A 72,089-nucleotide genomic window follows, 5' to 3' on the forward strand; every position below is an offset into this window, starting at 1 on the left:
GTGTTATATTCAGTTTCACTTCCTAGGTGATCTTTCAGTTTAGTCCTATTTTCTTTGACATCTGCAATATCATATTGCAAGCACCTTGATCCCGTAATGTAGAAGCTTCCAGATCCTGTGTTGTCCCCATTGTATTGCTGCAATACTCAAATTGATTCTTTCTGGCTGCTTGAAATATTTTCTCTTTGACCTGGGATCTCTGGAATTTGCCTACAATATTCCTAGGTGGGTTTTTTTTTCAAGTCACTTTCAGGAAGTGATTGGTGGATTCGTTCAGTATTTATTTTGCCCACTGGTTCCAGAATATCAGGGCAAGTTTCCTTGATAATTTCATGAAAGATGATGTCTAGGCTCTATTTCTGATCATGGCTTTCAGGTAGTTCCTTAATTTTTAAGTTGTCTCTCTTGGACCTGTTTCCCAGGTCAGTTGATTTTCCAGTGAGATATTTCACATTATCTTCTTTACTTTTCATTGTTTTGGTGGTGTTTTGTAATTTTTTGGTTTCTCATTAAGTCAATAGCTTCCATCTGCTCCTTTCTGATTTTTCAAGGACTATTTTCTTCAGTGAGATTTGGAACCTCCTTTTCCATTTCACTAATTGTGCTCTTTAAAGCATTCTTCTCCTCATTGGCTTTTTGGGCTTCTTTAGCCATTTGAGGTAGTCTATTTTTAAAGGTGCTAAATTTTTCAGTATTTTTTTGGTTGTCTTTTCGCAAGCTGTTGACTCGTTTTTCATGATGTTCTTGCATTACGCTCATAACACTTCCCAATTTTCCTCCACCTCTCTTAGCTGATTTTGAAAATCATTTTTGACCTCTTATATGGCCTGAGACCACTGCATATATATTTTAGAGGTTTAGGATGTAGAAGACTTGACTTCCCTTGATGGTATGCATTGCTCTTCCTCATCCAAAGAATGGAAGAAATACCCATTCGCAAAGAAAATAGTCTTTTATACTCATGTTTTTTCCCTTGTTTGAACTTTTCCCCAGCCAGTTTCTTGACTTTTGAATCCTTTTTCAAGAGGAGGGTCTACTCTGGTTACATGTAAGTTCTCAGTTCCTGCGAGGTGGCAAAAATAAGGGGGAGGGATTGATTCCTCTCCTGGCCTCTGGTCTGGTCAGTGAGCAGTATTCCCTCTACAGAGACTCCACTAGCTCCACCACACCAGCTACCATTCCTTCTAACCCCAAGGTCCCCACTCAGGATTGAGATCCACGTCAGTTTCTCAGTTCACCCAGGGGTTTAGGCCAGGGCTCCAACAATGGAAGATGCAGCTGCAAGGGTCCTGCACCTAGACTGCTGCATTCCCTTCTCACCCAAATGAAAGAGCTTTCTCACTGACCTTTGAAGCTGTCTTTGGCATTTGTGAGTTGAGGAATATGGGACCTGCAGCTGCTGCTGGTGCTTTCTTGAGGCTTGCTCCAGTCTTGTCCCTGTCACTGTGCTACCTATTCTGTTGTTCACTCTGCACAGCATGACAGACCTTTTCTGTGGACTTCAAGGCTACTCAGGGCTGGAAATCTCTTTCAATCTGACATTTTGTGGCTTGTGCTGCTCTCGAGTTTGTTTAGATTTAATTTTTACACGTATCTAATGGGCTGTGGGAGGAGAGTGCTAGAGGTGCGTGCTTCTACTCCATCATCTTGACCATGCCCCTTTGACAACGCATTTGATCGGTTCATCCTTTTCCTGTTCAATTGTGTTTTCAAATTCCTTTTGCCTTCTGTTTTGCATGGTGTAATTCTCTCTGTATGCTTTCTCAAATGAATGTCTTTTTTCTGAGGGAATCATGTACATGGTACACCTCTTTTTCTAACCTAGTGATTATGTTCACCTTTAGAGAGCTCTTAACAAAGGGAACCACGGTTTTCTCTTAGGCTAGAAAAGTCATGACTTAGTTTGTGTTGTAAACGAAGCTATTCTTCACGTTGTCCCTGAAAGGAATGTTCAAGAGCTCTCTCTGATGTCCCATTTGGCTCATGAGCATGAAGAGCAAAAATCAGAAGGGAACAGTATGATGCAATTTCTTTCTCTAGACTGCTGTCCTTCCCTTTGCATTGTTTAATTTAGAGTTCAACACTGCATTCCCAGTTGTCAGAACTTTTATTTTTTCCACCCTAGTGGAATATGAATTTAATTAATGCTTCTTTATTCAGTTGTAATTCCTTTTGAAGTTCATCATTCTTTGCTTTTAAAACTTCAATGTCTTCTACATATTGATTTTATTTTTCCTGATCCTTAATTGTTTCTGCGTCTACATCCACTTTGAACATGGCAAATTCATCCTGTATGATTCCATTTTTATCCAAAAGATATTTTTCTTTTTCATTCCTAACAGGAACGCAAACATAATAAACAGAAAATATGTTAGTGAAAATAAATTCATGAATTGTGAGTTTTGCTTAGAAATTCAAAATCAACCCCAGGAGGCCAAGAAGGATAGTGTTTTCAGTAAACTGAGGAAGTTTCATCTATTTCACATTTCTGTCAGACTCAATTTTCCTAAAGAACAGGTCTTAAAAGTGCTTCATCAGTCAGAAAATATGGACTGTAATTTTAAGCCCACAAAGCTGTCTGCTTTCGGTATATTTGATTTCTTTTGCACTATCCATTCTATCCCACACGGATTAGTCACGATGTTACAATAAAAATAGCAAAACCTAATTATTTATGTGGGCCTTCTATGGTTTTTCAAAAGTACTTTCAAAACATCATGTCACCTAAAACTTTGATGAACCTTTTGAGAGACATATTTGTAGTCATCCTCCCCATTTTGCTGATGAGGATTTATGAATGAAGTATCCCACACCAGAGACAACATTTTTTAGGCTTGCTTACCATGAGGAACCAGATGATAGTCACAGTCATTATGAAGTGACATGCCTTTAGCGACCCTTTATTATTGTGATAAGTTGATGGAGATCTCACATTTTCAAACTTTTTATTAAGCAATCTTCTCTGATTTCATCAACTGTTCATTATCTCTGGGACATTACCAGTCTATGAGAGACTTATACAAGTTCACATACTTGAAGGTGGGAGGGAAAGATTGGGATGGAAAGCAAGGCAAATGGACCTGGCAGTACAAATCACACCTTCCTGTTGGATGCAACAAATACTCCATAAAGAGAACAGTTCTGGTCTTTCAAGGAACAGGTGTGCCACCTACACAGAGAGATGGAAAAGGGACACTAACCTGAACCTGAATCCCTGCTATCAGAAGAGCTCAAGTTGCTGCTGCTGCTACCCCAGCCTGAGGAGCTGCTGCCACCGCCGTCACTGCTGCTGCTCTTCTGGCTCAACCTTGTGCCCCGCACCCCCCTGCCCCCCGCATGGCCTTGGACACTTGTGTTTTCACAGTGTGAGATTTCCTGGGTCTCTTTCCCACACCATAACGTATTTTTCTATTTCCCTCAGGATTGATGCTTTTAGTGTTTCAAAATCAATTTCTTTGTCATCAGAATTAGAATTCAGTAAAGATGGCTCTCCTAACTCTGTTATATGGACGACTCACACAAGTTTATCTCTGCGGCGTTTGTTGATAGCCAAGCTTAACTGCCTTTTTTCATCATAGTTCCTAGGCTTAGCATTATCTTCCTCCCCAGATTTATTGCCAACATTTGTTCCTTGAAATGTTTGGCAGGGTATTTTTCAGCTTTTTCTGTAGTTATTTGCTTAATTTTTTTTCCTCTCACTTTCATCTTTATTGATACATTTTTTTTTGTTTCTTTCTGCTTCTCTCTTTTAGATCTTTTATTCTTTTTCTTCAGCTTTTGGTAAGGTCCTTCAGACAGAACTTGCAGGTGTTGATGAACACATTTAAGCTGCTCTTGCAGTTTTGCACTCTCTCATCAGGAGACTCTCCAAAAGAGTTGTCTTCAAAGGAAGCATCTGCTGGGGATGGAAGCTCAATTCCAGGTGGACAGTCTCGGGCGGGTAAAGGTGGGAACTTCTAAATCTTAGAGTTCTCACGAGACCCCCCAGGAAACGACTGGGAATCGAGGTGAACCGAGCTATCTCGTGTATTTCCGCCTCTTCCCGTGAGAAACGTGATGGGAGAGAGCTCTCCCCGCCCTCGACATTGTCCCGGATCTGGGCACACTATTGTTATCTAACAGCCCGGAATTCAGATGCAAACTATGCTGCTGGAGGGTTTAAGTAGGATCAGGAAAGCCTGAAAGCTCTCTTGGGCGGAGGGGCGCGGAGTGGTGAGGACAACAAGGCTCAGCTTTTCCTCTCTCTTCTCTCCCCTCCCCCTCTCTCCCCACTTATACTTCTACTTCCAATCTCTTATTGTAAGATCTTTGCCTCCTTGGGAGATTCTTCGTTCCCTCCTAAGGAAGAATTCCCCTGCACTTGTAACTAGACCCTGAAATAAAGCTCAACCCTTGTTCGACTCTGGAGCATTCTTTCTCTCATACCAGCATCCGGTTTGGCCAACCGAAGACCTCGGGATAGAGGTAAGAAGACTCGGGTAGCCCTCAGGCCTCTAGGCCTGGCAAGCATCACTGCTACTTTCTCTACAGAATGCTTTGGTGACATCCTTTTCTATATAGCACATAGACATTCTTGCAATGGGTTCATCTGTGATCTTGGAAACTGAATCTCAAAAACATCTGAAGTGTTCTTGCCATCACTACCACCTCAAGATCTGGTGGGTTATACTTGCAGCAATTCATAAACGTTAACTGAACATCTGCAGCAAATTCACGTGCATCCTTACATTTCTGGTTATACCTTTTTCTTTAGTTGTGCCAAGGTCCATTGGATTTTTGACAACATCATTGTACTTATGGAGTCCTAGAGCAGTACTGGCAACAGGCTTATGGAAAGGTCAAGTATATGCTACTTCGTCCTTTGAAAACATTTCTTCAAGAATTTCATTACGGTATTTTAATTACTCAGTTAATTTAACATGTTCCCAACTCTATATTTTTGCTGAGAATCTGGTATGATATTCTTGACAACTTTTTCTATTACAAGTGGTATTTTAGCAGATTTGTGCTCAACCAGGCTTGATGAAGATTCACTACTTGCTGTATCTATCCACGTTATACAGGTTATAGTATCTGCTTTCCTTTTCACACCCCTTTTCACTTATGTTACAGCTTGTGTGTTATAGCTTGGTGGAGCTAGTTTAGCAATGTGCAATGCAGAAAGTAACGTCTGAGGACATAGAGGAGATGGAATCACTTGCTGTTTAGCTACCTTTTCTGATGCCTTAGGGAATGGTTTTTCTTTCATAGTGGAAACTCCTGAAGATTGTTGAGTACCTTTTCATTTTTTTTCCTTTCCACCTGCCACTAGTTGTTCTGAAGGCATTTGAGACAGTTTTTGCAGAAACAGTTTCTCTAAGACTTGTGTCATTAGAACAATGTCATCACCTGGCTTGCAAAACAATTGCAAAACAATATTTTCAAGTCTTCTATACATTCTGAGGCTTCCGCATAGTATTTATGTTCCAAGAGCTTTAGGAGGCTGTAATAATCTGGGAGAGTGAGCTTGGCCGCATCCACAGTCTGCTGGAAGGGTAAAGAGAAACTTTGCTGCCATAGAGCCTTCAGGACAATCTTCTGCAATTACTGCAGTTGGTTTGTGAGGAGGCCAGTCTTTCTGGCATTTATGTACTCTGGTGGAAGGGGGTTGGCAATAGCCATCTGTTGGCTTGACAGAGACATTCTGAACAGCTTTTTCCTGATGGAGTGTTGTCTTCCATGTATTTGTATCGCCACTCACCCATCGGCGTTACTGCTCACTCGAAATGGTGACCAGCCTGACTCATTTTGGAAGTAGTAGCTTCTATTTCTTTGTTCACTCATGGAGGCTTATTCAGAATTCCATCTTACAAAGAACTGACACTCAGACCCTGCCTTTGTCTTTGAGTGTCATTTTGCTCTTCTTCAACCTGGGGAGAACAATATTGTAAAGTTTTTCATCACTTTTTTCTTCAGAATTCTGCAGAGACATTTTAACTTTAACTGGAATATAGAATGTGAAAAAGGATGGAAAAGAGATAAAAATTCTAAGAAAAGGAGGCTACTGAAAACGAAAGGGAATAAGGATATCATTTCAAAATTGTAAGGGACCCTCAAGAACTATTCAGTCCAATTCATATCCATTGCTAGGTGTGTAACAGAAGTGCAGTTTAGTCTTTTAGAACTATAGATTGTGAGAGCAGAAAGGGATACTAGAGATGAGTTAGCACATCATGGAATAAATGAGGAATCAGAGGCCTGAAACAGGAAGCCATTTGTTGAAAATCATGTGGATGGCAATGGACTGAGGTAGGACTCAAAATCTGGTAAAAGTCACAGTCAGACGCAGATTTTGGACAATTTGTGTATGTACACATGCATATGTTTCTGTGTACATATATATAGAGGAACAGATATATACATATACACATATGCATATATACATATATATGCATGTGTGTGTATAGATATATATATAGATATATAGATATATACATATATAATGTAGGTATTCGGCAATTGTTCTTCCAGCAGAGGTACTAACTTAGCAAATTTATATGGAATATTTTTGGCGTTGGAAACCCAGTAATGGATCAACATCACCTGCGCTAATCTCCAACTATAATAATCTCTCCTTTATATAAATACTTACAGGTATAGCATTTATTTAATACTTCTTTAAATTCTACCTTGTATAATAAATGAATTTCCTCTGTTTTGTATTGGTTTCCCAGTGAGATTGAAAATTCTTCAAGGTAAGAGGCCATGTCTTACACCAAGTCTTTGTAACCTGTTCAGAATCTATCATAGTACTATTTGCATAATTAACAGTCACTGGTTGATGAAATAAGTTTTGATGAAGAAAGTAACTATCATTTCACTGAAGTCTTACGTAGTGAACATTTTCATCATCAGGAAAATTAGACAAGAAATGGTGCCACTTTCCCCTGAGTGTGAATTAAATGACCAATTTCATGTTGTCAGAGATGGAATCTAAATTGTTGCTTCCTTGCTATGCCTTCGCACCTAAGACCATATATGAAGGCAGATCTTTGTAAGTCTAGGTTCAAATCTCTATACAAAATTCCCCAATGTATCTCTGAAAATTCTCACCATCCAAAGTTCTCTTTTTGACTGCTTTGACATAGATTTTGCTTAGTTTTCCACGTACGATGGATACTAGGTTGAAACTGTGTTTTGAACGTTATCAGAAATATCTATTTCTATAATTTTGGGCTGGTATCATGATAAATAGCCTACTACATAATACATGTAACTGTGGGAAAGCAACTGATTATGGAGAAAGGCATTTTATAGTAATAAAAGGAGCAGGTTGTGAGACTTTGACTGCCATGTTATTCTACGATTAACTTCACATTCATCGTAACAATTTCTAATACTAAAAATGTTGAGAATGAAATAATTTTATACTGAATTTCTATTTTGCCACTGGGTCTCTGGGAAATTGAAAATGCATAAAAAATAAGACCAGAAAAACAAAAAAATGCTTTAGGCCCATTATTGCCTTAGAACAAATTTAATGTTGGGTAAACTTTCAATTCATGGTAAAATCAACAAATAAACATTTACTTTCCTTGTTCTTCCTCTTCTACTACTCGTGCTACTACTGCTAGAACAACTACTACAACGTCTTTTACTATTACAGTAATAACACTTACTTATACTGCCAACACTCTGGGAAAAGGAAGCTCTATTGAGTAAATGAAGAATAAATAATTCTTGTCCTCAAGGAACCACAATCTAGTTGAAAAAAACAGACTTAGAATCAGGACATGATAATTTGTTAACAGATGTGAACACCATAAGGAAATCAGTATAAAGTTAACCACTAAATTATGGTTTGTCCAAATCTAAGTGGAATTCGGGAGATTAAGAATTCAATAGGTATGAAAAGTTCAAAAAGCGTTATGGCAAAAGAATCATACTTTTGTAATTCAAAGGCACCTTGAAGTGAAGAGTAGATAGGTTTTAGATAGGTATACTAAATAGGGAAGTGTAACTAAGTGAGAAGAAGAGGGTGCTGAACGTATGGAGCTGGAAATCAGCATGGTGAGGTCACTTTGATTAAGGTAGAAGATAATAATGAGATTCTCCACCTAATTACTTTCATTCTCAATGGCATTTTGCATGTGTAATTTATATATTTACAAATTTTGACGAAATGACATTTTGCTTTTATTCAAGGAGTAGTTCGAAGAGAAGGAGAGAAATAATTTCTACTTCACAGTGCTGTTTGGGGGAATAAATCAGGAAATAAATGTAAAGGTCTTTCTAAATATGAAGTATGATAGAAATGATTTACTTATTATTGGCAGTTGGAAAAACACCCGATTCTTTGTGTAAGGCTAGAAAAACAAAATTGGCAACCACATAAAGAGTGAATGCTGTGAAATGATTAAATATTGGGTGGGGCTAGGATGGAGGAGTAGGAAGATGCATATACTTTAGCACTTCCCCTACAGCCCACAAAATAACGGTAAAAAGGTCTCTCCACAAAGTGTAGAGCAACAGAAGTCTCAGAACAACAGAGCAAAAGAGGTTTCCAGTCAAAGGCAACCTGCAGGCTTACAGGAAAGGTCTATCTCACAGGACGCTGAGCAGAGCAGAGCTCAACCCTGGCCATGCGGCACTGGGAGGAAGAGGACCTGAAGAGACCTCTGGGAAGAGCTCCTAACAGGGAGGATCCCACTTACTTCAACCCACAAGCAACACAGAAATCACCCAAAGTCAATGGGGGAGGGATTTCCCAGCTGGGGAGAGGTAAAGGGATTTCTTCAGCAATAGCCCAAAGTGATGGCAGAGGCCAGGAGCAGACACGGGAAGCCACAGAGGGTGGGAAGTAACCTGGGTCCATTGTTCAAGAAGCTCAACTGAAAGCCTCTGGCAGTAGGGAGCAGCTGATCTAAACGTCATCCCTGAGTGATAGTAAATGGCTGTGAAAGTGCCCCAAAAAGGGAAAAAATGTAAGACCATCAAAGGTTACATTCTTGGTGACCAGCTGTCTCCTCCCATCCTTTCAGACAAGAAAGAACAAGACTTACTGTCACAGGAAGTTAAGACCTCTGCCTCCAGGGCCTCCAAACTGAACTTAAAGTAGACTCAGGCAATGGAAAAACTCGAAAAGCAAGGTAGCACCTGGTTCAAGGACAACCACAAAAATGCTGAGGAAAATAAAACCTTTATAAAGAGACTGACACGATTGGGAAAAGAGGTCCAAAAAGCCAGGGAGGAGAAGGAGGCAATAAAAAGTTGAATTAGGCAAAAGAAGGAAAAGGTTCAAAAGCTCAGTGAGCAAAACAGTTCTCTGAAACAGAGAACTGGGTTCAGGGAAATGAATGAGTGTAAGATAAACCGAGAAGTTGGAAAACAAACAAAAAAGAGTTTGAAAAAATACAAGATAATGTGAAACACCTCAATGGAAACACAAATGACCTGGAAAATAGATCCTGGGAGGACAATATAAAAATTATTGGACTACCTGAAAGTCATGATCAAAAAAGGAGCGTAGACATTATCTTCCATGAAATTATTGAGGAAAACAGTGCTGATATTCTAGAACGAGAGGACTAAATAAACATTGAAAGAATCCACTTACCACCTCCAGAAAAACACCCGAAAAGAGAAACTCCTAGGAAGATCATGGCAAATTTCAGAGTTCCAAGGTCATGTAGGAAATTCAGCAATCAGCTAGAAAGAAAGAATTCGAGTGTTGTGGAAATACAATCAGGATAACACAAGATGTGTTAGCTTCATCATTAAGGGATTGAAGGGCTAGGAAAAGCATATTCTAGAAGTCAAAGGAACTGCGATTAAAACCAGGAATGAGCTACCCAGCAAAACTGAGTATAATACTTCAGGAGAACAAATGGTCATTCAGTGATATAGAGGACTTTGCAGCATTCATGTTGAAAAGACCTGACTTGTACAGAAAATTTGACTTTCAAACACAAAAATCAGGAGAAGCTTCAAAAGATAAACAGGAAAGAAAAGTCATAAAAAAACTCTCTAAATCTGAAGTGTTTATCTTCCTACTTGGAAGGAAATTATTTATAACTCTTGAGACTATTCTCAGTGTTTGGGTAGGTGGAAGGATTGTATACACATGCACACATGCACACACACACACGCATTGACAAAGAGTACAGGCTGTGTTGAATCAGAAGAGAGGATATCTACAAAAATAATATATAGAAAAAACCTGAAGTGTGAGGGAGTAACATACTGGGAGGAGAAAGGGAGAAATGCAATGGGATGGGCTATAACTCATAAAGAGAGAAAGAAAAATCTAGTTCCATGGAGGAGAAAAGGGAGAAGAGGACAGGGGGTAAGTGATGCTACTCTCACTACATTCGTCTAAAGGAGGGAAATTAAATGCTCACTCAAATTGGTATAAAAATCTCTGTTATACTAGAGGAATGTAGCACAGGAGGCAACAAGAGGGGTGAGGGGAATGATAGAAGGGAGGGCAAATGGAAGAAGGGAATAACTAGAAATAAACACTTTTGGGAAGGAAGAAGGTTAAATGAAGGAATAAAACATACCGGGGAATAGAACAGGATACTGGGAAATATAGTTAGTATTAGAAAACATGATTATTATAGAAGTCTTCTTTAAAGCGGCCTGCATTTACTCTGTATTAAATTATTTGCCTTCTCTGGGGGATGAGTAGGGAGGGAGGGAGGGAGAGAAGGAGAGAGGGATGGAAAGAAGGTTGAATTCAAAGCAGTAGAAAGGAATGCTGATAATTTTTATTGCATATAACCCATAAACAGGTAACACAGGTAGTGAGGTACAGAAATTTATCTTGCCCTACAAGATAAGACAGAAGATGGGGAAAAGGGAAGGGTGTGGTGTGATGGAAGGGAGGGCTCATTGAGTGAAGGGGTAATCAGAATGCAGGGAATTAGTGGGTGGGGGGACGGGAGAGATAGGGAGAATAATTGGACATGTTACAAAGTGATGTTAAAGCACTTAACATTAAAACAATTGACAGAATTAATTACTGAGACTACACCAGAGACATCGTTAGATTGGGGAAATGCATTTTATTCTAAACCTCCTAGAGTCAGGTAACCTGGGGTAAAATGGGCATTGATGGAAAGGTTAAGGTTTGATTGGTAAATTTTTTTTTATGATCGTTATTTAAGTGGGAACTAAAACAGGTATAGAACGGCATGGAAGTCACTTAAGACTTCTCTCAAAAGATGTGCCTTAGCCAATGTGAAATTATAGTCATAACTGAAACCGTGGTCATTGCAACTTGCTATTTGAAGATGCTATGAGACTACTAAGTGACTGTTATTCTGAATCTAACTCCATATATGGATAGCAAAATAGTAATCTGAGCCTCCAATCCATGGTGCCATTAAGCCTGTATAGGAATTGAAAAAGGTGATCTCATGGGAAGGGTGGGAGAGCGGCTGTACAGCCTGGGCTGAGGTAGGATTCTCCTGACTCAATTTCCCCACTGATAGCTGGCAGACTCGAAGCCTCAGTGAATGCAAGTTGACAATCTATTCCTGCCTGAAACTGACAGGAATTTGGGGAGATTTGTTTTTCGCTGCAATGTCCTAACACTTAGTGGCAATTTCCTCTAGTCAAAAGGGTGGTAAGCCTAATACGAGATCAATTAAATTATAGCTTGTTGGTAGGGGAACATCCAAGGTCAAGTCTAAAATTAAGCTATTAGGCTTAGGAGTTTAGAACAACAACAGTAAGCTAAGGTCGTCTACTTCTTAGTAGGAATGTGGAGACAATTAGGACAAGGGCTTATGAAGTTAGCATACATAGTTATCATTAGTATCTCAGTTGGATACTGCTAAAAAAAATTACATTGCGGTCTACATTGTGAACACTTTAAAAGAGATATCACCCGACCAAAGGTGGGAATTGTTTTATGTGATATGAAATATGTTACAAATGAAAAATTAAAAAAAATATTAAATATAATTTAATTTAATATATTAAAATTCAAGTGTACAGTTGGTGGAGTTTTTATGTCTAGCTTTATGTGAGTGTAAATGACAGGCATAGTGTTCAGAAAATTTATAATATTGATGAAATAAAGGAAATAGCACACTCAACACACTTTCCCTTAACCAGTGAGAAATTATAGATTTTATGCATACATACATTACTTTTCCTTTGATCTAATTTCTCCTGTAGTTTTTTCTTATTTTCAAAATCAGTTCGATAAAATGATGCAACTTGTGAAACTACTGTCATGGAATGATATCACAAAGAATCAGCAAGTTCTTGTTGAAGCTTTCTTACTGTAACCTGAGTGAAATATTTCCAAATTATTTCTGTTCATGATTCCATGACATGATATTAGCTCATAAAAAAACGAACACACTTTTAAAATGAACAGAAATTAATATTTTCTCTTTCAACTTAACTTCATTTATATATTCATAATTACCATAGATTTACAGCTAGAGATATCTTAAGGACTATTTAATACAAGCACCTCATTTTGCCAACATGAAAACTGAAGCCCAACGAAGTTAAATGAATTACTCAAGGTCCTAAAGGCAGTCATTGAGAGAGAAGAGGATTGGAACTTGTCTCCTGAGACTACAAACCTCAATTAACTATACAACTTCACCTCCACTCAGCATGGATCAAATGCTGTCTTCTTCTTGCTCAGTGTACTCCCCATTAAGCAATGCATTCAACCTGATTTCCCCATCACCTCTTTCAGAGAAAAATTAAAAGACCTCCAAAGTTACCTAGGGACTAAACTCTTTTATCTGAAATTGACATGGAAGGTGATGTAATGGAGTGGGAATAATCAATAGTTTTTATATTTGATAGAAACATTAGGGGTTTCCCCTTCCCTTTTTCAGAAACGTGAACTACTTTCTTTCTCTGCCCCTGCCTTTACAATGAGGAAGACATGCATAAGAAAGGGATGCATTTTCGTTCCTCTCATAGTTTCCCCTGGAGAATGAACATAGGTGCTGATATCCTTATCAGGCTTAGTAAAAGCACTTGACAAGTATGTTTTAGTTTGCTCGCAGCCAAAACTGCAACATATATCCTTGTTAACTACCTTTCACATGTTCAACTCTCTTTGCCAAGGCTTCAAAGCAATTCACTTATCCATTAGAATAGGAATTACACGTCTGGCTGTAGCCAATGGACAGAGAAAATGAAAACAATAAAAATAGGGTAGTTTTCCCACTTATGTATACGCAGTATATTGCAAGGTCAGTGTTTCTACATACATAAGTATATTCATCCATATGCACATATCCAAATGTCCAAATATGCACAGAAATACACAGTCACAAATGCATAGAGAGATATGCTACAAAATATCATCTTCACTTCACCATACAGCAAAGTATGTGAATGCACCAGTGAGTAAGAGAAAATGAAACCAAAAAATAAAAGGAACTAAAGCTTTTTTTTCTCTTATTAGATAATATTAAGTGCCTTGAAACATTAAATTTAAATAACATCTAGTAAATTTTTGAAGGAAGCAGAAAGCAGAAAGATGGCAATAAAAACTTGTGAAAATAAAACTGACCTAATTAACTAAATACATACAAGTAAACTGAATTGTAGTATGGAAGGACTGGATTCAAATTCATGACGATATATACTAAAAATAAAATTTAAAAATTTTTTTGTGACGTGTTTCCCCATTGAATTGATGATGAATCAGAGAGAATGAGAACTGCTAGTAGATTGTAAGGGGCAATGCATATTCAACAAATAAAAGGCAATGATTCTAGAAACTGCAATTTTGGACACTGAGCAAGGATAATTATTAAAACAATAAAAAATACTGAGATAAAAAAAAATTAGTAGGGACACCCAAACAATTAAAAAATAAGATTAGTGAGGACACCTCAGGGGCTGAATCTGCAGTTGCAACAGTGAGGCCTCAGACCCCTTGGCCCACAGGCACCAAAGGCCAGTGATGGGGTTCAATCAGCAGACCAGGAAGGGAGACGGCTTTCCCATAGCTCTGGCAGCAGGCAGTGGCCACAGTTCTTGCACAGCAGCCCCTATGGAAGCTCCCTTGTTGGAGCGTAAAAACCCCTGGGGCCATTGAAGAGCTGAGTCTTGCCTCTGCCCTGGGTGGAGGCCCTGGGCTAGCTGCTCTTTGCTTCACACTGAATGGTGGCCCTGCCATCCAGCCTATCTGAAAATCAGCCCCAAGTGCTGACTTGGGAACTCGAGGCCAAGTGCCAGTGGAGAGGTATCTGCTAAGATTCTTGGCATAGAAATCGCTCTCTGCATCCAGACCAGGACACGCTTCATTGTGCCACTTTGGAGGAAGTGAAATCTCACAGATTCCCGGAGAATACCCTGCTCTTGACAAAGGACCCAAAAGTCAAGTAACTGGTTGGGAAAATGCCCAAAAAAGGGAAAAAATATAAGACTGTAGAAGGTCACTTTCTTGGTGAGCAGATGTCTCCTCCCATACATTTGGATGAGGAAAAGCAATGCTTACCCTCAGGGAAAGACATAAAAGTCAAGGCTTCCGTATCCCAAACAACCAAAATAAATATTCAATGGTCTCAGGCCATGGAAGAGCTCAAAAAGGAATTTGAAAATCAAGTTAAAGAGGTGGAGGAAAAACTGGGAAGAGAGATGAGAGAGATGCAAGAAAAGCATGAAAAGCAGGCCAACACCTTGTTAAAGGAGACCCAAAAAAATGCTGAACAAAATAACACCTTCAAAAATAGGCTGACTCAATTGGCAAAAGAGTTTCAAAACGTCAATGAGGTGAAGAACGCTTTAAAAAGTAGAATTAGCTAAATGGAAAAGGAGGTCCAAAAGCTCACTGAAGAAAATAGTCCTTTAAAAATTAGAATGGAACAGATGGAGGCTAATGACTTTATAAGAAAACAAGGAATCTCAAAACAAAACCAAAAGAATGAAAATATGGAAGATAATGTGAAATATCTCATGGGGAAAAACAACTGACCTGGAAAATAGATCCAGGGGAGACAATTTAAAAATTTTGGGATTACCTGAAAGCCATGATCATAAAAAGAGCCTAGACATCATCTCTCATGAAATTTTCACGGAAAACTGCCCTGAGATTCTAGAACCAGAGAGCAAAATAAATATTGAAAGAATCCACGGATCACCACCTGAAAGAGATCCAAAAAGAGAAACTCCTAGGAACATTGTGGCCAAATTTCAGAGTTCCCAGGTCAAGGAGAAAATATTTCAAGCAGCTAGAAAGAAACAATTCAAGTACTGGGGAAATAAAATCAGGATAACAAGAGATCTAGCACCTTCCACATTAAGGGATCGAAGGTCATGGAATGTGATTATCCAGAAGTCAAAGAAACTAGGACTAAAACCAAGAATCACCTACCCAGCAAAACTGAGTATATTAGTTCAGGGGAAAAAATGCTCTTTCTATGAAATAGAGGACTTTCAAGTACTCTTGATGAAAAGACCAGAGCTGAAAAGAAAATTTGACTTTCAAACAGAAGAACGAAGAGAAGCATGAAAAGGTAAATAGCAAAGAGAAGTCATATGGGACTTACTAAAATTGAAATGTTTACATTCCTACATGGAAAGATAATATTTGTAACTCTGCAAACTTTTCAGTATCTCAGTAGTTGGTAAGATTACACACCCACAGACACACACACACACAGCACAGAGTGAATTGAAGAGGATATGATCATATCTTTAAAAAAAATGGAATTAAGTGGTGAGAGAGAAATACATTGGGAGGAGAAAGGGGGAAATGGAATGGGGAAAATTATCTGTCATAAAAGAGGAAAGCAAAAGACTTTTCAGTGGAGGGAAAAAGAGGGGAGGTGAGAGAAAAACATGAAGCTTACTCTCATCAATTCGACTAAAGGAAGGAATAAAATGCACACTCATTTTGGTATGAATACTGATCTTCAATACAGGAAAGTGGGGGAGAAGGAGATAAGCAGGGTGGGGGGGATGATGGAAGGGAGAGCATTGGGAGGAGGGAGCAATTTGAAGTCATCACTCTTGGGGAGCAACAGCATCCAAAGAGAGAATAGAAGCAATGGGGGGGCAGGATAGGATGGAGGGAAATATAGTTAGTCTTACACAACACGACCATTATGGAAGTCATTTGCAAACTTACACAGACATGGCCTATATTGAATTGCTTGTTTCCCAAAGGGAATGGGTGAGGAGGGAGGGATGAAGAACAGTTGGAAGTCAAAGTTTTAGGAACAACTCTCAAGTATTGTTCTTACTATTAGGAAATAAGAAATACTGGTAATGGGGTATAACAAGTTATCTGGCCCTACAGTTCAAAAGAGAAGATCGGGACAAGGGAAGGAAGGGATGTTCGAAGAGAGGGTCGATCGGTAATAGGGGCAATTAGAGTGCTCAGTGAATTGGGGCGGGGGGAGGGGAGAAATGGGGAGAAAATTTGGAACCCAAAATTTTGTGAAAATGAATGTTAAAAGCTAAATAAATAAATTTTTAAAAAATCCAAAAAAAAAGTAAATATGTACTGGTTGACTTTGTAGCTGCAAAAAAAAATAAGTTTATTAACACAAAAAATATTAATGCTTAGTGCATAATTATATTCCTTTTAATAGAAATACTGTCCTAAATTTTAAAGAAAGGTAGAGACTAGTCATTGGAATTCCACTAAAAATATGATTCACTCTTCAATGTTTCTAAAACTAGTTCAAAGGAGTATGAATAAAAACTCGTCAGACTGATGAATATTTTAAAAATCTTATGAAAAGGGTAACGGTAATACTCACGAGTATCTCAAGGGAGATATATGATTTTAATTGCTACATTATTCCTAGCAAAATTTTGTAGGATTCTTCAGAAGTTTTAGCATTTCAAATAATTTATTGTATTTCATTAAGAAAATGTAATATTTGGAAAGGAATGAGAATAATAAATTAATCAATATCTATGCACAAGAGATAACACTATCTATGCTAATGAAAAAAAAATTTCATTGACTATACAATTTCTTTAAGCAAAGTGAGTCATCTTACCTAAAAGATGACACTGACACTTTATTTTTTTATTTTATTTTTATACTTTTATGTATTTATTTTTATTTATTTCTACATAAATACTTTCTTTATGAAAATTTATTTCTATTTCATAGAAATTTTAATTTGATATATTAAGTATTTACTTTTATGAACTTAATTACCTGTATTTTACTGTATTTCATTTCATTACTATTATTAAATTCACACTTACTTATGCGTTTTTATGGTATTATTTTATCATACTATTGCTTCTCATTCTTCTTTCTTACATTTCAAAATTTTGACAATAAAAGTTAATAATATTGCGTGCCTGCTGAAAATTCAATGCTTAAATTATCTTCATCAAATCAATTTTGACTTTCATTTCAAAAAGTTACATGTTTACCCAAGCAGAATTCTTAAAACCCTACCTCTCTTTCAGCCTACACATTTTCATATATACACATTTGCTCTCTTAAGTACATACATTCACTGGTCAACACTTTACTTCTCTATTCTACCGTAAGAACTTGTTTTTCAGTGTCAGCACAAACTATATTCAAAAGATCAATGAACAGTACCTGGGATTCACTCAAGAACTTTTCTTTAGTCATGGTTTTCTTTTGGGTGTCTTCAAGCTGTTGCTGAAACAACATATTTTCACTCTGAATTTGTGCTAATCTTTCTTGGATAGATTCCCATTTGATAATGTAACTTGTTCACTTTCCCCTTTTTCAGTTGATTTGTGTGTTGAAGTTCCTTTTCTTCTGTTGGGCAAGGTTTAATTCTCTCTGTATGCTTTTTAAATGGGTGTCTTTTCCCTGAAGCAATCGTGCACCAGACAGCTAATTCTCTAAACTATTGGTTTTTCTTTCAGCTTTAGACAGTTCATGAGGAAGGACACCATTGTTCTCTCTTAAGCTAGGGGTGTCATGATAGCTTGTGTTGTAAACAAAGCCACTCATCTCATTCTCCCTGAAAGGAATGTTCATGGGCTAGTTTGATGACTCACTTTGCTCATGATCGAGAACAGCAGAAATCGCATGGGAACTTCATGATGCAATTACTCTCTCTACTCTGTCTCTGTTTTGCATTGTTCAATTTAAAGTTCAGAACTGCATTTTCAGTCGTCAGATCATGTACTTTTCCACTGCACTGGAATGTAATTTTTCTTAAGACTTCTGCATTCAGTTGTAATTCTTTTGAAGCTCCTCAATCTTTTCTTTTCAAACTTTTATATCTTCCATACAATGACATTCTTTTTCTTCATCCTTAATTATTACTGTGTCTAGTTCGAGTTTGAGCTTGGCAACTTCGTCGTGTAGGATTAGATTTTTATTCAACAGACATTTTTCTTTCTCATTGCCGTTAGGAATCTAAATATAACAAACAGAAAAAAAATGTTACTCAAAACAAAATTATGTATTCTGATTTTCCTTAGTAATTCAAAATAAATGCCAAGGTGCCAAGAAGCAGAGTTTCCTCAGAAAAAATTAAATTAAGGGAGTTTCACCTATTTCACATTTCTGTCCAACTCAGTTTTCAAAAAGAACAGGTCTTAAAAGTGCTTCATCAATCTGAAGATAAGAAGTAAACTTCTAGTCCCACGAAGCTGCCTTTCAGCATATTTTATTTCCTTTGCTCTATCCATTCTATTCCAAACTGGATAGTCAAAGCGCTACAATAAAAATAAAAATACTTAATATTTACACATTGCCTTTTTATATTAAATTATTTTTTTGTTTTCCGTGTTCTAGAATCACTTCCATATAGCTTAGATGTTTTCCCTTTCCTTCTCCTCCATCACCTCTCTCTACACACACCCTCCCTGATTCTGTGTACAATCTTATATAGGTTCTACACGTACATTCCTATTAAACACATTTTCCTGTTTTTCACGTTGCAGAGAACAATTAAAATGAATGGGAGAAACCATAAAACAAAACATAATCCAAAGGAAAATGGTCTGCTTCATTCTGTTATCCAGTTCAGTATTTCTGTCTCAGGATGTGCAAGGCGGTTTGCCTCCAGAGGCCATTCAGAATCTTTTAGGTACTTGCATGGCAATGAATTACTAAGTGTACCAGAAAAATTCGTTGCACACTGCGGTTTTTGCTGTGTAAAGAGTTTTCCTGGTTCTGCTCCTATCACTAATCATCACTTCTAATAAATCCTTTCAGGTCTGTGTGAAGTCTTCATGCCACGTTGCCTTTTAAGGTATTTTAGAAAGTTCTTCCAATATATTATCACGGCTAAAATTTGCAACACACTTAAGAAGGAAATATTTAGATTATTCTCCCCATTTTACACATCAGGACTTACGGTAGGAGATATTACTGAATAACCTGCCCATTGTCACACTCAGTACGTAGTAGTAGCAGTGTTTCAAACCACGTCTCTTCAAACTCCAAATCAAACATGCTGTTGCAATAGCTAATTCCTCTTAGGAGCTGAAGACAAGCATTTGTCCTACGTTTAGAATCATTGTCTTGGTACAATTATATTATCTCCAGAACAATGAAGTGATAAGTCATAAATTTCTTAGTGGAAGTCCTCAGAAAATTCTCTTTGCTGATAGCTGTAGCGTTTTCACAGCAACACTGATTTAAATCTTTTAGAAGTTGTTAAGTCAAAACCTCTCATTTTCGGGATGGAAAAAGTGAGACCTGCAGTGTGTTCTCCTAGTGATGGTAACCTACCCTTCACCATCATATTTTAAAAGAATGATGAAAGCATTACTGAGGCCAAAGTGTAAAAAGTGCATATTGCACTCGTATCATAGTAAAACTGGTCCAGGAGCATTGTTCCCCATTCAGGACTGGTGGAAAGAGTTACATCAAAAAGCTTATAAGCTCCATGCTGTGACATCCTTTCTGGAAGTGTAGCAGGAGGGTATGAGGAGGTTTCAGCTGAGTTAAAAGGAGCACCCCAGGGCACCATTAACCAAGGATTACTGGGGGCCACCAACACAAATGATTTCCTTCAAACAACTTTTGAAGAAAATATGAAAATGCAAAACTGTAAATTTAGAATTTGATGAATATGTATTCCTATCATGGTGAGCAATGTTGAATTAGAATGAATGTAGGAATTCAGGTCACAGATAAAGCCAGAGGTCAGAAATCTAAGAAAAGTTTTTCTGTGGCAAATATTTTTTACTTCTCTTTCATGGGACATGAATGAGACAACAAAGTGAAATAGAGCAAATTAATAATATATACATATGTGTGTGTGTATATATATATACATATATATGTATGTATATATATTATATATTATTATATTATATATAATTATATATGTATTATTATATATTATTAATTTGCTCTATTTTTATATATTTGCTCTCTCTGTATATATATATATAGTAACCCTTAATCTCTCTCGTGAAAAGTACAAAGAGATGAATCGCTTAATCAAGGAATAAAAATGGTTTGTTTTGGAGGCGTCACTTTCTACCTCTTTGCATTCCTTTCTCCCACTAATTTAGGAGTGAATGACACTGATGAGCTCCCCCTTTTCTCTGACCAGAAAAGGCAAAGGCATTACTGAAATCCAGGGATTTTTTGAGTTGAAGTAGAGTTGGGTCTCAAGAATGGCCATTGAATGAAAAAGGAAAAAGGAACAACCAAGCATAACAAACAGCATATGCGGATTTTGATAACCAGCCATGTCCCGACTTGTGTGCTGTAGACAGATGTACCGGACTGAGGATGACAAATATGTAGCAAAATGAAGAAGCACAGTCCTGATTTTGAAAATATGGACTTAGGTTGGAAAGTGATCAAAGTGAATACCTCAGAAATCTCAGTGAATTGGGAAGAAGCTTTCTTTCTGCTTCCAAGAGGATTATTCACAATTCCACCTTGTTCAACTCTGGCTTTTAGCTCCAGAAAAAAGTCTCTTTGAGATGAGCTCTTCTTCGTCCTGGGGACAACAATTTCAGAAAATTTTAAATCATCTTTTTTCCTTCCAAAGTCAGCAACAACATTTGACCTTCAACTGGAATATAGAATGTGAAAAAGCAAGGAAAATAGCTTTATAGATTAAAAGAATACAGGCTACTGAAAATGAAAAGCCAAAATATAATAGCATTTCAAAGATGGAAAGCAACCTCAGTCACTACCCAAGGCAAGCCTTATCAATTCTTAGGGACCTAACTCTTACAAGCCTCAACTTGAAGGCTTCACAGGTGGAGGTGGCCACCACGTCTCAAGTGAGCGCATTCTGTTTCAAGATGTTTGTGTTGGTTAACAATTTTTTCCTGACATTCACCCTAAAAATGTACATTTTGGAAACTCTGATCCATTGCTCCGAGCTCTGATCCTCAGTCTGAAGCACAGAATGCTTCATCTTTCTTCAAAATGACTGTCCTTCAAAATCCTGAAGACATAAGAATCAATATCTTTAGTTCCTTTAACAGATCCTCACAAGTCATGGACCCCCAGGGTCTTCCTGTTAGGCATCGTGCTTACTACTTGTCATAATTCTGTGAGAGCCACAAATGAATTAATCAGGATAAGCCAATCTATTCACTTCAGAGTACACAGGGATTTTCACCTTGTCTGTTTTGAAAGCTATGCTTCTCTGAATAGGATGCAAAATTACACTAGCTTTTGGGTTCTCAGATAACAGTACCAACTCAGCTTCAGTTTAGAACTGACTAAGATTAACATCTTCTCAGACAAAATGCTGTCCAATTCTATTTCCTCCAACTTATACTTATGAAACTATTTTGTATTTAATTATATAATTTTGTATTCATTCTTACTGAATTTCATGTGATTAACAGGTTCCATCCAGTGCTCTGACTTATGAAGACTTTGTCTTTCCTCCATGTAGAAAGACTTGAATAATTTTACGTAAATTAATAAGAAAATAAGTAAAAGATAAAGATCCTAGAGAGCAACGAACTATTCTGAAATAGTGAGGGATGTATACTAAAGTGTAATGTAAGGAAGAGCAAAAGGGAATGAACTTGAAATTTCATTCGCCAAGAATTTTCAGGTAAGGAAATACTCTCTGCAAAAAGAGAGGATTTCTCTGGAACTTATATTCTTATGGAAGGTGAGGAGAGATCAGTGGTGTCAAATAGATGCCCCCAGGACTGAGTTTTGTGAAGAAATTCGGGGCAATTTCAGACCTCTGGCTCAGAGTCAGGTAAGATGAACTCTGTGTCAACATTTGAAACCAGATCTTTCTGGACTTGAGGCTTATTGTATTCATTACATCATGCTGATTCTGTATTGGGAGAAATACTTCACAAAGTACCAATTCCATTGTACTTTTCCATGGCCTTTTAGACTGTAATTTTACATTCAAATGATACTAGACGGGAATTTTTTTGTTTGTTTTATATTTATGTGTACTTATTTACAAATGATTGAACATAACTTATTTATTTAAGACATTATTTATGTCTTGTTTAGGATGAAGTAGCTTGGTAAACTGCATTGCCTGTTGTATTTCCCATTTCCATGTAAAAACAATTTTATAACATTTGTTTTCAAAACTTTGAGTTCCAAGTTCTCTCCCTTCCTCCCTCCCCACCCACCTTTATTGAGAATTCAAGCAATTCAATATATGTTATACATTTGAAGTCATACTAAATACTTCCAAAATAATCATATTGTGAAAGAATAACTATATTTGCCTCCATCCAATCACACTTCCCATTTATTCTCGTCTCTCATTTCACCCTGTCCCTCCTTCAAAGTGTTTGCTTTGGATTACCCCCTCCCCCAAACTTCTTCCCTTCTGTCAATCCCCCCCTCTTATGCCCTTCCCCTTACTTTCCTGTACGGTAAGATAGATGTCCATACCCAAGAGAGTGTGGATGTTATTCCTTCCTTAAGCTAATTCTGATGATGGTAAGGTTGACTCTCTCACTCTCACCTCCCTCCTCTTCCCGTCCACTGTAAAAGCGTTCTCTTACCACTTTTGTGTGACATAAATTACTCCCTTCCACCTGTCCCTTGTCCATTTCTCCTCCTCCCGGTACATTCCTCTTTCAACTTTTATATTACTTTTCAATACCATCCTTTGATATTCAACTCACCCAGTGCCCGCCAACTATCATAATGAGAAAAGTCTCATGAGTTACAAATTTTTTTTCCATATAGGAATATTAACAGTTTCATTTTAATAAGTTATTTATGATATCTCTTTCCTACTTTCCTTTCCATGCTTTTCTTAAGTCTTGTATTTGTAAGATTCTTTTTCTGTTGAGCTCTGTTTTACTCAAATATGTATTAAATTCCTCTGCATCATTGAATATAATTTTTCCCCACTCAGTTTTGATAGGTAAGTAAGTCTCAGTTTTAATCCTTGCTACTTTGACCTCTAGAATATATTCCAAGTTCTCTGACTTTTATATTGCCCAAGCGCCCAATTCTTGTGGTACTGGGATTGTTGTTCCACAATATTTGGATGATTTCTTTCTGGCTGCTTCCAATATTTTATCCTTGACCTGGGAACTCTGGAACTTGGCTATGACATTCTGGGAGTTTTCCTTTTCGTATCTCTTCCGGGAGATGATAGGTGCCTGCTTTCAATTTCTATTTTATTCTCTGTTTCTAGAATATCTAGAATATCAGTTCTCCTTTAGAACTTTTAGAAATATGATGTAGAGACTCTTCTTATATCATGTCTTTGAAGTAGTCGAAGATTTTTTCAATTATCCCTCCTGCATCTATTTTCCAGGTCAGATGTTTTTCGGTTAGATATTTCAGATTATTTTGTGTTTTATATTCTTTTGGTTTTGCTTCGTCATTTCTTCATTTCTGATACACTCTTTATCTTCTGTTTGCTCCATTCTAATTTTAAGGACTCACTTACTCAACGAACTTTCGAGTTTCCTTTAAAATTTGGATGATTCTGCTTTTTAAGGCATTCTTCTCCTCATTGATTTTTTCCACCTCTTTTGCCCTTTGGTCTAGTCCACTTTTTTAACACGTTATTTCCTTCAAGATATTTTTGGTCTCGTTTATGAACTTGTTGACTCCTATTTTGCCTATGATTTTTTTCCCCTTACTCTCTTTTCTCTTCCAAATTTCCCTCTATTTCTCTTATGTGATTTTCAAAATCCTTTCTGAGCTCTTCTATGACCTGGGACCAATTTATATTTATGTTATATAAAAATCATAGCCCTTTCTTAAGATTAAAAAGACTATAATACTCACCTCCCTATTCCAGGAAACCCATACATATTCTTAACAAAAAGAGATGGAAATAGTGTCTTTTAAATTTCATTTTCCCTGATTCAAATGATTTGCTACTGTTCTCAGTTCAAGGTCCAGAATTCTGAGAAAGCATTGAAGTTTCTGTTGAGCTCCACTTTTTTACATCATCATTCTTTTTTCCTTAACTGATGTCTAATATTTTCAAATAGCATTTCTGCAGTCACTTGCTTCACTTCCTCTTGTTTCAGAGTAAACCTAGGTGAAAATTGCCTTTTTTCAATGACAGTTCAGTGGAAGGAAGTAATAAATGCCATTTGAATATACTCATCTGGATGTCTAAAAGAAAAAGAATGTTCATTTCAGCTGAACTAAATCCATGTAGGGAACTCATTGTCAAGAAACTCCCTCTATTGATGCAGAGTGGTCCGTGCTCTATCCTTTGAAGCTTACCTTTTCGTATTACCTGTGGCACTGAGAATTTGTTGGCCTGCACAGGCCCACAAAGTCAGGACATGTTAGAAATTGATGGGGTGCTTGGGTGCATGTGATTGGACTCCTATTCTAAAATCACATTTCTCTTCAAAGATAACATTTGTTCTTAGCCTCAAAACCCTATCTCAGGCAGTTTCTCCCCAGTCCAAGCACACAGCCTGCCCCAGCAACCACTATTTTCTCATTTACTGATACAGTAGCAAGTTCCAACTAGAGAATTCATGAGTTTAAACAGCTGTATGCTGGCTGACCTGTTTGTGTACTTGATCATAATGACATTCACTACTCACTGACCAATCATATGTATCTTAGACTTCGATATAAGTACACTCCCTTTCATTTATCTCCTCCAACAAGATATTCATGAGATCAGGACGGTATTCCTTAGTCAGTCCTGTGGCCAGTGGTCAGTCCTGACCACTAGTTGACTTCGTGAGGTTTCAGGCCTAAAATTGTACCTCCATGGAGTGGCCCTTATTCGTTTCCAGACGAATGTTGGGTAAAATACTTCCCCAGTAGCAAAACTACATGTTCCTTTAAGAACTAACCATTCCATAATCCCACCTTGAATCATCTAGTTAGCCTATTTGACACATGTTTTACTATAGAAAATGCTCTAGAAACATTACCTGTACACAGATAAGGTTGCAGGTGCCCTAAGGACCCTTGTCCGCTGAAAAAGGTAAATCTTTACTTTGAGTTCAGAAATGCTTGAGTCTTTGCATTCATTCGAAGTGAACTGCCCCTTGTACTATGATCTTGGCAAGGGTCTCACTGCCCCCCTTCTAGCCTTCATCAAAATCAGTGAGGAACCCATTTTTTATCCAGGCTACTTTAGGGCATTATAGTTCTATGAAAAATGGGTCATATTCTTATTTGTGTACAACTTCTTTTTTGTATTCAATGAAAAGGAATTCCATAAATTCTATATAGCTAGAACAACAGACTTTTTTCATTATTCCTGAGTTTTGATGCATTGGGATGACTCTGGAGAAATGTGTAGAAGGGCATGTACATAAAATTCTATCCATTTTCCCATCACTATTGATTATTCAGAGTTGACTTTTTTACTTCATTTTGAAAAATAAAACACAAATAATTGTGCTACCATTTTCAAATTTCGCTCAAAATACATCTCTTCCTTACATCCCTAGAGTGCAAATGAATAAGTAAGGCTCAACAATAATACTGTTTTAATGACGTAGTCCTTTTGCCTTTCTAATCTTAAATCCCCTGTCACATTTCTTCAACAGTAAGAATAATGCTTCCAAGACTTTCTTTAAAATCGCGAGTTTCATACCTAAGGCCATGGAGTTCTCTGTTCCATTCTGCTTTTTGGTGTACGAACTCACATATCCTTTGTCCTGTTTCTGGCCATCCTTCCTGTAGTCCACGAATCTTGCTTTGTAAACTCTTAACTTTTCTGGTGAGTAGTGGGCAATGCCTTTTTTCACGTTGTAGTGATCAGTCCTATCCAGGAACAGCATCCTCAGGTTTCACAAGTTTAATAAGATGTATACAGACAAAAACACAAAATAAAAATATGAGTATTTTAAAATCTGCAAGACAGTAGCAATATTCCCAGAACTGAAATGCTCTTGCAATGGCAAAATAATATGAAAGCATAAATCCGGAGAATATAACAAAATATTACTTGGTCAAAAACTTCACATTGTGTATCAGAATAACCTATTTTTCTGTGAGCATTGAAGAAAATGATAAAAGATCACTAAGGGATAAATTACTTAATAGAAAAAATATATATGAAAGCTCAGAATTCTTCACAGTATGAGAAAAATATATGTGGAAAGTAAATATTTTGATGTGTACTCTGCGATGGGACAAATAAGATTAATATAATGGATGCTATGCCTAATATCTATATATTTCAAATATACTGAATGATTTTATAAGTATCATAAATGCGTTTTATTTTACAAAGTTGTGTGGAAACACGGCTTCTCCTTTAGAGATTTATAATAGCAAAAACCGTTCAAGATTCACATGGTAATATCAATCTTCGTTTATTCATTGGCCAGACTTCTAGTAACTTGAAACAAATATAGCTGAAACAGCAGAGGAAAGTGAAAAATTCTTTATAGTATTAAGCAAAATAGCTGCCCCTTTACTCTTCAGAGAGGTATGGAGCCAAATTGTTACCTAACCCAGAGGTAGTAACGTGTGTTATGTCAAGTTACAGATTCAACAGATTTGAGTATTGGGTTTCCCTTGGTAACTTTCAATTCTTCGTATATTTCAGTGTTTAGCAAAACTGAGGCAACAAGACAAAACTCGCTTGCTAGATGGAGCCACACTGATTGTAGCAGGAAGTGAAGCTGACGGTAAGAGAAATGATAAGCTGAAACATTCAAAGCAAAGGAAGAAGCTGTGGCACAGAGAAGTCAAAAGGCATGTTAATACTCACACAATTGGTATGTGTATAAGGCAGAATCTGAACCTAGCCATTTCTGGTACGGTGTCCAGTACACTGTACTATATGTCATGTTGACAGAAGAATTACAAAAATTAGGCAGAACACTGACAAGATTGTTGACATTTTGTGCCGTTTTATGGAAGATTTTAGTAATTTAACCATTCTTTTCATGAAAGAGATCACTGCCTGATCTCTTGATACTTGAAGTCAAGTCAATCTCTTCAATGGTTCTCCTTTCACCAACCAAGCAAATAAAATTAATGCACCTTATCCTACCATGAAGTATTAATAACACACATTATATAATATAGCACTTAGAGGCTTACAAGATACATTCCACCCCCCAAAAAATCCTGTGAACTATGGTATTTTCTTGATTAAGAAACTGAAGCTCCAAGTTTAAGTGACTTGGCAACAGAAAAAATCTCGGCCCTCGGCAAATTTGTAATCCCCTAAGTTTCCATATTTAATTCTCACTGCTAAATACTGTCCAGAAAAACTCGATTTTTCGCTGTCACTTTTCTGCCTTTTTACTCAGTTTCCATCGTTTAAAGGTTCATTTCACCTCCCTATACTCCCATGATCTATAGCTACTGAATTCATACCTATCCTTTAAAACTCAACTCACATGCTACCTTCACACACAGGTTATTTTTTCTTGAAAGTTAGTGTTCTTTCCCCCACTGAAGCTCACAGAGCATTATGACGGTGCATTTCATACATATGCGTATATATACAAATATGCATTTGTATGAATATTTATATATATAAATACATATATAGCACATGTGTACACATATATCTACTTAGGTACACATGCACTTATATTTATATGAATATACATGTCAGTATTCGAGTTACCTAGGTAGGGTATATCCCCTATTAGATTGCACACTCAATGAGATAACTTATACAAACTTTGTGTATTCAGCACAAAATAGGTACTTAGTAATTGTTTTTGAACTGACACAAGTAGAAGATGGCTGAAAAATTTATGACCCTGCAATCAACACAATCCCTTTCCCCTTGGCCAAGGCCTGTCAGTGATTGACTTTCCTCTATTTTGTTGTGAATGAATGGCATAAGGTTGCAATGGTCTCTTCTTGTATACATGCACGTCCTCGATTTCTGTTTAACAGTTATTATGTTTGGAAATTTTAAACTGTACTTACCTTTGCAATCACTACTGAGCTGTTCAACCAATAACAAAATATTCTTACAGTTTAAGGGAGATAAATCGTCATCCTCTTTATTTGTCTCAGAGGACTAAGTGACGTCCTCCCAATCATTTGCACACCACTTTGTCCTGTAAAATAAGTAACAGTAGGGGAAAATTCAAAAAAAAATCAGAAATCTTTAAAATAATAACGGTGACTAACATTTCTCTCACACATGAGGGTTTTCACAACACTTTATATACATCATCTTGTGGCATCCTCACAACCATTTTGTGAGACAAGCATTACTCAAACTCATTTCACAGATGTTAGGTGGCTTGTCCAGCACCACAGAGTTAGCTAGGATCCCAAGGACGGATTTTAATGTGAGTAGAATATAAGGTAGTTCAAAGTTTACTCTAAATTCTTCATGATTAACCTTTTAACTTTCAATATGCATTACAAATCTAAAAGGCAAATAACAGTTTATAGAGTTTATGTATTCTCATTTCAGATATTATAACATGACCTTTATACTAGGCTCAAAAAGTGCAAATTAAGGACAATGATGTATGAAAGGTGATATAAACACCACACTATCCAATATATGTTTAATTTCTGGGTTTTTAAAATTTCTCCTATCTTCATTGAATTTGGCATCCCTTCAGGTTATTTTTATGTAGTGTCTCCCCTCCTTTTCCCTGTCTAAATATTAGAGTTATTTACAGTCACTCCTCAAACCCATTTATCTGACTGTGACCCTAAAACTCTACTCAAACTGCTTCCTCCAAGGTTGCCAATGGTATCTTCACTGCTAAATCTGATCACACTTTTTGAAGTCTTTTTCTTTCATCACCTTACCTAGCATCACAGCCTTGGTAATGAGGCTGACACAGGCACTGACTGACCTAACTCAGTGTTTGGGAGGGTCCAAAGAATATTATGGAAGAGAAACTGTATTATACTGTTGTATGCCTGTGAAACCTGGACACTATAGCAGGTCCATGACGGGAAACGGAATCTCTTTCATTTGAATGGTATTAGGAAGATTCTGAAGATTATCTAGAAGGACAAGGTACCAGACTAAGTTCTTTTCTAGATATTGAATGTTCAGGCCTTCAAACTCTACAAATCTGATGGGCTGGTCACATGGTTTGAATGAAAAACTTACGCTTGCAAAAAAGACTCTTTTTTGAAGGACTCACAAAGAACAAGCGTTCACACGGTGGTTAGAAGAAGCAATGCAAGGACACTCTCATGGTCTCTCTTAAGAACTTTGGAATTCATTATGTGACATCGGAGACACTGGCACAGGACTGCTCATCATGGGGTGACCACATCACAAAAGGTGTTGTGCTCTGTGAACAAATCTGAATTGAGATAGCTCAAAGGAAACACAGGATACCCAAATTTGTTCACAAATACTCACAAGGACCATTTCTGCCTAAAGTGAGGTAGACCATTGCTAGTCGGAACTGGTATCATCAGCCACAGTCAGACACACTGAATCTGGACTCAAGCACAATGATGTTATTTTGGTCTGCTTTGAGAACAGAGGTCATACATACTGGAAGCATTTTCAGGTTGAGGAAGGATACAGTGGAATTGTTATTGGCAACTGGAAGACGGGTTTAATTTCCAGGAGAGAGGGATAGCTTATGCTACTGGATGTGATCAAAGTTGGTCCCTATATGTACATTCTTGTGGGGATCAATCAAATCCTGGCAATAAGGTGCTGATTGTTTTTGCTGAGAAGTGAATAAAAAAGTCTCTAGGTAACTCAGACCAGATGGAGAAAAGTTCTCGGGTTCAATCTGTATCAGTTTTAGGGAATCTGGGCTAGAGTCTAGACCTATGAATTCAGGGATCGTGGGATAATTGAACACTTACATATAATCATTGCCATTTCTATTTAATATTTGTCCACTATTTCCCTTTATGAATAGTTCAGAAAAAAAAATGGCTGTTAGGTCAAAGTTTGGCAAACTTTGGGATGGATTACATTATCATGCATGTAGTAGTAGGTACTCTGTTACATTAATTGATAGAGTTTTTATTTAGTATGCCTTTAAAAGAAACAAATAAATCAATTTATTGGGAAATGATTATCAGGGAGATGAGCAAAATCCAGGAAAGCTTCCTGGAGTTTACACCTGTGAAAGTTTCTGAAGGAAGAGAGAGATTTCAACAGATAGCCCGAATGCATACAGAGCAGGACAAAATACAGAGTAAGTGGTAGAGCAGTTTGGCTGAAAAATGAGAGTGAAGACGAGCAGGATGAATTAAGACTGGTCAGACTCCTACTGTCAAGGGTCCTAGAAGGCAGCGCTCCTTCATCTCCTGAACATTTGCTGGAAGGTGTGTTTTTCTGCTGGGTATTGGAAATATTTTTTTTGACTTTGTACATTACCCTATGCCCACCACATTTGAATATCCTTAGACTACATATCAAGATAGCAACACGCCAAGAAAAGGAGGCAAAAGGTGCAAAGAAGGGTGAGAGCAAAAAGCATAACCTATTCTTGAATAAATGAATTTAGGGAGGGAAAACATATGTCTGGGTAAAAGTCAGTAATAAGAACTCCCAGTATAGACTGAGGCCTTCATACCCTCCCTCAAACTTTATGAAAGTAAGAGAATTCTTTGTTTCTTTTTCTTCCTGATTCCAATGAACTCATTTCCTACTATCTATATTTCTGACTTCCTATTGCCTACATTTTTCTTCAGTCACTGTTTGCTGTCAAGAGTGTGAACATTAACAGCCTTTCGAAAGCAGATACATAAGATTGTTTTTTAAAGATGAAGGTTATTACTCATTTTCTTCAATTTGTGTTTTATCTGATAGACACAGCAAATAAATAACCAGAGGTTTCAGGATCAGGGAATGAGAGCGACCAGGGAGTAAGCATCACAGGCAAAATTTGAATTCAGGTCCTCTGCTTCTACAGCCAAGGCAACGTTTCTCCAATGGACCACACTTCATTCCTGTCTACCTAGTTAACATTGGAAAAAAAACTGGTTTACTCATTTTTATTAATGAATATAATGTCTACTCTTGATACCGAGTTCCCAATGGAGTCATGGATTTGTGAATTAAGGATTTGTTAAAAATCATCATCGAAAAGTTCAAGAGCAGTCTGATAAGTTCAAGTATTATTTCCTTAGTGTCTCTGCCTCGGCTTACCTGTATAATTTGTTTGACAATAATTGTCTCATTTTTAAATCTTCAAAAGAAAGCTGGGCATATTTCTGTCTCTCTCTCCCTCAGTACCGTCTTGATATGAGTTTGTCATTCTTGAGAGTTGGGATTCCAGATCTCTTATTGGTTGCTCCATTTGGTTCCTTAGATCAGCATTCTTATTTTCTAATTTGTAATTATAAATATTTCTAATTTATTTTCTCTTCATTGTTCTAACTTGTCTGTCTCTGCTGAGTCTAAACCAAACGGAAAACAAAGAATGAAATTAATGAGAAACTGCCCAGTTTTATCGTGGAAATTAACAGATGTCTACTTCTTAGCTTTCACTTTAATTTCAGTCAGGGATTCAGAGACCGATTCTGAATTTCTAAAAATAGATTCGAACTTTGAAAGTATTGATCATAAAGTTCATCTGAATTAAATTTTAACTAAAAGCAACAACAGCCCTATTTCTACAGGAAGTTAGTCATTCGTTTGCACTCTGGTACTTACTCTGGTGCTAGTATTAGGATCATTCCAAAAAACATGTATAATTCCAAAAGTTGTCTTCAACTCCAGAATCTCTGGGAATGCTTACTTTGGGTGTACAACCGGGAAAAATATCCTAAAATTTCATTTACATTGAAATATTTTACAATCGTAGTCGTGGTAAATGAAGTTACCTGGAGGAATGTATGGAGTTCCTTTGGTTTTTCATCAGTTTCCAGCCATGCTCGTTCATCAAGATCATGTTTCTATTCTGTGCCATTTAGCTGCATTTTAGCTTAGGAATTTCCAGATGATGTCTAATAGCAACAACTTCTTCTTCCAGGTGTTTGCTGTCTGCTTCCAACTGGTCACATTTCTTTTGCAAGATTTTCCTGAAAAAAAACCTCTTCTTGAAGATTTTGATCAATTGATCCCAAGTGTTTATAAAATGAAAATGCTGCTTCCAATTGCTGTGTAAGGTATTTAATCTGTATAAAAGAACATTATCAAGTTACACCAATTCAATTTAGGTCTTTCAAACTAAAGACTAATTTTAAACTGATAACATTAAATTATTTTGAATTCAGTTGTAATTAAATGCATCATTCTCTACATATTACAGCTACAAATTGTATTTCCTGAAATGATTACTCAGGTAAAGTGACAAATCAAAAACAAAATTAAGACTGAAATGATAAACCAAGAATTTCTTTGATTAGCTCTGATACTCAGTGTAATCCACATTTCATATTTCATTCCATATTTTCTTCTGTGATCTCTAATTTTCTCATGCATCTTTTTTCCAGCTCTTAATACAGTGCGCAGATATCAATAAAATTCATACTCGAAGGAGATCAATAAATTCTTCACTTATGCCAGGCCTAAGGCAGCAAGACATCTCAAAAGGAATTTGGAAAGACATGAAATTTCCTTTCTCATTCTAATGAGAAGACTGATTCTATGTTGATAAACTTCACTGAGAAATCAAATACATTTATAGCCATTTGAAGGCGACATGGTAGGATTTTGGGTTACAGAGCCAGAGAAAACCAGAGAGGTCTTTCTCAAAACTCAGGTGACAGTACCCAGGGACATCACATTGTTTCTCAGAGCTTCTGTTGTGAAATGGCCGTCTTCCTGCTCCCCAAGTGCTTTAAGGGAATAAACCAACACGCTAAACAGGACTCGATCGTTATTCCTTCAGACCCAGGGGTTAGAGGACAGACTGAAATAAGTGATCAATAAAACATATGCTACCACTGCCTTCCAGAGGACCAATCCTCAGTAAATGTTAAGAAGTTAATTCTTTATGATAAATATTGATGAGAACTGCAAGACAGGAGATATCATCTACGAACATTAATGAGAGTTAAGATAAAATGTTTCTAAGGAGTCACTTGACATAGAAAAAAAGAGTATTACTATTAGTTAGCATTTAAATAGCACTTTAAGCATTATCAGTGGGATCACATTTGAACACTTGTTTTTCAAAACCTTGCTAGGAGTTTCCCCCAAATCCTGCTGGGAGTTGGGGAAATGGCTCAATATTACCAAATACTAGAATCCTTACAAATTAAGAAATAGTTCAAGATGAATTACTCAACTTATTATTCCTCAAGTTCGAGAAAAATCTTTGCTTCCCTAAAACAGAAGAGCAATGTATAGGCCATACTGCAATGAAGTCGGTTTCACCCACTTCCTGGTGGAATGATATGAAAATCTCCTAAGTATTCGACTCCTTTCTCCTCTTAAAACAACTCAAGTCCTGTTTTCACTTTTAACTCTTTTAACTCAATTACCTTGTATTATGAAGGTTCTTAATCAGCGGTAATCACCTTGCAATCAAATTTCTTTCGTTGTTGTTTTTTTTTGGGGGGGGGGTGATTTTGCCATTTTAAAAGCTCTTAAAGAGCGAGTGCTTTTCAAATTGTTTCTGCTTAGTAGTCATCTTTTTGGGGGAGATATGATTTGGATCTTTAGAAATCCCGAAGAAGTGTCAGAAGAAGTTCAGAAGTTCTAAGAGATCCTGCAATCAGTGCCCCTAAAAGACTTTCTATCATGTGTTTCTTCAAATAGCTTATCTCCCTCTGGTAGCACTCTGATTGCTGGAAAGTTTTTCTTGAGGTCCAATCTAAATTTGTGTCTTTGCACACTTCCATTGATGAGTAGAACAAGTCTAATATTTCTCTCACCTGAGAAAGCTTTTTAATCCTTGAGAAGTACCATTAACACAATACATTTAAATACATTCTATTTGATATAAGTTCCAAGATGGCAGAAGAAGAAAACCTTCTAGCATATAAATCTAGAAAGAAAGTTAGTAGAGTCCAGAATTTTCAGGGAGATTATCAAGTCCCAAGCTTGTTTACTGAGTTGCTAAGAGCAGCAAGAGGTGACTAGGCCTGAAATAGTAATTGTTGTCTTCCTAGCATGGGGAAGATGTAAATCTCAAGGACATTGGTGTCCAATGACCTGGTGCATATTGTAACTATTTCAAAAGGTATATCAAGGGAAGTCATTTTACACAATTCAATATTCAGGATTACCTGATTTTTTAAAGCATTAATTTCTCTACCCATTTCAGAATCAGTTCACTTCACTCCCACCCTGGTCAACAACATCTCCATTTTCATATTCTTTTAATGCCGTCATGGCTGTTTCCAACGCGTCGAAACATCTGTGACAATGAACAGAATAATTAAGTCAATGTCTTCATAGCTTACATATTATACATTTCAAAAGGGTAATTTTTGAACCACTACCTTAAATTATCCTCAATCATAGAGAAGAAAATAAATATAAAAAGAGTTCTTGTCATTACTCAACACATCTGACGATATTTTGGGAAATAAAACCAGAGAAACAGTAGCCTCACCAATGATTTCATCTCTCTTTCAAAAGATATATATTCGTCATCAGCTCTACATTAATGTCACTTCATTTTAGAACACTGCCCACATGATTTCTCGTTATGCTGTCATATTTGTAGAACGAAGGATGCCTTCCAAATAATATAATACAACAATTAAAGGATAAGGAAATTCATTTTGAATAAAAAAAGTTTTACAGTGCTGTGTTGTTTCTTCGTTATTTTCATTGTCGATCCATGTAAATTGGCTGGGGAAGTGTTTAAAGGTCCTAGGCTACAAAACACAAATGATCTCATTTAATGCTATTGGAATACCAAGTTGCATTTAAAATGTTGCTTTAGTGGATGGAATTACAGGTAGTCTCTAACTTGAAAAATCAGATGGATCTCAAACGCTCCTTTGCAAACTGACTTTGTGGAACAGGGGAGGCATTTCTCCCTCCCACTCAGAGGTAGTACTCTTAAAAGCAGTTCAATAAAAGCCCCGCAAAAACTAATTCTATCGTAACACTACTAAATTAAAGTCCTGGAAAATGCAGGACCATTTAGAGATTGTCCTCTCCCACTAATATGGCAACCTCTCGCCTGTGGTAAGAAGCTCTGATACCTCGACAGTGATAGCCTCTTGCCACATTCAATTAAAAGTCATCCACTGGAATTCAGTTACAATGCAATTTGAAAGCATTAAATGCTTACCTTTCAAAATTGTGACAGAATACAGAATTTAGATAGACCGTGGTCGATGCTCTCATTGAAGCAGGATATGAAATAAATGTGCAGATAATGACAATATACAACCACGTGTAAGAGCTTTAGGCGAGTGTAATGGAAATTTCAATGTGAACTCAGATGGGGAAGGTCATTCATTATCAAGTACAGAGATCAGAGTAGGCCCCAGTGAGAAACTGCATTTGGGTGAGGATGAGTGTAGATACCATGGGTAAATATCACAGGCACAGGACAGATTTGGGAAAGCCCAGGGCATGTTTTGAAGCACAGAGAATAGCCCAGTTGAACAGGAGTGTAAAGTGTAGAAGACAGAATAATATAATTGAAGAGAGAAAAGGCACGCTGCTGGCACATCGTGAAGAGCCTTATATCCCAGGTCAAGAAATGCTGTGGGGTCTAGCTCAAAAGTCATATACTTAACTTAGTTTGGCTGATGCCACAAAATTAGAAGAGGCCTTTTACTCCTTCAGTCTCTGACTGCATTTCATTTCGACCATTTTTTTTTTTATTTTTCTAGTTTTTTTTTATTTTTTTTATTTTTATTTTTTTTATTATTAAATTTATTTATTTAACTTTTAACATTCATTTTCACAAAATTTTGGGTTACAAATTTTCTCCCCTTTTATCCCCTCCCCCCCCAAACACCAAGCATTCTAATTGCCCCTATGACCAATCTGCTCTCTCTTCTATCATCCCTCTCTGCCCTTGTCTCCATCTTCTCTTTTGTCCTGTAGGGGCAGATAGCTTTCTATACCCCTTTACCTGTTTTTCTTATTTCCTAGTGGCAAGAACATTACTCGACAGTTGATCCTAACACTTTGAGTTCCAACTTCTCTTCCTCCCTCCCTCCCCACCCCTTCCCTTTGGAAGGCAAGCAATTCAATATAGGCCATATCTGTGTAGTTTTGCAAATGACTTCCATAATAGGTGTGTTGTATAGGACTAACTATATTTCCCTCCATCCTATCCTGTCCCCCATTACTTCTATTCTCTTTTGATCCTATCCCTCCCCATGAGTGTCGACCTCGAATTGCACTCTCCTCCTCATGCCCTGCCTTCTATCATCCCCCCCACCCTGCTTGTCCCCTTATCCCCCACTTTCCTGTATTGTGAGATAGGTTTTCCTACCAAAATGAGTGTGCACTTTATTCTTTTCTTTAGTGGAATGTGATGAGAGTAGACTTCATGTTTTTCTCTCACCTCCCCTCTTTATCCCTCCACTAATGAGTCTTTTGATTGCCTCTTTTATGAGAGATAATTTGCCCCATTCAATTTCTCCCTTTCTCTTCCCAATATATTTCTCTCTCACTGCTTGATTTCATTTTGTTTTAAAGATATGATCCCAACCTATTCAATTCACTCTGTGCACTCTGTCTCTATGTATGTGAGCGTGTGTGCATGTGTAATCCCACCCAGTACCCAGATACTGAAATGTTTCAAGAGTTACAAATATTGTCTTTCTATGTAGGAATGTAAACAGTTCAGCTTTAGTAAGTCCCTTATGACTTCACTTTGCTGTTCACCTTTTCATGGTTCTCTTCATTCTTGTGTTTGAAAGTCAAATTTTCTTTTCAGCTCTGGTCTTTTCATCAAGAATACTTGAAAATCCTCTATTTCATTGAAAGACCATTTTTTCCCCTGAAGTATTATAGTCAGTTTTGCTGGGTAGGTGATTCTTGGTTTTAGTCCTAGTTCCTTTGACTTCTGGAATATACTGTTCCATGCCCTTCGATCCCTTAATGTAGAGGCTGCTAGATCTTGTGTTATCCTGATTGTATTTCCACAATACTTGAATTGTTTCTTTCTAGCTGCCTGCAGTATTTTCTCCTTGACCTGGGAACTCTGGAATTTGGCCACAATGTTCCTAGGAGTTTCTCTTTTTGGATCTCTTTCAGGCGGTGTTCTGTGGATTCCTTGAATATTTATTTTGCCCTCTGATTCTAGAATCTCAGGGCAGTTTTCCTTGATAATTTCATGAAGGATGATGTCTAGGCTCTTCTTTTGATCATGGCTTTCAGGTAGTCCCATAATTTTTAAATTGTCTCTCCTGGATCTATTTTCCAGGTCTGTTGTTTTTCCAACGAGATATTTCACATTATCTTCCATTTTTCCATTCTTCTCTCTTTGTTCTGTGATTTCTTGGTTTTGCATAAAGTCATTAGCCTCCATCTGTGCCATTCTAATTTTGAAAGAACTATTTTCTTCAGTGAGCTTTTGAATCTCCTTTTCCATTTGGCTAATTCTGCTTTTGAAAGCATTCTTCTCCTCATTGGCTTTTTGAACCTCTTTTGCCAATTGAGTTAGGCTAGTTTTTAAGGTGTTAATTTCTTCAACATTTTTTTGGGTCTCCCTTAGCAGGGAGCTGATCTGCTGTTCATGCTTTGACTTCATGTCTCTCATTTCTCTTCCCAGCTTTTCCTCCACCTCTCTAACTTGATTTTCAAAATTCTTTTTGAGCTCTTCCATGGCCTGAGCCCATTGGGTGGGCTGGGACACAGAAGCCTTGATTTCTGTGTCTTTGCCTGATGGTAAGCATTGTTCTTCCTCATCAGAAAGGAAGGGAGGAAATGCCTGTTCGCCAAGAAAGTAACCTTCTATAGTCTTATTTCTTTTCCCTTTTCTGGGCATTTTCCCAGCCAGTGACTTGACCTCTGAATATTTTCCTCACAGCCACCTCACCTCCTGATCCTCCCAGCCCGTGTTTGTGGTCTGAGATTCAAATGCTGCTTCCAGCCTCAGGGCTTTTGGCGGGGGCAGGGCTGCTATTCAGTATGAGATTATGATCTGGTGCTGAGATCGGGGCAGGGCCACCTCTCAGGCTCAGTTCCCTCAGGGGGTTTATGCGCAGACCTTCCGCAATGGATTCAAGCTCCCGCCCGCTTGGGGAGCCCCTGTCTGCAGCCGCCTCTCAGCTTCTACCTCCCGGGGGGGGTCCTGAATTATGGGGGCACCCCACTCCCCTCTCGACCCGCCAAAGAGACTCTCTCACCCACCCCTGTCACCTGTGGGTGGAGGGACTTGTGAGGCCGCTGGAGATCCAGTCCCTGAAGCCTTCTTGGATCTGTTTCTCTCGGTGCCGCAGCCGTGGCCGCAGCAGGTCTGGGCTGGGCTTTGTGTCTGCAGCGCGACGGACCTTTTGCGAGAGGTTTGCAGATCCCTCTGTGGGTGGAGGGACCTGCGTGGCCGCTGGAGATCCTGTCTGTGAAGCCTGCTCGCATCTTTTCCTCTCGGTGCCGCGGCCGCGGCAGGGCTGCACTCAGCTCCCAGTCCCGGCGCCCAGTCCGCAGCGCGAAGGACCCCCCGCGAGAGGTTTGCAGGTCTCTCTGGAACAGAAATCTCCCTCGCTCCAATGTTCTGTGGCCTCTGGGTGCGGAATTTGCCGTGAGTTACTTCCCTGTAGCCATTCTATGGGTTGTGGGTTCAGAGCTATGTGTATGTGCGTCTTTCTACTCCGCCATCTTGGCTCCGCCCCCTCATTTCGACCATTTTAAAGCACTTAATACATTCTCATTTGCACAGCTTATTTGGGTCCCTACATTACCTCTTTGAATAGCCTACAATCACTCACTGTCAAAGCAGGGACTGCACATTAGTAATCGACCCCTGCCAGTCCAGGACCAGCACAGTATTTTATATACAATCGATGTTTGATAATACTTTTTGACTGAATGACAATTGAACAAATTAGGTAAATAATGAAGGAAATAAATTAGGATGGAAAACATAGAGATTTACCATAGAGAAGCATTTGTGTCCAGAAATAGTATACTGAACAAGCGACTGTCAAATGCTGTATAGTATCATTCCACCAAACATACTTTCAGGTACAGGTGCTATGCAGCATTTTACTATAGCTCCAGAGATGCAGGACAGAAGGTTTATTTGTCAGCGGTAAGTTAGTGAAGAAAATGAAAGTGAAAAAAAAAAAAAACCCTTTGTTCACTTAGAATCATCCATGGTGGAATTCTATAAGTGTTAATATACAAAATGAATTTGTACTCAGTATTTAACAAAATAGTGAAGTCCTTGCTTACTTTATGTTTCCTTTGAAAGGCCTGCCAAAAGGGGTCTTACCGATTTAAATCTTCCTCTAATTCATCATTTCTCTTCATTTGTCGTTCTAGAGAATCTTCCAGACATTGCTTCCACTCATTGAGTCTCGTGAATTTTTCCCTTTCAATACGAAGCTTTAAAAAAATTTTACAATGAAAAATATCACAATTGAACTGGCATTTCTCAAAGGGATTCTCTTCATTAACTCTAGCTCCAATTGTAAATATCAATTTAAGCATAGATTGTTGAACCAAAACAAATATGGAAAGATTTGAAAATGATTGATCTTCCTTGACATGACATACATTTCCCGTGATTTCACTACAAACTATTTCTTTTCTTTTGAAATTTAAATCAATGAAAGTTCTGATTTGATTCAATATAGGTATTACTTTTACCAACAATATTCATAAATTTAGGAATGGTTGAAAGGAATAGGAATGAATAGAAAGTGGGCCAAGTTTCCCAACACACCACACCTTGGAGGAACATTGGCCTTTCCTACTTCTCTAGAACCCATGATAATTATCCGTTCAGCTCCACTTCCCCTTTGTGTTGGCACACCTGACCCATGTTCCAATCATTCCTATGTTGAAATGACAATGTATGTCTTTGTAAGTAAGGGTGTAAAACAGTTCTGCTAATCTCTTTGTACTGAAATAAGAGAGATGCAACGTGAGTAAATTGACGTTTTCTTTTTCTCCTTGAGTGGTTATCTGTTGTTCCCGATTATGAGCCAGGTGCTCTTTACTCTCTTGCAAAGGAAGACAGAAGTCTGCTCATTGTGGTGAATACCGCATTTCTCCTCTTTGCTTCCACATTTCTCCAATGAATGATTACCACAGCTGCAATTTCTTCATTTCCTATTTCCATTTCATTCATCTATTTATCTGTAACTCTTCCCTTATTTATTTTCTATTTATCTGTGACTTAATTGGTATAGGAAATTCCCAGTCATAACGTTTATAACGTATCAGTACAAATAGGCCCTGCCCTCAACCGACATCTCAGAATCTGCAACTCTCAGAGTTTTACTGAATAACTTAGGGCACCAAAATTATACAAAACTGGCCCAGGTTCATGAAGCCATTTATGTCAACATTGGGATTTCAACCTACGCTTACGTCTGAGGCAAGATCTCTATTCCTAAAATATAGTGCCTTTCTTCATTGCCATAAAATCAGTTATTCCCTCCTTACTAGTCTACTACAACTGCATTCTCAAGAGGTAGAAGTCATACTGGTATCCAAAAACTTTTCTTCTTAGTCTCTGACTTCACTGAAACATAGATCCTCTTTCTCTTCTGTGATTGGTAATTTATTTTCCCTATAAATTATCCTTTCACCCTGTTTCTCTTTCCTCTTCTATCTCATGGAGACCCCTTTGGTCCTGGATCATGACTTCAAGCCGAGGATCAAAGAGTGAGGGAGGTGAGCATTTAATCCCACCTTCTCATTTTACAAAGGAGGAAGCAATCACACTGGTGTTAAATCAGTTGCATACAGTTTAATTAAAAACAAAAGGGCTACTGGGTCTTTCTGTTCTAATTTTGCCCCCACACCAATCTTTCCTACAAAATGCTAAGCCAAGTACTATCAAACATCGTTGTGATCATGTTACTGCCTTACTCAGCAACATGTACAGGAACTTCTATGGGCTATCAGATTGAGGCTTAAATTCTCCGTCTTTTTTTCTCTTATCTCTCACTTCATCACATTTTTCCAACTTTTAATTCTAATTGCTCTACGGCTCCCCTCCTCACACTCCTATGCTTTTTGTATTTTCCTATCGCTCCCTATCCTACTGATCCATCACTTTCTTAGCCTATTGGACTCCATTGCTCTCCTATCCTGCTGATCCCTTCCCAAATCTCGAAGGCAACTCAAAGTTCTCACTTTTCTTCAATGCTTTCCTTACTATTTTGCTGCAATGATCCTTGCCTTCACTGCATTCTTTGAGATTTTTGTCTGCAGCATTCAGTGAATATGCTATTGGGGTAAGTGCCTACATTGAGAATCACCTCTCATTTTAGTTCTTTATTATTTCAGTGTCTACTGGTGATATATTGTATAGGGACCTAGCAGGAATTCACTAAATATTTTCAGGATAATCAACTGCACTATACTCATTTAGAACTATAAACAGAGCAAAAATGGACAAGTCATGAGTTAGTACAGATTTTTTATAAATGAAGAATCCAAGGTTTGAGAGAGAAAAACATTCATAAAAACAAGTTGTATGCCAAGAGACTGAGCCAGGACGTAAAATTTTGAAAGTTCACCCTCCTATATATGCTATCAATAATGTATATACATATATACAGATGTATAGATGTGTGTACGCATATATAAAATTCAGATATTTGGCAATTTTTCTTCCACTAGAGTTGCTACCTCAGCAAATTTGCACTGGGAACTTCTTGTGTTAAAAATAGGGGTGGATAATACCATCTGTTCTAACCTCCACCTCTAGTGATCTCTCCTTTTCATAAATACTTACGTTTACCATTCACTTAGTAGTTGTTTATATGCTACGTTGTATTAAACATGAAATTCCTTTATTTGGCATTGGTATGCTAGAGAGACTGAAAATTCTTCAAGGAGAAAATGCATGTCTTATACATAGCTTTTGCTACCTGCTCAGAACCTCTCATAGTGGAATTCACACAATGAATATTCACTAGTTAATGAGGTAAATTTTGAACAAGGAAGAAATTGTAATTTGACTGAATTTTTACAGAGCAAAAACTTGGATGATCTGGGAAATTAGACTAGAAATGGGTGCTACTTTGCCCTGAATACCATTTACATGAGGCAATTTGTACTGACAAAGAGGGACTCTAACTTATTTCTTCCTTACGTTACTTTCAAGGGCTCAGTCCACACCTAGTTTCTGGACTGGAGCCTAAAACCAAAAGGTTTGGAAGGGTAATATTTTAATCGATGTGTTCCACAAATAATGTGAGAGAAATGAAGAGAATGAGGGATAGGGGAGTTAATTGGGGAAAAAAAAGTTGTTTCACTCTCGTACTGGTTTCTGAAACCTAGAAAAATGTCTCAAGCGTCAAATGCCAGAGTAAAGAAGTTTTTCTAAGAATGAGATTGGACCTTGTAATAATTTCATAGCTAAGGGAAGTATACTGAAATTAACGAGGTTAAAAGAACGCTTTTGGAAAATTAGGAGGTGGATACGAAAATGGGGGAGGCAGTGGTTATTTGTATGAAAATGACAATGGTCTTTTGTTTTCAGTGTAGCGAAACTAGCATTTAGTCAGTGTCTAATGTGTGCAAGGAACAAAGGCCATAAAGTTGAGTGATTTGCAATTATGATCTCATTTGATTCGCACAACAACCCTGGGAGGTAGGTGCTATTATCAACCCCATTTCATGTTTGAGAATACTGAAAAGATCAAGTGACTTGCCTAAGATCACACAGAGAGCATCTGAGGCTATATCTGTAATAAGATCTTTCTCAGCCCAGACTCAAGATTTTATCCATAATTGCTGAAAATCCCCTTCAAGCTGAGAAACATCTCATCATACAAAATTCTCTTTTTGATCACTTTGCCTTAGATTTCCCTTGATTTACCACTTATGATGGGTACTAGTTTGAAAATATGTTTGAGGAATGTCAGAAATATCCACTTCTAAACAGGCATAATGATGAATAGCACACATAACTACATATAAATATGGGAAAGCAAATGAAACAGGAGAAAGGCATTTGACACTAATAATGGAAACCCGTTAGGGGAATTTGACTGTGTTGCTATTCTATGCGTAACCTCCCCTTCACTGTAATAATTTCTAATAATAATAACAACAATAATTTTTTTTTTTTACTGAATTTATATGTGGCCATTGCAGGCTCTGGGAAATCGAAAATATATAAAAAACCAGAATAGACAAACTCAAGGTGCTTTCGTACAAATATTACCTTGAGTCAATTTTCATTTTCACTACATTTTCAGCCTAGGCAAAGCCAAGAAATGAACATATAGTTTTGTCCTTCTTGTTCTTCCACTAGTAATACTACTATTATTACCAGTACCACTACTACTTCTACTAGAAGTACTACTACCAAATCTATTACAACTACTACTACTACTTTTGCTACTACAATAATAACAATTACTCTACTGCCAACATCCTGTGAAAAGGAATTTCTATGGAAAATAAGGAAGCATGAATACTCCCTGTCCTCAAGGAACTCCATTATAATTGGGCAAAAAACAATGAGATAAAGCAATTGATTTTTTGATAAGAAATGCGATCACCATAGGACAATCCATATGTAATTAAATACCAGATTTTGTGGTATCAGATGAAAAGTGTATTTGAGGAGATTCAGGAATCAACAGGGGTGAAAAGCCCAAAAAGCATTATGGCAAAAGAATCATACTTTTGTAATTCAAAAACATCTTGAATGTGAAGAGTAGAAAGGTTTTGAATAGGTAGCACAGATGAGGAAGTGTAACTAAACAAGAAGAGTACCTAAACAAGATGGAGGTATGGAGGTGGAAATCCACAAGGTGAGATCAGATTGATTAAGTTAGGGAATATTAATGAAAGCATTCATCTAATTACTTCAACTTCAATTTATCCTTTCCATGTACAATTTCTGTATGTACAAAATGTGAAGAAATAGCATTTTCTTGTTATTCAAGGAGTAGTTTGAACAGAAAGAAACAAAGAATTTGTACTTGACAGTGCTGTTTGGGGGATTAAATGAGAAAATGAAGGTCAAGGTGTTTCTAAAAATCAAGTATGATAGAAATGATTGAGCTATTATTGGTCGTGGGAGAAACACCTCTTCTCTTTGCATAAGGACAGATAAACCAAATAGTCAACCACAGAAAGAGTGAATATAAGTATTAAAATTTACGTGTACAGATTTTGGAAGTTGTAGATGTAATTCTAAGTCAACGGAAATTACAGGCACAGTGTTCAGAAAATTGACAAAACTGGTAAAATGAGAAAGCAGCAATTCCCCAAACCACTAGGTAGTAGCTAAGAAAGAGAAGGGTAGAGACGTGGAATGGGCTAGGTACTCAAGAGATAGCAGGCAAAGAATATAGCAGTCTCTGGGTTGATAAACTCAAGGACCCCTACCTTCTGGGATAAGAACTCACTGTTCGAGAAAATTGCTGGGAAAACTGGATAACAATGTCGTGGAAACTAAGCATAGACCAATTCCTGACACCATTCACAAGAATGAATGGGTACATGATCTAGGGATAAAGATTGATACCACAGACAAGGTGAAGGAGGAAGGAATAGTGTATTTATCAGATTTATGGAAAAGGGAAGAGTTTTTGACTAAAGGAAAGACAGTAAGCATTATGAAGGGAAAGGTGAATAATTGTGATTGCATTAAGCTGAAAAGTTTTTGCACAAGCAGACCCAATGCAATCAAGATTCGGAGGGATGTAGTACATTGTAGTTAATGTTGGGGATAAAGGCCTCATTGATAGAGTATATAGAGAACTGAGTCAAATGTACCAGAATACAAGTCATTCCCCAATTGATAAATGGTAAAAGGATATGAACAAACAATTTTCAGAGGAAGAAATTAAAGATACCTATAATCATAGAAGAAATGCTCTCGACCACTTTTGATTAGAGACATGCAAATCAAAACAACTCTGAGGTACCACAACACACCTATTAGACTGGCAAACATGACAGAACAGGAAAATGATAAATGTTGGAGAGGATGTGGGAGAGTTGGAACACTAATTCATTGTTTGTGGAGCTGTGAGCTCATCCAACCATTCTGGAGAGCGCTTTGGAACTATGCTGAAAGGGCTACAAAAATGTGCATACCCCTTCACCCAGGAATATACAGCAATATGACTGTATTCCCAAGAGATAATAAAAATGAGAAAGGGCCCCACATGTACAAAAATATTTATAGCATCACTCTTTGTAGTGGCCAAAAACTGAAAATCAAGGGGGTGCCCATCAATTGGGGAATGGCTGAAGACATTATGGTATATGAATATCATGGAATACTATTGCACTATAAGAAATGATGAGCAAGATGACTTCAGAGAAGCCTGGAAATATTTACATGGTTTGATGCTGAGCAAGAGGAGCAGCACCAGCAGAACTTTGTGCACAGCAACCACCAAAGTGTGCAAGAGCTTTTTCTGGTAGACTTCGATAGTCACAGAAAAAAAAAAAAATCCTAATGATGCCCTAAGGCAAAATGCTTTCCACATACAGGGAAAGAACTATCGAATTCAATCGCAGAATTTAACAGATCATTTCTGTATGTGTGTGAGTGTGTGTGTGTGTGTGTGTGTGTATTATATTTTGGTTTGTTATATGATTTCTCCCATTTATTTTAGTTCCTCTACACAGCATGACTATAGTGAAAATGTACTCAGTAGGAATGTATATGTAGATTCTATATAGAAGTGTATGGCTCTTGGGGTGGGAAAAAAATCTAAGTTTTGTCGTAGTGATTGGAGAATATTAAAACTAAATATATTGCTTAAAAATGTGAAATGTCACACTGAATATACTTTCCACTCATTTGTTTCCAGAACAAATTACTGATCTTTTTGCATACGTACTTGACTTTTGGTTTCATCTACTTCCTTCTTTAGTTTTTCCTTATCTTCATAATCAATTTCATTAAATGATGTGACTTGTTGTGAAACTCCTGTCAGGAACTGATAATTGCAGGAAACAGGTGATTCTCGCTGAAGATTTCTTACTCTAGCCTGACAGAAATATGTCCAAATTACTAATATTACAGATTTCATAAAGCAACATTAGCTCGTGTAAAATAAATATAAATTTAAAATTCAAATCAAAAGTCTATATAATTTTGCATGAAACTTAATTTCTTCAGTATATTCATAATTATCAACGATTGAAAGACAGAAATCTCTTAGGGATTAAGAAAACAACCTCATTTTGCAGGTGAGAAAAACTAAACTCCAAAGAGGTTTAATGAGTAACCAAGGTCCTAAAGGTAGACGTTTAGAGAGAAAAGGATTGAAACTTGGCTCCTGGGGCAGCAAAGTTGTTTGGATTATACCACTCAACTTCCATTTAGCACGGAGCAAATGAGATCTCCCTCAGAAGACTCCTCAGAAATTACTACAGTCAGCCTGCTTTCCCCATTATGTCTTAATTGACAAGAATGAGACCACCTCCAAAGCTATCTAGGGACTAAAACATTTTACGTGAAATTCCCATGCAAAGTAAAGGAAACAGGAGGGAAGAATGTACACTTTTTTATACTTGGCAGAAAACTTAAAGGTTTCCCATTCCATTTTTCGGAAAAGTTGACTACCTTATTTCTGTGTGCCAGTCCGTAGAAGAAAGACATCTACAAGAAAAGGTTGTGCTTTCTTTCCTCTCATGGTTTACGCTGGAGAGTGAACATAGGCACTGATATGCTTGTCAGGCTTGGTAAAAGCATTTCACATGCCCAAAGCCAAAATGTCAACAACAAATGTGGCCGCTAGGTACTATTCACATCTTCAACAGTCTTTGCTTAGCCTGCGAGGAAGTTGCTTTCTCTATTCAGATAGGAGTTACACTCCTGGTTTCAGTGAATGGAGAAAAAAGAGGAAACTCTGGAAAATATGCCAGTTCTCCACGCTATGTGTACATAGCATGTTAGAAGTACAGAGTTTTGGACATACAGACGTATTCATCCGTTCACATATATGTATATGTAGATATCCACACAGAAAAACACAACCGTATGTGTATAGAATGATATACTGCAACAATTCCTCTCCTTTTTCACTACAGAGCAAGGGGAATTATTGAATAAATTATGAAAACCAAATGAAGCCAAAAATCAAAAGAAGCCAAATGTTTTTTTCTAATTAGACAAGATGAAGTACTTTGTAAAAGTAAATTTTAGTAGAGTCTCATCAAATTTTTTGAAGAAAACATAAGGCTAAAAGAAGACAATGTAAAGTTCAGAGAGTAAAATTGGCACAATTCACTGAATTTCTACAAGTAAACTATATTCTATTATGGAATGACTAGATAAAATTTTAAATTTTTTAGATGAAATCATTACCCAGGACAATACATGGTAGAATTCACCCTCATTGCATATATGAAAAATCACAGATAATGAGATCTGCTATTAGACTGTATAAATTATTCATATTAAGGAACTAAAATGAGTGATTCCAGAACCGGCAACTTTGGAAACTGAGCAAGACTTGTTAGTCCAACCACAAAAAAAAAAAAAAAAAACAGAGATGAAAAAATAGTGGAGTACAATTAAAAAATAAGATTAGTAACTGAAAAATTAACGCTTAATGAAGAATCATAATGTTTCTGAATAGAAGCACTGTCCTAAATTTCAAAGAAAAGTAGTGGCTCGACTACGGAATTTCACTACAACTAGAATCCAATCGTTAATGTTTCAAAAATTAGTTCAGAAGTGTCTAAATTGAAACTAGTTAGACAGATGAGTATGTTTAAATTTTAATGAAACTCGTAAAGAGAATATTGCACAGTTATCTCATAAGAGATTTCATACTTGAAATGTAATATTGTTCCTAGCATTATGTTGGAAGACTTTTCTTAAGTTGCAGCATTTGAAAAAATTTGTTCCATTTCAATGTTGAAATGGAATAATAGAAAAATTAATGAAATAAAAATTTATCTTTATTTAGACACTAGAGATTTCCTATACAAATATTTATTAAGCCAAATGTCATGGACAACATAATTTCTTGAAGCAAAACGTGTTGTTACCTAAAAGAAGAATTTGTAAATTATTTTTATACTTATAGCTTTTATACTATTATTTTATATTTAAAATTGCTTTCAATTGTTTGCTTTATTACTTATATTGTATTACAGTACATTTTATTTTCATTTTTGTATTCATTTGATCTTAAAAGTTATTATATTACTTGTTCTGTTTATCATATCGTGGATTCTCACTCTCAATTCTTATATATCAGAATTTGTACAATGAAAGATAATAGCATCACCAGCCTGTCGAATATTCAAATTCCTAAGATATCTTGATAAAAATTAACTTGAATTTCATTTCAAAAAGACTAAAACTTATCCAAGTAAAATACTTCAAGAGCGAACCCTCTTGCGGCCTTCTCATTTTCATATTTCCACGTTTGCTCTCTTAAGTGGTTCCATTCACTCATTAACTAATACTTTATTGCTCTCTTCTACTATAAGAGCTTGTTTATCAATATCAGCATAAGCTTTATTGAAGAGATCAATAAATTGCACCTGGGCATCACGAATTTGCTTTTCATGAAATATGATTTTCTTCTGTGTGTCTTCAAGCTCTTGCTGCAGCACCGTATTTTCACTCTGGATTTGGCCTAATCTTTCCTGGAGAGATTCATTTTCCAAACTGTATCTGTTGACTTTTTCCTTTAACACTTGATTTGTTTCTTCAAGTTCCTTTGCCTTCTCTTCAGCATGGTTCAGTTCTCTTTGTGTGTTTTCTACAATGTATGTCTTTTCTGTGAGGGATTCCTGGACATGGTCTAGCTCATTTTCTAAACTCTTGGCTCTACTTTCAGTCTTAGAGAGTTTTTCAGAAAGGACAGCGTTATCCTCTCTTAGACTCAACCAATCACGGTTTAGTTTGTCCTTTAAATGAAGCCACTCATCTCTTTCCCCCTCAAAGGAATCCTCAAGGGCTAATTTTGATAACTCATATTCGCGACCAACTTCAATCAACCTGGACGCGTATGATGCCCTATCGTCCTCTAGTTTTTCAATGTTTTGTTCTGCATTCTGCAGTTTAGAGTTCAGCGTGGCATTCTCAGCTTTCAGAACGTTTACTCGTCGACGGCACTGAAATCCGATTTTTCTTAACGCTTCTCTGTTCCATTGTAATTCCTGTTGAAGCTCCTCAATCATTTCTTTCAAAGCTTCAGTTTCTTCTGTGTGGTGCTTTCTGGTGTGCTGATAGTTAATTTTTACTGTGTGTAATTCCACTTGGTGCATGGCACCATACTCTGCGATTTCCTTTGTTTTCTGCAGGTATTTTTCCTTTTCATTCCTAAGAGAAACCTAAACATAAGAAAAAGAAAAAAAATTTTATTCAAAATAAAATTATTTATTGTGATATTTCCATAAAAATTCAAAATAGACACCAAGGGTCCCAGAAGCATAGTGTATTCAGAGAAAAGCTAACTGAGGGAGTTTCACCTATTTCCTATTTCTGTCAATTTGAGCAAAGAACAGGACTTAAAACTACATCGTCAATCGGAAGATTTGGAACGCGTTTTTGAACCGACAAAGCTCTCTGTCTTTCAAGATATTTGATTTCCTTTTCTCCATGCATTTTATCTCACACTGATGATTCTATTTCAGACATTTCAAGGTCTTTGGAAAGTACTTTCAATACATGATCTCACCTAAAATTTGCACAACCTTTATGAGGGAAATATTTATATTTATTTATATTGCTAACTGTGGAACAGAAGTGGAGTTCACGCATTTGAAACTATAGATTATTAGAGCAAAAAGGGACACTACGGATGAGTTAGTACATCATTTTATAATTCAAGAACCAGAAGCCTAACGACAGAAAACCATTTGCTGAAAGTCGTGTGGATGGCAATGGACTGAAGCAGAACACAAAATCTTGGAAAAGTCCCCCTTAGATTGACAGTTTTACCAGATTTCAGACATATAATTATATGAACACACGCACACGTGTGTGTAATTACGTATGTGTACATGTATATTTTTGTGTGTACATATACACATCCACGCAGGAACAGATATATCAATATAAATAAATATATAAATGTACATACATATGTATAAATATATATACATGCATATTTACACATATATATGTATAATACGTAGGTATTCAGCAATTGTTCTTCCACTAGGGCTGCTAACTCAACCAATTTGCATCGAGTAATGTTTGCATTAATAAAAACATGAATGGATTAATACCATCTGCTCTAATTTCCACCTGTACTGATATCTTCTTTCATAAATACTTACAGGAATATCGTTCCCTTAGTAGTTGTTTAAATTCCACTTTGTGTTATAAATGAACTTTCTCTCTTTTGTATTGACTTCCCAGAGACAGTGAAAATTCTTCAAGGAGACAGTGCATGTCTCACACACAGTCTTTGTATCCTTCTCAGGGCCTATCACAGTGTTTACGTAATTATTATTCACTAATTGATGAAATAACGTTTGAACAAGGGAGAAACTGTAATTTCACTGAAATCTTCCGTAGTGAAAACTTGCACTATCAGGGAAATTACACAAGACATGGTGCCAGTTTGGCCAGAATGCCCATTAACTGACATACCTCTTCCTACCAAAGATGGATTCTAAATTACTGCTTCCTTGCTGTAACTTCCAGGAGTCAGTTCACACCTAGTTCCTTGACTGCATCCTGACGCAAAAAGCTTTTGACGGTTAATATTTTAATCCAAGTCTTCCAGAAAGAAGGTGAGGGAAAGGAAGAAAAGAAGCGATAAGGGAGCTACTTGGGAAACAAAACTTATTTCATTCCAGTGCTGATTTCTGACACCTTGAAAAATTTCTCAAGAATACAAATTCAAAAGAAAAGTAATTTTCAGAAGAATGAGACTGGAACTCATAATAGTTTCTTAACTAAGCCAAGTCTACTGAAATTAGCCAGGTTAAGAAAAGTCTTTTGCAATATTTGGAGATGCTTATCAAAATTTGGGAGGTAGTATTATTTGTATAAAATGGACAATGATCTTTATGTCCTTGGAGCAGGGAAACTAATATTTCTTAAGTATCTAATATGTGCCAAGAACAAAGGCCATAACCTTAAGAGATTTACAATAATTATCTCATTTGATTCTTCCAACAACACTGAGAAGTATGTGCTATTATAATCCCCATTTTGTGGCTAAGGAAAAGGAGAAGAATTAAGTGACTTGCCTAGGATCACACAGACAGAATCTGTGGACACATCTGAAGTCAGATCTTTCTAACCCCACACACAACTTTCTATCCCTAATTCCCCCAACATACGTCTAAGTGGAGAAATATCTCATCATCCAAAGTTCTTTTTTTTGCTAGCTTTGGAAGAGATACGTACTTACTATGCAATTTATGATGACTACTAGGGTGAAATTTGTTTTCAAGAGTATCCGAAATACCTCTTACTATAGATTGTGACTTCTACAATAATGAATCCATACCTAAATACTTGGAAATGTGGGAAAGCAACTGACAATGGAGAAAGGTATTTGCTAGCATTAAAGGGAACAGGTTAGAAGAATTTGACTGTCATGCTATTGTACGCTTAACTGTACCTTCATTTTAATAATTTCTAAGAATAATAAGAGTAACTAAAAATAATTTTGTATTCAATTTCTTCTTTGCTCTTTGGGGTCTGGAGCATTCAAAATTTATAAAAATCAGACTAGAACATCTTCAAGTATTTTAGTCCAACCACTTTCAACTGCTGGCAAAATCAACAAATAAACATTTAGTTTCCTTGTTCCTGTTTTCCTACTACTAGGACTACTACTACAAGTACTCCTATCACTAGAACTAGTAGTACTGGAACTTCAACTAGTACCACTTGTACTACAACAATCATAACAATTGCCTCTACTGACGGCGTGCTTTGAAAGCAACGTTCTACCAAGAAAGAATGAAGTATCCATTATCCTGTCCTCAAGAAACTTTATTACAGTTGGGCAAAAAACAGTTAGAAAAAGTAAGAAATAGTTTGTTAACAGATGTGAAAACCATAAAGCAATAAATACTCAATTTCATACCCAATTCGGTATTAGGTAATTAGGTGGTATCAGATGAAAAGTGGATTTCAGGAGATTTAGAAATCCATAGGGGTGAAAAGTCCCAATGGCATTATGGCAAAAATATCGTGCTTTTGGAATGCACAAGCCTGCTGGAGATGAAGAGTAGATAGGTTTTTGATGGGGAGTGCAGATGAGAACGTGTAACTGAGCAAGAAATGAAGAAGGTATGGAACTAGAAATGCACACGGTGAGATCAGATTGCTGAAGTTAGAGGATATTAGTGAAATCATCCATCTAATTACTTTAATTCTCAACTGTATTTTGCAGGTACAATTTACATATTTAGAAATTGTGAAGAAACAACCTTTTCCTGTTATTCAAGGAGAAGTTTCAATGGAAGTATACAAATAATTTTTACTTCACAGCATTGTTTGGGGATTAAATGAGAAAATGATGGTAAAGGTCTTTCTAAACATAAAGAATCATAGAAATGATTTAAGCATTACGGGTCCTTGGGAAAACATCTCATTCTTTGTGTATGGACAGATAAACCAAATGGTCAACGACAACATGAGTGAATATTAGTATTGAAATTCATGTGCACAAATTGTTTTTATGTTATGATTTTTATTTATCACATTATTTTCATTTCCTAATTTAATTACTTACTTTTAATTACAGTATATTTAATTATTACTGCATTCGTATTACCTTAAAAATCATGACATTACTTGTTCTATTTATCATATTATGGATTCTCATTCTCAATTCTTACATATCAGCATTTTCCCAAAGACAGTTAATAACCTCACCAGCCTGTTGTGAATTGAAATTCCTAAATTATGTTGATTAAATTTAGTTTGACTTTCATTTCGAAAATCTTTATGGTTATCCAAGTATGACATTTAATGATCGAACCCTCTTTCAGCCTTCTCAATTTCATATTTACACATTTTTTCTCCTAAGTGGTTACATTCACTGATTAACACTTGATTGCCCTTGTTTTTAACTATCAGCATAAACTTTATTGAGGAAATCAAAAAACTGTACCTGAGCATCACTTAGTTGCTTTTCTTGAATCGTGACTTTCTTCTGTGTGTCTTCAAGCTCTTGCTGCAGCATCGTATTTTCACTCTGGATTTGGCCTAATCTTTCTTGGAGAGAAGCATTTTCCAAACTGTATCTCTTGACTTTTTCCTTTAACATTTGATTTGTTTCTTCAAGTTCCTTTGCCTTCTCTTCAGCATGGTTCAATTCTCTCTGCGTGTTTTCTAAAATGTAAGTCTTTTCTCTGAGGGATTCATGGACATGGCCTAGCTCATTTTCTAAACTCTTGGCGCCACTTTCAGCCTGAGAGAGCTCTTCAGAAAGGAAAGCATGGTTCTCTCTTAAAATAGACAAGTCACTGTTTAACTTGTCCTGTACATGAAGCCACTCATCTCTTGCTTCCTGAAAGGAATGTTCAAGGGCTAGTTTGGACGCCTCACTTTGCTCATAATCGTCAATAACAGACATCAGACGAGACCTGTATGATTCAATTTCGCTCTCTAGTCTCTCTGTGTTTTCTTTTGCATTCTCCAATTGAGAGTTCAGCGCTGCATTTTCAGCTTTCAGAACCTTTACTTGGCCACTGTATTGAAATCGGATTTTTCTTAATGCTTCTCTATTCCACTGCAATTCCTGTTGAAGCTCCTCATTCTTCTCTTTCAAAGCTTCAGTTTCTTCTCTGTGGTGCGTTCTGGTTCGTTGATCCTTAATTTTTACTGTTTTTAATTCCACTTTGTGCATGGCAACTTCATACTGTATGATTTCCTTTTTCTCCTGCAAGTATTCTTCCTTTACATTCCTAACAGGAACCTAAAAATAAGAAAAAGAAAAGAAAGTGTTATTCAAAATAAAATGACTTATTCTGATATTTCCTTCAAAATTCAAAGGAAACGCCAAGGGGCCAAGAAGCATAGTGTATTTAGAGAAAAAGTTAACTGAGGGACTTTCACCTCTTTCCCATTTCTATCAATTTGCCGAAAGAATAAGACTGAAAACTGCTTCATCAACCAGAAGATTTGGACACCATTTTTGAACTCACAAAGCTGTCTGTCTCTCGGGAGATTTGGTTTCCTTTTCTGCATACATTCTGTCTCTCACTGATGATTCCATCTGAGACATGTCAAGGTTTATGGAAAGGACTTTCAGTACATCATCTCACCTAAAATTTCCACCACCCTTATGAGGGAAATATTTATATTCCTTCATATTGCTAATTGTGTAACAGAAGTGCAGTTCACGCACGTAAAACTCTAGATTGTTCGAGCAAAAAGGGACACTACTGATGAGTTAGTACATCATTTTACAAAGCAAGAACCAGAAGCCTAAAGACAGAAAATCATTTGTCGAAAGCCATCTGTTTGGCAATGGAATGAAGCAGAACACAAAATCTTGGAAAAGTCACCCGTAGATGCAGAGTTTCAACAAACTTCAGACACATATCTGTAAAAACACACACACACACATATATATATGCGTGTATCTACGTATGTGTACATGTATATTTTTCTGTGTACATATACACATGCACACAGGAACAAATATATCAATATAAATAAATATATAAATATAAATGTACATGTAAATATAGATAGAGAGAGAGAGAGAGAGAGAGAGAGAGAGAGAGACAGATAGACAGATAGATAGATAGATATAGATATACAATAGTTAAGTATTTAGCAATTGTTCTTCCAGTAGGGCTGCTAACTCAACCAAATTGCATCAAGTAAGGTTTGCATTAGGAAAAACATGAATGGATCAATACCATCTGCTCTAACGTGCAACTTTAGTGATACCTCCCTTTTATAAATGCTTACTGGAAAATCGTTCACTTCGTAGTTGTTTAAATTCTACCGTTTGTTATAAATGAAGTTTCTCTATTTTGTGTTGACTTCCACAGAGAGTGAAAATTCTTCAAGGAGACAGTGCACGTCTGACACACAGTCTTTTACCCTGCTCAGGATCTATCACAGTGCTGTTCACATAGATAATATTCACTGGCTGATGAAATAACGTTTGAACAAGGAAGAAACTGTAATTTCACTAAATTCTTACATAGTGAAAACTTACACGATCAGGGAAATTACACAAGAAATGGTGCCAGTATGGCCAGAATGCCCATAAAATGACCTACTTCTTGCTGCCAACGATGGACTCTAAGTTACTGCTTCCTTGGTATACCTTCCAGGAGTCAGTTCACACCTAGTTTCTTGACTGCAAACTGAAGCCAAAAGCTTGTGAAGGTTCATATTTTAATCCAAGTCTTCCAGAAAGAAGGTGAGGGAAATGAAGGCAAGAAGTGATAGGGGCGTTAATTGGGAAACAGAACTTATTTCATTCCAGTGCTCATTTCTGACACCTTGAAAAATTTCTCAAGCATGCACATTGAAAAGAAAAGTCATTTTCAGAAGAATGAGATTGGAATTCATAATAGTTTCTTAACTAAGCTAAGTACACTGAAAGTAGCCAGGTTAAGAAAACTCTTTTGCAATATTAGGAGATGTTTATCCAAACGTGGGAGGCAGTATGATTTGTATATAATGGACAATGGTCTTTATGCTTTTGCAGCAGGGAAACTATCATTTGTTCAGTATCCAATATGTGCCAAGAATAAAGGCCATAAATACAACAGATTTACAATAATGATCTCATTTGATTCTCGCAACAGCCCTGAGAAGTATGTACTAGTATTATCCCCATTTTGTGGCTGAGGAAACTGAGAAAAACTAAGTGACTTGCCTAGGATCACACAGATAGAATCTCCGGACACATTTGAAGTCAGATTTTTCTAACCCCAGACCCAAATTTCTATCGCTAATTCCCCCAACATACGTCTAAGTGGAGAACTATCTCATCATCCAAAGTTCTTTTCTTCCCTGCTTTGGCAGAGATACTTACTTACTTTGCAAGTTATGATGACTACCAGGGTGAAATTGCGTTTGGAAGAATCTCAGAAATCTCCCTTAATATACGTTGTGCCTTCCACCATGATGAGTAGCATACAGAAATACATGGAAATGTGGGAAAGCAACTGACAGTGGAGAAAGGTATTTGATAGTATTAAAGGGAAGGGGCTAGAAGAATTTAACTGTCATGCTATTGTACGCTTAACTGCATTTTCATTTTAATAATTTCGAAGAATGATAATAGAAACTGAAATACTTTTGTATTGAATTTGTACTTTTGACGTCTGGGAAATGGAAACTTTGTAAAAAATCAGACTAGAGAAACTCAAAGCACTTTAGGCCAACCATTACCTTAGAACAAATTTAATTTTAGGTAAACTTGCAACTCCTGTGAAAATCAACAGACAACATTGAGTTTCCTTGTTCCTGTTTTTCTACTGCTAGTGCTACCACTACAAGTACTACTATCACTAGAACTACTAGTACTACAACTACTACTAGTACTACTTGTACTGAAAAAATAATAACAATTACTTCTGCTGACAGCATGCTTTGAAAACAACGTTCTATGGAAAATAACGAAGTCTAAATGATCACGGTCCTCAAGGAAATCTATGATAGTTGGGCAAACAAGAGGTAGAACAAGGAAGTAATAGTTTGTTAACAGATGTGAACAGCATAAAGCAATAAATACCCAATGAGGTCATATCAAATGAAAAGTGGATTTCAGGAGATTCAGAAATCCATATGGGTGAAAAGTCCCAATGGCATTATGGCAAAAGAACCATTCTTTTGGAATGCACAAGCATGCTGGAGGTAAAGAGTCAATATGTTTTTGACGGGTAGTGCAGATGAGGACGTGTAACTGTGCGTAAGCCAGAAGAAGACTGTGAAGAAGGTATGGAACCAGAAATCTACATGGTGAGATCAGATCGATGAAGTTAGAGGATATTAATGAAATCATCCATCTCATTACTTGAATTCTCAATTGCATTTTGCAGGTACAATTTACATATTTAGGAATTGTGAAAAACAACTTTTTCCTGTTGTTCAAGGAGAAGTTTCAACGTAAGTAAACAAGTAATTTCTACTTCACAGTATTGCTTCGGAATTAAAAGAGAAAATAATGGTAAAGGTCTTTCTAAACATAAGGAATCATAGAAATGATTTAGGCATTATGGGTCCTTGGGAAAACACCTCACTCTTTCTGTAAAGACAGATAAACCAAATTGTCAAGGACATCATGAGTGAATATTTCTATTGAAATTCGTGTGCACACATTGTGGAGGTTGTAGGTCTAATTTAATTCGACTTAATTGACAGACAGAGCGTTCAGAAAATTTATACTGTTGACGAGACAAAGGGAAATGTCACACTGCACACAATTTCCATTCATCAGGAACAAATTATTGATCTTTTTGCATACATACTTTACTTTTGGTTTCATCTACTTGCTTCGGTAGTTTTTCCTTCTCTTCATAATTCCTTCGATAATATGATGTAACTTGTTGCGAAACTATTCTCATGGATTGGTAGTTGCCGGAAACAGGAACTTCTCGCTGAAGATTTCTTTCTCTGGCCTGAGAGATATATGTCCAAATTATTTCTATTGCTGATTTCAGAAAGCAGTATTAGCTCATATGAAATAAATATCATGTCAAAATTCACATCAAAAGTCATTATAGTTCTGCATGCAATTTAATTTCATCAACATATTCATAATTTTCATAGATTTGCGGTATAAATAACTTAGATGTTATTTAACAAAATTCCCGCATGTTGCACATGAGAAAAATGAAACTCCAAAGAGGTTAGTTGAGTTACCCAAGGTCCTAACGTTAGTCGTTTCTAGGGAAAAAGATTGACACTTGGCTCCTGACACGAGAAAGCTCTTTTGATTATTCTACTCAACCTTCATTTAGCATGGGTCAAATGAGATCTTTCTACTTGCTCAAACATACAGCCTGATTTCCCATTGCCTGTTTTTTGAGCATAATTGTATCACCTCAAAAGTTATCTAGGGACTAAAATATGATAGGTGAGACTCACATGGAAGGTAATGGAATGAGGGGGGAGGAATGTATACTTTTTTGTACTTGATAGACACATTCATGGTTTCCCATTGGGTTTTTCAGAAAAGTTAACTGCCTCATTTCTATGCACCAACCTTTAGAAAGAAGAGGACATCTACAAGAAACGTTTAAATTTTCCATCCTCTCATTGTTTAACTCGGGGGAAGGAACGTAGGTACTGGTACGCATGTCAGGCTTGGTAAAAGCGCTTCACATGAATGATGTGCTTTGCTCAAAGCCACAATGAGAACCACACATATGGTCACTAGCTGCTGTTCCCATCTTCAAGAGTCTTTGCTAAGCCTTCAAAGAATTCCTTTTCCTGTTCTGATAGGAATTACACGCCTGGTTTCAGTCCATCGGCAAAAAAAAAGGAAACTGCGGAAAACATGCTAGCTCTCCCGCTTATGCATATATAGCACATTACAAAATCAGAGTTTTGTACCTGCAGACGTATTCATTCATTCACATATGTGTATAAGCACATATACAGACAGAGATACAAAGTCGTGTGTTTATGGACTGTTATACTGCAGAAATTCATCTCTGCTTTCATCATAGTGCCAGGCAAGTTATTGCATAAATTATGAATACCAAATGAAGCCCCAAATCAAAAGAAATCAAAATGTTTTCTCCTATTAGAGAAGTTGAAATACTTTGTGAAACTAAATTTAACTAAAGTCTGGTAAGTTGTTTTGAAGAAAACGTAAGGCTAAAAGAAGACAATGTAAAGTTGAGAAAGTAAAATGGGCACAATTAACTGAATTCTTACATGTTAACTAAATTCCACCATTGAATGAGAAGACAAAATTTTCAAATTCTTTAAATGAAATTATTACCCAGTACAATATATGGTATAATGGACGCTCTTTGCATATATGACAAATCACAGAAAATGAGAGCTGCTCTTAGACTGTGTAAAGCTGTTCTTATTCAACAACTAAAAGGCAGTGATTCCAGAACTTGCAATTTTGCACACCAAGCAAGCATTATTAGTAAAACAATAAAAAGTACTGAGATTAAAAAAAAATTGGTAGTGAAGCACAATAAAAAATAATATTAGTAACCCCAAAATTAACCTCTTTGTGAATAGAATTACTGTCCTAAATTGAAAAGAAAAGGAGTGTCTAGACTCTGGATTTTCACTACAACTATCATCCTGTCGTTAGCGTTGCAAAGAGTAGTTCAGAGGAATCTGAATTGAAACTCGTCAGAATGTTGAGCATGTTTAAATGCTAATGAGATGTCTAATGGGAATATTTCACAGTATCTCAAAAGAAATGTTATCTTTCAACTGTTACATTATTCCTAGCATTTTTTGGTAAGACTTCTCTTAAACTTCAGCGTTGGAATTAATTTATTCCATTTCAGTATTTAAATAGAATACTAGGAAAATTAATAAAATAACAAAATTATTTGTGTTTATACACTAGCGAATTCCCCTACACATATTTATGAAACCAAAATATCATGGCCTCTAGAATTTCTTCAATCAAAATGAGTTCTCTTACCTACAAAAGCATTTTCTAATTTTAGTTTTATTTGGTTTTTAAATTATTATTTTATATGTCACATTATTTTCATTTAGGTTAATTACTTATATTTTATTACAGGATATTTACTTATTATTGCAATCATATTATCTTCAAAATCATGATGTTACTTGTTCTATTTATCATATTATGGATTCTCATTCTCAATTCTTACATATCAGCACTTCCCCAATGAAAGTTGATAACCTCACCAGCCTGTTGAGAATTCAAATTCCTAAATTATCTTGATTAAAATTACTTTGACTTTCATTTCGAAAAGCTTTATCTTTGTCCAAGACATTTAATGACCGAACCCTCTCTCACCCTTCTCAATTTCATATTTACACATGTGTTCTCCTAAGTGGTTACATTCACTGACTAACACTTTCTTGCTCTCTTCTACTAGAAGAACTTGTTGTTCACTATCAGCATAAAGTTTGTTGAAGAGATCAATAAACTGTACCTGGGCATCACTCAGTTGCTTTTCTTTCATCGTAACTTTGTTCTGTGTGTCTTCAAGCGCTTGCTGAAGCACCATATTTTCACTCTGGATTTGGCCTAATCTTTCTTGCAGAGATTCATTTTCCAAACTATATCTGTTGAGTTTTTCCTTTAACACTTGATTTGTTTCTTCAAGTTCCTTTGCCTTCTCTTCAGCATGGTTCAGTTCTCTCTGTGTGTTTTCTACAATATATGTCTTTTCTCTGAGGGATTCATGGACATGGCCTAGCTCATTTTCTAAACTCTTGGCTCCACTTTCAGCCTGAGAGAGTTCTTCAGAAAGGAAAGCATGGTTCTCTCTTAAACTAGACAAGTCACTGTTTAACTTGTTCTGTACATGAAGCCACTCATCTCTTGCTTCCTGAAAGGAATGTTCAATGGCTAGCTTGGACGCCTCACTTTGCTCATAATCGTCAATAACAGACATCAGACGAGACCTGTATGATTCAATTTCGCTCTCTAGTCTCTCTGTGTTTTCTTTTGCATTCTCCAATTGAGAGTTCAGCGCTGCATTTTCAGCTTTCAGAACCTTTACTTGGCCACTGTATTGAAATCGGATTTTTCTTAATGCTTCTCTATTCCACTGCAATTCCTGTTGAAGCTCCTCATTCTTCTCTTTCAAAGCTTCAGTTTCTTCTCTGTGGTGCGTTCTGGTTCGCTGATCCTTAATTTTTACTGTTTTTAATTCCACTTTGTGCATGGCAACTTCATACTGTATGATTTCCTTTTTTTCCTGCAAGTATTCTTCCTTTACATTCCTAACAGGAACCTAAACATAAGAAAAAGAAAAGAAAGTGTTATTCAAAATAAAATGACTTATTCGGATATTTCCTTCAAAATTCAAAGGAAACGCCAAGGGGCCAAGAAGCATAGTGTATTTAGAGAAAAACTTAACTGAGGGACTTTCACCTCTTTCCCATTTCTGTCAATTTGCCGAAAGCATACGACTGAAAACTGCTTCATCAACCAGAAGATTTGGGCACCATTTTTGAACTCACAAAGCTGTCTGTCTTTCACTAGATTTCGTTTCCTTTTCTCCATACATTTTTTCTCACACTGATGATTCTATCTGAGACATGTCAAGGTTTTTGGAAAAGAGTTTCAGTGCATCATCTCACCTAAATTTTGCACCGCCTTTATGAAGGAAATATTTATATTCCTTCATATTGCTAATTGTGTAACAGAAGTGCAGTTCACGCACTTAAATCTCCAGATTGTTCGAGCAAAAAGGGACACTACTGATGAGTTAGTACATCATTTTACAAATCAAGAACCAGAAGCCTAAAGACAGAAAATCATTTGTTGAAAGCCATCTAGATGGCAATGGACTGAAGCAGAACACAAAATCTTGGAAAAGTCACCCTTAGATGCAGAGTTTTAACAAACTTCAGACACACATTTGGAAAAACACACGCACACAAATGTGCATGTATCTATGTATGTGTACATGTATATTTCTGTGTGTGCATATACACATCCACACAGGAACAAATATATCAATACAAATAAATATATAATTATATATATTTACATGTCAATATAGATAGACAGATAGACAGACAGATAGGTAGATAGATAGATAGATAGATAGATAGATAGATAGATAGATAGATAGATAGATAGTTAGATAGATAGATAGGTAGGTAGATAGATAGATAGATAGATAGATAGATAGATAGATAGATAGATAGATAGATAGATAGATAGATAAATAGATAGATAGATAGATAGATAGGTAGATAGAGAGATAGATAGACAGATAGGCAGATAGACAGATAGATATAGATATACAATAGGTAGGTATTCAGCAATTGTTCTTCTAGTAGGGCTGCTAACTCAACCAAATTGCATCAAGTAATGTTTGCATTAGGAAAAACATGAATGGATTAATACCATCTGCTCTAACGTCCAACTTTAGTGATATCTCCCTTTTGTAAATGCTTCCTGAAAAATCATTCACTTCGTAGATGTTTAAATTATTATTTTATATGTCACATTATTTTCATTTAAGTTAATTACTTATATTTTATTACAGGATATTTACTTATTATTGCAATCATATATCTTCAAAATCATGATATTACTTGTTCTATTTATCATATTATGGATTCTCATTCTCAATTCTTACATATCAGCATTTTCCCAATGAAAGTTGATAACCTCACCTGCCTGTTGAGAATTCAAATTCCTAAATTATCTTGATTAAAATTACTTTGACTTTCATTTCGAAAAGCTTTATCTTTGTCCAAGACATTTAATGACCGAACCCTCTCTCACCCTTCTCAATTTCATATTTACACATGTGTTCTCCTAAGTGGTTACATTCACTGAATAACACTTTCTTGCTCTCTTCTAATAGAAGAAGTTGTTTTTCACTATCAGTATAAAGTTTGTTGAAGAGATCAATAAACTGTACCTGGGCATCACTCAGTTGCTTTTCTTTCATCGTGACTTTCTTCTGTGTGTCTTCAAGCGCTTGCTGAAGCACCATATTTTCACTCTGGATTTGGCCTAATCTTTCTTGCAGAGATTCATTTTCCAAACTATATCTGTTGAGTTTTTCCTTTAACACTTGATTTGTTTCTTCAAGTTCCTTTGCCTTCTCTTCAGCATGGTTCAGTTCTCTCTGTGTGTTTTCTACAATATATGTCTTTTCTCTGAGGGATTCATGGACATGGCCTAGCTCATTTTCTAAACTCTTGGCTCCACTTTCAGCCTGAGAGAGTTCTTCAGAAAGGAAAGCATGGTTCTCTCTTAAACTAGACAAGTCACTGTTTAACTTGTCCTGTACATGAAGCCACTCATCTCTTGCTTCCTGAAAGGAATGTTCAAGGGCTAGCTTGGACGCCTCACTTTGCTCATAATCGTCAATAACAGACATCAGACGAGACCTGTATGATTCAATTTCGCCCTCTAGTCTCTCTGTGTTTTGTTTTGCAGTGTCCAATTTAGAATTCAGCACTGCATTCTCAGCTGTCACAACATTTACTTCTTCACTGTACTGTACTCTGATTGCTGTTAATATTTCTGCATTCAACTGTAATTTCTGTTGAAGATAATCATTCTTTTCCTTTAAAATTTCTATATGGTTTTCTTTGTCTCGATTCTTAATTTTTAGTGTATCTACTTCGAGTTTGAGCATGGCATTTTCATCCTCTAAGATTTGATTTTTGTCGAACAGATATTTTTCTTTCTCATGGCTGTCAGGAATCTAAACATAATAAACAGAAAAAAAGTGCTACTCAAAATAAAGTTATGGATGCTGATTATTCCCTAGCAATTCCACATAAACGCCAAGGTACCAAGAAGCATACTTTAGTAAAACAAAATTAAAATGAGGGAGTTTGCCCTATTTCACATTTCTCTCAGAGTCAGTTTTCACAAAGAACACATTTTAAAAGTGCTTCATTAATCAAAAGACATGGAGTGTACTTTTAGGCCTAGAAAGCTTATATTTTATTTCCTTTGCTCTGTCCATTCTATTCCACGCTGATAAGTCATATTGTTAATAGAATTAAAATACTTAATATTTTCAAACTGCCTCTTCTATGTTGTGTTATTTTACTCATTTTCAGTGTTGTGCAATCTCTTCTGTATATCTTAGATTCTTTTCCCTTTCCCCCACCTCCTTTCCTCTTCTCTCTCCACTTACTGCCTTACACGGTGTACGATCTTATAGAGCATCAATATCTTGTCTTATATCTTATCTAGTATCTTGTATCTATACATACATTCCTATTAAGTGCATTTTTACCTTAGTTATACTCCCTAGAAGAATTAAAATGAACGGGGGAAACCATAAAACAAAATGTAACAGAAAAGACAATGCTGTGCTACATTCTGTGATCAAATTTCATAGTTGTTTCTCAGTATGGGGAAGGCATTTTGCTTCAAGAAGCCAAAGGGAATTTTTTAAGTCCTTGCAATGCAATGACATACTACATCTACAAGAATATTTCCTCACACACTCTGGTTGTTTCTGCATACAACATTTTCCTGGTGCTGCTCCTGTCACTCATCATCAGTTCACATAAGTCCTTCCAGGCCTCTCTAAAGTCTTCGTGATACATTGCCTTTGGTGGTATTCAGCAAAGTACTTCCCATACATTGTCTCACCTAAGCCTTGCCACACCCTGATGCGGGAAATATTGATATTCTCCTCCCCGTTTTACAGATTAGAACTTAGGTTAGGATACATTATTGAACAACCTGTCCATTATCACACTCAGTAAGTATCAGCAGCAATATCTCAATACAGGTCTCTTCAGACTCCAAATCTAGCACACTTTTTTCAATAGCTTATTTCCTTTCAGCAGTTGATATTAAGAATTTGTCCTAAATGGAGACTCCTTGCCCTGGTACAATGAACTTCACTCCAGAACAATGAACTCATAAGTCTTATGTTTCTTAGTAGAAGTCTTACGAATAATCGATTTTCTCATGGATGTGTCGCATTTTCGTAGCATCATTGATTTAAAACTTTTAGAAGTTATCAAGTTGAAATCTCTCATTTTAGGGAAGGGAAAAGTCAGGCCTAGAATGTGGTCCCCTACTGATGGTAACCTAGTCTTAACCATGACATGTTAAAGAAATGATGAAAGAATTATTGGGGCCAAATAATAAAATATGACTATTGCACTCCCATCACAACCAAACTCCTCCAGAAGCGTTGGATCCCGTTCAGGACCAGAGAACAGAGTTTTATCCAATAGCTTAGAAGCTGCATTCTATGATATCTTTTCTAAAAAGCCAGAAGGAGAGCATGAATTGGTCACAGGTGAGTTCAATGAAGCACTCCAGTGTGCAAGCACCAAAGGACTACTAAGGGCCAACAACCCAAATGGTTTACTTCAAACAACTGTTGAAAAACAGAAGAAAATGAAAATTTCTAATTTTGGCATTTGAGAAACTTGTGTTTCTATCATGCTGAGCAATGATGAATGTGAGCGAATGGAGGAATTCATGGCCCGGATAGAGCCTTATGTCAGAAACCTAAGTGAAATTTATTTCTGTGGCAAATACTTTTATTCCTTTTCTTTAATGAAAGATGAGGGAGACAAGAAGGTGAAATAGAGCAATCTATTAACATATATTTCAGAACCCTCACTCTCTTCCCTGAAAAGTACAAGCAGATGATATCCCTTAATCAAGGAAGAAAAATGGTTTGTGTTTGAGGTGTCACCTTCTACCTAGTTGCATTCCTTTCTCTCTCTAAGCTAGGAGTTAGTGACACTGATGTGCTGCCCCTTTCCTATGTCCAGAAAGGAAGAGGCACTGTTGTGCACCAGGAACTTTTTTCAGTAGACGTAAAGTTTGGTCTCGGGAGAGATCATTCAATTAAAAGAAAAAGAAACGGTCAAGCAAGACAAACAGTATTGTGCTGATTTTAGTCACTAGCTGTGTCCTGAACTATCTGTTGCAGACAGATGGACAGGACTGAGGATAACAAAGATGTCCCAAAATGAAGAACCGAAATCTGAACTTTCAAAATATGTAGTTAGATTTGAAAATGACCAAAGTAAATATCTCAGAAGTCTGAGTGATTTTGGAAGCAGTTGTTTTGTTTTCTTTCTGCTTCGAAAGAGGATTGTTCAGAATCCCACTTTGCAAAGCTATAACATTTAGCCCCGGAAAAAGTGGTCCTTGAGTTTCCTTTAGCTCTTCTTCGTCCTGCGGACAAGAAGTTCATAAAATTTTCATCATCATTTTCCTTCAACAGTCAGCAACAACATTTTACCTTTAACTGGAATACAGAATCCGACAAAGCACGGACACTAACTTTAAAAACTCAAAGAAAAACAGGCTACTGAAAAGGAAAAGCAACAAGAAGGAAAGCATTTCAAAGTTGGAAAGGAAACTCAATCATTCCTCAGGGCGATCCACACCCAGGGTTAAGTCCCTAACTCTTACAAGCCTCAGCTTGAAGTCTTCACAGGTGAGGATAGATACCATATCTCAAGTGAACTCATTCGATTTGTGGATGGTTCTCTTTGTTGGCAAGTTTTTTCTCATTAATCTTAAAAATGTACATTTGTGCAACTCTTATCCATGGCTCTTAGCTCTTCTCCTTAGACTGAAGCAGAGCAAGCTTCGTCCTTCTTCCACATGACTCTCCTTCAAAAACTTGAACATATAAGGATCAATAGCTCTGTTTTCTTGAACACATCCTCACAAGTCATGGTCCCCAAGGGCCTTTCTCATCCTGTTTGCCATCCTGCTTATTAGCGAGCATAATTCTGAGGAAGCCACAAATGAGTTAAACAACATAAGCCTATCTACTTATTCACTTCAGAGTAGAGAGTGCTTTTCGCCTTCTCTATTTTGGAAGCTATACTTTTCTGAATAAGATGCAAAATTACACTAGCTTTTGGGTTCTCAAATAACATCAATAAATCAACTTTAGTTTAGAACTGGCCACGATTCTTATATCTTTTCAGGCAAAATGCTATCTAAACCTATTTCCCCCAACTCATACGTATGAACCTAATTTTGTAACTAATTGTATAATTTGACAGCAATCCTCACTAAATATCATGTTATGAATAGGCTCAGTCCAGTACTCTGACTTCTTGAGAGTTTGCATTTCCTCCATGTAGAAAGTCTGCAATAATTTTAAGTAAATCAACACGTAAATAAGTAAAACATAAAGACCCTAGAGACCAATAAACTCTTCTGAAAGCCTGAAGGATGTGTGCTAAAGTGTAGTGAAAGGAAGAGAAAAAGAGAACGAACTTGCACTTGCATTGCCCAAAGTATTTTCAGATAAGGAGACTCTCTCTAAAAATGGAGAGGAATCCTCTGGAACTTATGTTCCTATCAAAGTTGAGGATAGAGCAGTGGTGTCAAACAGATCCTCCAGCACTGAGTTCTATGGACAGATTTGGGGGACTTTGAAACCTTTGGCTCAGGGTTAGGTGAGATGAACTCCGTGGCAACATTTGAACCCAGGTTTCTCTGGATATCAGGTTAGTTCTATTCACGACGCCATAGTGATCCTCTACTGTGAGATATACTTTAAAAAGTACTAATTTCACTTTACTCTTTCATGGCTCTTTAGACTGCAATTTTACATTCTAATGCTACTGCATGGGATATATATTTTTTTTATATTCATGAGTACATATCTACAAATGATTAGACCCAACTTACTTACACTAGACATAAAAATCCTAGTCCTTTCTCAAGATTAAAAAGAGTATGATGTTCACTTCCCCACTCCCAGGGAACCCACAAGTTGTCTTAACAAGAACAGATGGAAATAGTGACTTTAAAATTCCAATTTACCTGTTTCGAATGATTTGTTTCTGTTCTCAATTCCAGGTCCAGAGTTCTGAGAGGGTATTGAAATTCCTGTCTTAGCTCCACTTTTTCACCACGTCGTTCTTTTTTTCTGAACTGGTGACTCATTTTTAGAACTAGCTTTTCTTCAGCGTCTTGCTCAATTTCTTCTTGCTTCCCGGGAACCCTAGATGAAAATTGTCCTTTTTCAATGACAATGCAGTAGAAATAAGGATGAAATACCATTGAATATACTCATCTGGATTTCTAAAGGAAAAGAAGATTAATTTATTGGGAACTCGATCTATGTAGGGAACTCCCTGTCAAGGAACTCCCTCTGTTCATGCAGAGTGGTCCGTGCTCTACACTTTTGAGTTGACCTGTTTCTGTTCCCTATAACACTGAGAATAAACGTAACTTGCACAGGCTCACAAAGTCAGGATGTGTCAGAAACTGATGGAGTTCTTGGGTGCCTGTGCTTGGACACAATTCTAAAATCACGTTTCTCTTTCAAAATCGCATTTCTCCCTAGCCTCAAAACATTATCTCAGGCAGTTTCTCCCCAGTGCAAGAAAACAGCCTGTCACAGCAACAACTATTATCTCCTTACCTGATACAATAGCCAGTTACAACCATAGAATTCAGAAGTTTGAACAGCTGTGTGCTGGCTGAACAGTCTGTGAACATGGCCAGAACGACATTGACTACTCATTGACCCATCATATGTTTCCTCGATTTAGATATAGGAACACTCCCTTACATTTTTCTTGTCCAACAAGATATTCGTGAGACCAATCTGGCATCCGTTAGTCTGTCCTGACCACGAGTGAACTTAGGGATGTTTCAGTCCGAAAACCGCATCTCTATGCAGTTGCCACTCCTCCTTATGCTATTTCCCTGTGAACTCTGCGTATAATACCTGCCAGGTAGATACCAAAAGTGCATGTTCCTTTAAGAAATAACCTCTGCTTAACCTTTGCCTAGTCTCACCTTGAATCATCTGCTTAGCGTATTTGGCACATGTTTTCCTATAGACTATCGTATATAAACTTTACCTGTACCCAGCTAGGGTTGCAGTTTCCCTAAGAACCCTTGCTGCTGAAAAGTGTCAGAAAGCTTTACCTTGATGTCAAAAATGTTTGAGTTTGTGAATTCATTCCAGGTGACCTGCCCGTGGTACTCTGGTCTTTGCGTGGCACTTGTTGCCCCTCTGCCAGTTGTCATCAAAATCAGAGGGGACCCATTTTTTTTATCCAGGCTACTGCAGGGCACTTTAATTCTATCAAAACTGTATCATATATTCACTTGGATGCTTTTGTTTCTTGTATTCAATGAAGAGAAATTCCATAAATTGTATGGAGCTGGAACAAAAGATTATTTCCAAATTCCCGAGTTCTGATACATTTCAAAGACGCCGGTGAAAAGTGTAGAGGGGGATGCATATGAAATTACATCCATTTTTCCATTACTATTGATTAGTGAAGTGATTTTTTACTTCATGTTGAAAAAAATGAAACACAGCTACTTGTGTTACAGTTTTCAAAATTCACTACAAATGCATCTCTACCTGATATCCACAGAGTAAAAATGAGTAAGTAGGGCTCATTCATAATACTGTTTGAATGAGGTGGTATTTTGGCCTTCCTAACCTCAAATCCTCTATCACATTTCTTCAACGGTAAGAAAAAAGCTTCCAAGGATTTGTTTAAAATCATGAGTTCCATACCTCGTGCTAAGGAGTTCTCTTTTCCATTCTGCTTTTTGTTGCTCTAAGTCAGACACCATTTGCCTTGTTTCTGATAATTCTTCCCGCAGTCCACAAATCTTGTTTTCTAAACTCTTCACTTTCCTGGTGAGTAATGGACAATGTCCTTTTTTACGTACCACTGATCGATCATATCTAAGTATTGCATCTTCATTTTTCACAAGTTTAATAAAATCTGTACAGAGAAAAACGCAAATCAATAAAAATATGAGTATTTTAAAATCCGCTGAACCATAGCAGTATACTTAGAATTCAAATACTCTGGCAATGACAAAATCATATCCACGTATAAATCCTCACATATTGCAAAATAATGCGTTGTCAAAAATTTACATTGAAGATGACAATAACCTATTTCTATGTGTGCACTGTAGGCAATGAAACACAATCTCTAAGTGACAAATTAATTGATATAAAAAAATCTGAAAGCTCAGAATTCTTCACAATGAAAGAAAAATATTTGTGAAAAGGAAATATTTTGAGGTGTATTCTGGGTGGGACAAATAAGATTCATCCAAGGGATTATATACTTAATATCTACATAATGAAAATATACTGAATTATTTTAGAAATATAAATATGTTTTGCTTTACATAATTGTATGGAAACACTGTTTCCTCTTTAGAGATTTATAATATCAGTAAGTATGTAATATTCACACATTGAAATATCCATCCTCATTTATTCATTGGCGAAACCTCTGGTAACTTGAAACACCAGAGGAAGGTCAAAAATCGTTCTGAGCACTAAAGAAAATAGCTGCCCCTTTATTCTTGAGAGACATATGGAGTCAAATTGAGACCTAATCCAGAGTTAGAAATGTTCGTTATGTCGTTACAGTTTCAACGAACTTGATTATTGGGTTTTCCTTGGTAACTTCCAATTCTTCATATATTCATTCACTGTTGAACTGAAGTGAGGCAACAAGAGAGAACCCAGTTGCTGGATGTAGCCACACTGGAGTAGAAGCGAAGCTGACACTGAGGGAACTGGTTAGCTCACCGATTCAAAGAAAAGAAGGTACTGAGGCACAGAGAAGTTAAAAGACTTGTTAAGATTCACACAATTGGAACGTGTAAACGGCAGAATCTGAACCTAGCTATTCATGGCATCGTGTCCAATGCACTATCCTCTATGCCATGCTGAGAGAAGAATTATATAAACTAGGCAGAATATTTACAAGATGTTTGATATTTGGGGCCATTTTATGAAAGATTATCATATTTTGACTATTCTTTTCATGAAAGAGTTACTCCTTGAGACCTTTATACTCGTAGTCAGTTCAGTCTCTTCAATGGTTCTCCTATTACCAACCAATATTACTAACACAGATTATATAATATAGCACTTAGAGGCTTACAAAATACACCTCCTCCAACAACAATCCTGTGAAGTATGACATTTTATACGTTATGAAACTGAAGTTCCACGTTTAAGTGTGTGCACTACAGACAAAATCAAGGCCCTGTGCAAATGTGCAATATCCTAACTTTCCATATTTAATTCTTACAGGTATATATTGTCCAGAAAAACTGGATTTTTCAGTGTCACTTTTTTACCTTTCTACTCAGAGTTTCCATGGTTGAAAATGCTCATTTCATCTCCCTATTTTCCCATGATCTCTACCTACTGAATTCATACTCATTCTTTAAAAGTCAGCTCAAATGCTACCTTCACACACAGGTTATTTATTTTGTAATGTTGATAGTCTTTCCCCCACTGAACCTCAAACAGCAATATGACTGTGCTTCTCAAACATACATATATATATGCATATGTATGCACACATATATAGTACATATATACGTATATGTACATATACATATATATATGAATATACATATTAATTTTTGAGTTATCTATGTAGGCTATATTCCGTACTAGATTGCACATTGAATGAGGAAACTTATCTAAACTTTGAATATTTAGCACACAATAGGTACTTAGTGATTCTTTGGTGAAGGCCTGCCAGAGATTAAGCTGACCTCTACTTTGCTATGAGAAAATGGGTTAGGACTTCAGTTGTATCTTCTTGCATACACACACATCTTTGGTTTCTGTTGAACATTGTTATTTTCTTAGGAAATTGTAAAACGTTCGTACCATCACAACCAACACTAAGTTGTTCCATCACTAACAAAACATTCTTATAGTTCAAGGCAGGTAAATCATCACCCTCTGTAGCTGTGTCAGAAGACTGAGTGAGGTCATCACAATTGTTTGCATCCATCTGTACTGTGTCCTGTAAAATACATGACAGCAGGGGAAAATTAAAAAAACAAATATTTAAAGAACAACAATGGCTAACATTTCTGTCGCACTTTCAGATTTTCACAAAACTTCGTGGCATTCTCACAACCATTTTGTGAGACAAGCAATATTCATAATCATTTTACAAATGTAAGGTGGCTTGTCCAGTATCATAGACTCAGCTAGGAATCCAAGGATGGATTCAAAATTAGGTCTTATTGACCCTACCTAGTATGCCACCTAACCCAATTAGAAGCTACATTATTTAGGAATCTTGTGAAAATTATTATATATATATATATATGATATCATGTATGATATCATATAACGTATATAAAATAACGATATATAATCATATATTATTATATCATATGTATAATACATATAATCACATCTTCCTGATTATAAACATTCTTCTTTAATATATAGGGAGAAATGAAGTAAATTCCAGCTTTA

General features: G+C 36.7%; 1 protein-coding gene, 1 long non-coding RNA gene and 1 pseudogene across 2 annotated transcripts; all 3 read right to left on the reverse strand.

Annotated features, from left to right (window-relative positions):
• Window positions 1-2,226: 2,226 nt before the first annotated feature.
• LOC140522487 (bromodomain testis-specific protein-like) lies at window positions 2,227-6,375 on the reverse strand (annotated as a pseudogene).
• A 2,992-nt stretch (window positions 6,376-9,367) lies between these two features.
• Window positions 9,368-20,946, reverse strand: LOC140524349 (uncharacterized). Its single transcript, XR_011973676.1, has 5 exons — window positions 20,762-20,946; window positions 18,478-18,642; window positions 17,546-18,340; window positions 12,133-12,279; window positions 9,368-9,687 (listed from the first exon to the last, which is right to left on the reverse strand). It is a non-coding gene; the product is annotated as an uncharacterized lncRNA (long non-coding RNA).
• Window positions 20,947-39,407: 18,461 nt separating this feature from the next.
• On the reverse strand, window positions 39,408-54,073 carry LOC140522488 (uncharacterized). Its single transcript, XM_072637916.1, has 4 exons — window positions 53,336-54,073; window positions 48,789-49,583; window positions 46,127-46,276; window positions 39,408-39,680 (listed from the first exon to the last, which is right to left on the reverse strand). Exons 1-4 carry the CDS (start codon window positions 54,071-54,073, stop codon window positions 39,564-39,566), a joined length of 1,800 nt encoding a protein of 599 aa, XP_072494017.1. The 3' UTR covers window positions 39,408-39,563.
• Window positions 54,074-72,089: the final 18,016 nt, after the last annotated feature.

This window comes from Notamacropus eugenii, chromosome 2, assembly GCF_028372415.1.
Source record: "Notamacropus eugenii isolate mMacEug1 chromosome 2, mMacEug1.pri_v2, whole genome shotgun sequence".
NCBI lineage: Eukaryota > Metazoa > Chordata > Mammalia > Diprotodontia > Macropodidae > Notamacropus > Notamacropus eugenii.

Excerpts from the sequence above, each read along its gene's own strand:
- LOC140522488 (XM_072637916.1), bottom strand. The coding sequence starts at position 54,073 with ATGCACAAAGTGGAATTAAAAACAGTAAAAATTAAGGATCAACGAACC. Across the intron at positions 46,277-48,788 it reads AGCAAATTCGTGATGCCCAG|GCTAGAGTAAGAAATCTTCA; the intron begins GTGCAATTTATT and ends TATTTCTGTCAG. Across the intron at positions 39,681-46,126 it reads TAGATGAAACCAAAAGTCAA|CTTCGTATTGAAAGGGAAAA; the intron begins GTACGTATGCAA and ends ATTTTTTTAAAG.